The sequence below is a fragment of the Rousettus aegyptiacus genome, unplaced genomic scaffold (assembly GCF_014176215.1).
Source record: "Rousettus aegyptiacus isolate mRouAeg1 unplaced genomic scaffold, mRouAeg1.p scaffold_m13_p_14, whole genome shotgun sequence".
Classification (NCBI taxonomy): Eukaryota; Metazoa; Chordata; class Mammalia; order Chiroptera; family Pteropodidae; genus Rousettus; species Rousettus aegyptiacus.
Genome location: NW_023416289.1, coordinates 57,878,379 through 57,950,467, shown reverse-complemented (window position 1 = coordinate 57,950,467; position 72,089 = coordinate 57,878,379).

Below are 72,089 nucleotides of genomic sequence, written 5' to 3'. Positions count from 1 at the left end.
TGTGATATATACTAACTTCTCCCAGCAATCCCTCCAAATAATTAGATAAAATGACAGACACATGATGAGAGACTTCAATACTTTGCCAATACATATCTTAAACACAAGTGGTATAGATGTCTACATCCTGAACACAGTATTTCATTTCTCTTTCTTATAGACTCAAAAAAAAATTACAAAACGCATTCTAAGAGGAGGAAATAAACAGTACTTGTGTGTCCATGCATCCATTTCTTTGCACAGTCATCATAGCAAAATAAATTAAAATTCCGATTCCCTGAATTACGGGGCCATTTCTAAACCATTGCTTGCAGAGGAATGACTCAGTCATGGTCGGCACATAGTAGACACCCAATAAATATTCTTAAATGTTAAATGTTAAATGAGGGATTTGGACTAAACATCTCTGTTTGGGCATAAAATTTGAGCAGACACTTTACCAAGTTAGATATGGCCAATAGGCACATGGAAATCATTAGTCATTGGGGAAATGCAAAATAAACCTACAATGAGATACTAGTGCATACATACCTATTATAAAGACTAAAGTAGAAAAGATCGTTCATACTCAGTCTTGGAGAAAATGAGGAGGAACTGAAATTCTCATGTACTGCTAAGGGGAATGTAAAATGGTATAAACACTTAGAAAAACATGTTGGCACTTTTTAAAGAAGTAAAACACCATACGTCTCATGATATGATTTAATCATTCATGGTTTTGGTATTACCTGAGAGTAATGAAAGCGTCTGTCCCACTCAAACTCTGTCCATAGATTTCATAGCAGCATTTTTTGTAATAGTCAATAACGGGAAATGACAGGTGCATGGATAAGCACATTGTGGTATATCCATACAATGGAATACTACTCAGCAGTGAAAAGGAATGGACTGTGGATATGTGCAATGACATGGATGAATCTCACACTAATTCTGCTGAGGGAAAGAAACCAAACAGAAGAGTACCTCTTCTGTCGCTTAATTTACATACAGCTCTAGAAAATGCAAAGCAATCTATAGCGACAGAATGCAGATCAGAAGTCGTCTGGAGACAATGGGAGAGGGGGATCAGCCGGGGAGGGGAGGACTCTTGACTGATGGATAGGTTCACTGTCTTGATTGTGGTGATCCTATCACAGGTGTGTATGTATGTCCAAGTTGTTACAATGGTAAATTTTCAATATGTGCATTTCGTTGTAGGGCAATTCTGTCTCCCAATGAAGCTGTTAAAATACCCAAAACAGTACTAGTAACAACCATAAAACTAGCGACAAACATGGACGTAAGGACACGAGTGCCCAGAAGTATATTTTCTACGATTTCCTTGGCACAGAGTTCTTGGGTAGGCTAAATTAACCCAAGGTGATAGCCTGTCAGAATAGTGCCTCCTTCTGGAGTTGGTATGGTGACTGGGAGGGGACAGGTGAGAAACATCTCAAGAAGGGCAGAATACTCTCTACCTTGATATGTATAATGGATCTGTATGGAAAAAAATGACACTATGTTTAAATGACAAACAAAAAACTTTTAGAAACGTTAAAGACGAGATACAAAGGAATAGAACACAAAGAACTAAACTTCGCAAATTATTTTCTAGGAAACATGGCGGCTTCCTGTCTGCTCTCTCCTCCCTTGGAGATTCCGATGCAATTAGCATCTTAAAGGCTCTAAGGATTTTGCGGTAGAACCACTCGCTTAACTTCGTTTTAAACCCAAGTTTCTAAGACTTACTGGACCATAAAGTCTCACCGAAACATTTTTTTTTTTTTAATTTAACGCTTTTAAACATCTGCTCAAACAAGCGTACCAAAGGGATATATTTTAGGAAAGCTAAACGAGTCAATTAAAAATATACTGTTTAGACTCTCCTGAGGTTTAGAGAGGTTAATTGTTCTCATCAGAGCTCACACAGCCAGGAAAGGGAAGAGGCAGTTTTGAAATTGAGAAGAGTCAGATGCAAAGGGCAAGTCTATCGGTCTAATCCCCACCTGTCTGCCCTGGGCCTGGGTTTTCTCATCGACAGCATGAGAAGATGAGAGCATGTGGAGTGTGAGATAGCCAGCAGCTCCCCACTTTCTCCACGTGTGTTTTGGGGTGGCTTAATTACCCTTTTGGAGATTCGGGTTCTTTGACTGTAAAATGAGAATGTTAGTACTCGAATTGAGATGAGAGTTAAAACAAAATAACTTTTGTAAAACACCCACTACCTTTCTTCTCATTTTTCAATCTGAAAAATAGCCAGGCAAAATAAGAGATGCTTTCAAAATTTGCATGGCTCATGTGTCTGTCAAGGTTTGACCATTCTGTGCGTGGAAGGTCAGAGATTTTTCTCTTGCTGGGATTTCTGTCCATAAACACCAGGCTCGGCATTGACATATATTCATTAAATGTCCTCCCTCACCCGTCCAGCTTTAAAAAAAAGAGTAATTTTAATCTTAATATTTGACGTATTTATGAATAAGGCTAACAGACAGTATTTATGATATAACGTGCCTGGTGATTAGCTTCTGTAAAAAATATTATTTTATTTAACCTTCATCAAACTCAAATACTAAAGTATTAGTATAGTCATTTGTACATTGGAAAAATAAGTTCAAGTGTATTCAGTCAACAACCAGAACTTAGGAAGTATCAAGGGATGGAAACGATGTTTAAATCAGGTCCCTCATCTTCTCATATCTCTGTTTCCCTCGAGGATACCGTTGCTGGTTGCTTCTCTGTGGTTTATAGATAGTCATGGACTAGAGATTTGTTTGGTCTTATTCCTCTATTTTATTTCGTATCTCAGAGGCTGTATGGCGAGACTATATATTTATTTTCTATCTCAGAGACTTTATATGGCAACTCCAAAACGCTCTAATTCAAGATTTAGAAAATCTGGTATATGTCATTACACCTGCCATTTGTCAAGTTCTCAGGTTGTTTCCAAATTTCTCTTTCAAGAAAATATTAGGTGTGATATGGAAATTGAATAATAAAAAAAATAGAGAAACTTCCCCCCTCTCCACGCTCCACCCGCCCCCACCTTCTACCCCTCCACACACAAAGAAAAAAAGCCATATGGCTTTTTCCTCTAACATCCTGAAAAATAACATTATTGTAACATGTCCTTCCAAATTATCAGGAAATAAAGGTGTGCTTATAACATTCTAATTCATAATGCAAAACACCTTAATAATGAGAAAGCAGCTGGCTACATGTGCATCATCTTAACTATGTGGCTAACCAGATGTTATCAGTCGGGATATTTTCTAGGCATTGCTTTGCAAACACCAACTTTTTATACAAATTAGCCAATAGTATTTATTAGCCATTTATTCATAAAGAAACTCATGTTTTTGAATGTCCGCGACATATCTTGTCTTATGATAGATGGACATAGAGACATAAAGTCATTCATGGTTCCCTCTTTTATTACATTAATAATTTAAAGGAAATTTTAAACATGGGAAAAGGATTATTAAATAAAGCAAATAAGTCTAAAAAGAATAAAGTAAACTAAAATGATAAAATGTCAATAAGTTCAGGTGGCCACTATATAAAGCCGAACACCATGTGGCCCTTGGGGACCCATCTAATCTCGACCAGTGCTGCTGTTCCCTGCCTTTAGCTTTTTCATTGCTTTTATTATGATTAGTGTCACATATTGTAAAAAACGGTAAGCAAAAAGTATAGGCTGACTTAAGAATTGTTGACCTAAGCATTTATTCTCTAAATATTTACTGAGAATCTACTAGGCGAAGGCATCAAATGAAGCGCTAGCTTAAGGACCTGTCTTGTTGGGGAAGTCTGAGGCTTTTCGCCAAAGATCAACTATGCTCATCATTTTTCCCCCATCATGCATCAGGTTAATGGATGAAACGTCCCTATTTTTACATAGCACAAACCATCAGTCTCCCGAGCCAGTCCTGGTACTCCATATAAATGTTGCATTTGGCACAGGATGCATGATATTAAAGGCTGACATGTTGATACAGTGACCGGTATATTCAAATCTATAATGATCTCAGTAGATTTTTATTCAGGATCTAACTTTCCACAGCGTGCTGCCTCCAAAGTATTTCTTCCTTCTTTCCTTTTCCCATTCTCCCCTTTCCTTCCTTTCTTCCTATTCCTTTTTTCTTTCCCTCCATCACCATCTAGGATATACATGATAAGTAGCTTACAATCTAGAGTGGCAAACAAGTAAATAAGAACAACGCTGATGTGAATGCTATTATTCCAGAATTACAGGAAATTATAAAAATATGAGATAAGGAGAGAATGTCACTAATCCAAGTTGTGTTCTTGAGATTCGATAGGCTTATTTTTACAAGAGTACCATAGGCAATACTTGGGTGGCTACTGTATTTTTATATTCAATAATCCATGGGTTCTGAGAAGACGCAAAGTTTCATAAAGGGCACTGGCCCTCAGTATCAGAATACCCAAGCAGAATTTACTGGTCGGTGGGCTGCGTTATGCTAAGTGACCTATCGATCTGGAGTTCTTCAAGCCTCTTAGAAGAGAACATGACCAAGTCACGATAAAGTGCTAAAGCCGAAGGAAGACTTGCTGATGAGAAACAAATGATTCTGCCATTAGCATTGATTGTTAATTGATTAAACAAAGAGTAAGTGCAAACCTACGCAATCAGTTGGGACAAGAGACACATTGACTAGCGGCTGCTAAGTGTCTGCTTTAATCTTATTCTACGAGGTGTTTCCTAGGAATTGGTATTATGGCCAGGAGATGTGGGCCCTTTAGCATAAAGGGAGATTCATGTTAGGAGTCTGGATGTGAGAAATACAGAATCAAGTTTCCTATAGACAAAGAGCTGAGCATTCTTTATTGTACAGCGATAGTAATTATTATGTTCACACCAAGACGTTTACCTAATGAATTCTTTCTGAAAATTTCATTATGGCCTGGAACCGAATCCCTAAGATATTTTTGAATCTATTTTGGCAATGCCATGTGGACCTGGAGAATGAAATCTTTGATTTCTTGGGGTGCAGTGGGACCAGCAATGAGTAGAAGCTAGGGAGGCAGGTTATCTTTTTTGCTATGTTATCTTGCTCTGAGTGAGGAGAGAGAAAGAAACCACATATTTGTGACATGAGAGAAATGTGCACGTTACTGTTCTCTTTGGTATTCAGGTGATTCAAAGACATAGCTTCTTCCCCAAGTCTGAAAACCCAGTGCACTTAATTGTGAAAAACCAATAAGAAAGAGATACCACCAACTTTTAGGAGAGATTATTATTTTTCAAAAGGGGTTTAGAAAAGTAACCTAAATGCCTATCAATAAAGGAATGGCTAAACTGGTTTTGGTAAAAAGTGAAATGGATGTAAAGGGTGAGATATTTCTATTCTTACTGATATAATCGCAAACGAATAAATCTACAATTCCCTTTCAGAAAAGAAAAATATACACATGTACTTATCTATAAGTATAGAGAGTGATCTGTAAATAAATATGAACAAGTCAGGACCAAACCTATTAGGGGTAGAAGTGGAGGGTGAGGAAATTTCAACCTCTCTGTGTGTATTTGTGTGTGTGTGTGTGTGTGTGTGTGTGTGTGTGTGTGTGTTTCCAGTAAGTTATTAGGGTCAGTTGTCCTTGAGATAATTATATAATCGATTAATTTTAAATCATTAGTAAAATCATAAGTAAAATTAATGGCTCTGAACTCTAAACTTATTTTTTATTTAAGGGAAAGTATTTCTGGGTAATGAATAGGAAAGTATTATTTCTGGTTAATGAGTGACAACATGAGACCTGGAAATGTTTTGAATCAGCTCTGACGAGCGCATAGGGTGCCTTCTGACTGTTGCTCACTTGGTTAATTCATGTCTAAGGCTTCTCATGATTCAAGGGGAATATAACCCATAACATTGTGATAATTTTACACGGTGACAGGTGATTACTAGACTTAGTGTGGTGATCACATAGTAAGGTCGATAAATGTCAAATCATTATGTTATATACCTGAAACTAATATAATTGTGTGCAAACTGTACTTAAAAAAAAGACATTCTTAAGCACTTGCATTTTTAAGTCAACTTGGACATACTAATGTGAAATCAGCTTAGAAATGTAGTCTAAATTCTTTTTTTTTTAGATCGAAGGCAAAAAGAATTCCATATAATATGTGTTCACCAGATACAGTTGAGATCATAATATTTCATCCCCGTCATTCTTGGTAGCTGTGCAGAATCTGGCCCTAACAGCATGCTTCATGATGTAGGACTACTAATTGTATTTAAATAAAAACAATGTATAATATTGGTTTACTCCTCAATCCCCAGAAAGTGGTACCTTTTCTCACCATCTTCACTCCAGCCCCTCCTAAAATTTAACTGGTTGACTCCATCCCTAAATCTCACTCTTCCTATCCTCTCCCTCCATCCTCTAGCTAATGTGTCTGGGATTAGCTCTGATAAAACTTGAGTAAAATCCACCACAGTGGGTTCTCAAGGCAGAGTGGGACTGGATATATAGTTGGCTGGTTTATTATGGGTCAACCAAGACGAGTTGGAAGTACAATTTCCAGCATTGTGTATATTTGGTCACTGCCCTGCCAGCTCATGTCATCGGCTTGAGAGAGCAGCTGGGTCCCCTCTCCTCCAACTCTTACTATATATTTTCCTTCAGGCTCTTCGAGTCTTAGGCCAAGTTCGTGTAACAGTGCGTGGCCGACAGCATCGGCTCCTTCTGCATATCACGTGTGCCATCAAGGTGGTAGGCAGTGAAGACTGGAATAGAGCCATTTGTCCTCATGGGTTCCAGTCTGTCCTTTTGGATTTCAACTTGCCTTTGTCTTCTCCCACTTTATGCCCAGCTTGTCTTCCCAAACACTGTCCCTGCTGACCTACGGGGACTCCAGCCCCACCACCAGACACCACCATCCCATAAGGTCCCAGCTCTGTAATAATTTCCTTGTTCTGTATCACTCATCGTGGTTGTGCTTCCCTGATTAAACCCTAAATTATACAATGGCAAAAACATTCCTCCCATATTTATTGTATCGGTAAGGTCCGAGGGACAGAACAGGACCCCTAGAGACAATGCTGCTCCACCCCTTAAATAATTTATTCCCACTGCGTGGACAAGCATTTGACCCAATAGGTGAAGCAACTCAGAGAATTCCCTGTTGGAGATAATTCAGAATACTTACAACTAGGCTTTGGACTCTATGTAAAATTTTCTTAAGCATATCCTTATGGGGGGAAAAAAAGAGTTTTGTGTTCCCCCTTCTTTTCTCAGATGGGAAAATATTTGAAACACGGAAGCGTATATTCTATTCTGCTTGTGTTCCAGAAGTTCTAACGATATTTACCTGAAATATTTCAATCGGTCCCAAAGTTCCCGGTTTCTGTCGGTGATTGGCGAGAAACAGATCTCACTTTCCTGACCTGAACTATAATGAACGCCATCAAGTAAAAATAATCTGGAGACACTTGAAAAAACGGAAAGGGAAAAAAAAGAAAAGAAAAGAACACTCACTTCGGGAAATCTAAGCTTTTTTTTTTTTTCCTTCTCCCACTCACTTGCTGGCAACTAAAGTCCCCACACATGCTGATCGGTCTCCCCCGCACGGTTGTCTGCGGTGGTGACAACTGATTCATGTGTTCATTTGCATATCCCCTGATGCCAGCAGCAGAATACAGTACGGCCTCCCGCTCCGCCAGCCGACACAGCCCTGGCAAATCAGGGGGGCTGTCAGAAACAGCTGTCCGTTAACAGAGTTTGTGCAAGCAACCCAGAGCTGTTTGAAAATGCTAGGTGGTAGAATTTAATTGGAGTAGCAACTGTTCAAAATTAAGATTAAAAGGACCAGTCAGTGATCGTGGATTTCCTGACACCTTCAAAATAATGTTTCGGGTTTGATTAATGCCGCTTCGAGTTGCATATTTCTCTCCTTTGCCAAAAGAGCCCACTGACCGGTGGGCGACTCACTAGATGTGTCTGGTTTTGAGAACCCAAGGCTTCTCGACGTAAGATGCCCTATTGCATAGGCTGAGACCCATGTTGCTTTAAGAAAATAAGATTTTCATAGGAATTGCATAGCAATCGAATGGGACAGCACTTTCTGAGTCTGGAAGAAGGAAGGTTGGCAGTTTTGGAGAGAGACATGTTGCTCTTTATCCATACTGTGAGTGCTGCTCAGCAGCCCCACCCCCTCCCGAGACACACAAATTTACTAAGGACATTCCCTTCCTGCCCTGAGTTGGAAGGGTGGGGAATAGAGTCTGGCCTCCATGGCGCATTTAACCCTTGGCCCCCTGAGTGTGCCAAACAGGGTGTCAGATGGAGCTGACGCCAAGCGAGTGGTGACAGGATGAGGGGCAGAGGTGGGGGGTCCAGAGACTAGTAATGGTTTCCTAAAAGCACTCTTTGTCTCCTGGAAAATCGCAACTGCAACTTTCATTCAGATTAGAGAATAATTAGAACGTGCCAGAAATGGCCACTTATAATTTGGAGCAGGGTCCGTAACTGTAAGTCCCGATTTTAACTATTTAGCAATCGGGATTGAACTCTAAGTACTCACACCGATACCCTCAGCCCCACATTAGTGATGGCTATTGTGGTCAGCTATGCTGCACATCGGACCTGGTTATTTAGTTTAATTCTGAGCTTTTAAATAGATTGACTATGACACCACCCCCTTACAAACAACAATACTAAAGTCAGTTCGAAACGGAGCATATTGAATTTAATTGATAATGATAGCGATTGTGCACTATGGTTAGAAAAAGATTTTTGTTATTGGTAGACCTTTTATTTATTTATTTAGGAAAAAAGAGAGAAAACATCAGAGCAGATATACCCTAGAGTGAGAACAATGGGTGCAAGGTGGCACTTTTGCCTAGGTAGTGCACGGTAGCCGCGAGAAGAAGTGACAGCTGGTGGCTTAGTAAACAGATTTCAGTTTACGATTTTCTGAACATTTTAATATGCTTCTCCACTGTATCTTTTGTTCCCAGTTCAATAACAAAGCCATTTTCTGTGTGTTGCCTTTGAAATATCGGATGGGTTAGAAAACAGATATAGAAAAACAAAATCAGATGGCATTAAAACACAAATATTTCTAAATATCCGATGCAATGCTGTAGTGGGGAGGGGCAGGGAAATTATCCAAAAGGAGAGACCGTGAGAACATTTGCAAATGGCGAGGCATTTATTACATTTCCTTCCTCCGAGTAATTTTTTCTTAAATTACAGTCTCTCTTCCCAAACATTATATCTCCCAACTTCCACCAAACTGATCGAGAAGCCCATATGACTGGCAGTGTCTTGAAAAGAAAAAGAAACACTGTGACTAGTGAAACCGATAATGACATTGAAGGCATGATTCTTATTCACAGCCTTGCTAGTTTCAGAGATGTTAGACCTTGAAGGGGCAGCTCCTTTCGAGTCCCGTGGTATGAGTGGCATCCACTGCCTATCTCGATAAAAGGGTCAATTTGGGTTTGTTGCACAGATCTGTAAATACTGTCTTATGGCAGTTAGTTTTTAATTGTCACCAGCCTCAGGGGAAAAATGTGATCGAGTTTTCTGTGCTGCTCACGCTGCATTTGTGAGATGTAAGAAGGCAAGCGGGCTGTTTTTTGAGTGCAAATGTTCCCTTCAGAATCTAGTTCTTCCCTATTTTTAGTTAAATTAGATTTACATTCCTGCTGCATTGGCGCATGAAATGCCCAAAGTAAACTGCTAATATTTCTGTAACTTTTAGAGATTCTAAGTAAAGTGGTTGTTGAAAAATCCTAATTTTGAATAAAGTAAGAAATGGAAGAATGAAGCATAACGTGAAAGTTAGCATTTCATTTCCCTGCATTCTACTGAGAGGACCATGGAAATTCAGGTTTTAATAACATCTTGGTCTCAGTTCTCTCAATTCTAGTTTGAATGTACAAAAAGAGTATAGATAGCATCGATAGATTTATAAAATATACACAATAAATCTATTTATAAAATACATATAATCTGTTTCTAGAGTAAATATGTTAATATTAGTAAGGCTAAACTTGGAATATTGTGAGGATTTCAGGAGAAGAACAATGGAGAATGTGGAATCGAACCAGTTTCATGGTCTCTTGCTCTTTTTGCTTGTGTCTCTCTGTAACAGTTTGCCCCAAATTTGTTTTCTTGTCCTCCTACACATAAAACCCGATTTCCCAGCATCCCTTGCAGTACAGGGTGGTCACATGACTGCGCCCCACCAATGGAATCTGAGAAAAAGCAACAGCTTCAAGCTGTTTTAAGAAGCATGTGCCCCTTGTGTAAGTTCTCTTTCTCTCAAGGGGATGGCAGGGCCACACAGGGGACTGCTCCTGAGGCCCTGAGGAAAGCCACTAGAAGCTCTGATGCAGACTATTCCATGAGTGAAAATATGCTTCTTCTGTGCTAGAGGCATTAAAAGTCGTCTCAGTTAGTTATTGGATCCTACCCAAAGCCAGCCAAAATGCATGACGCAGATCCTCTCTCTGCCACCTGCCACCGGCTCCTCCAGCCCATGTATTTCCCACTCCCACTGATGAAATCGGGCAACTCATGCATTCGACTCAGACCTCCCAGTAACAGGTTTTTGACCAGCTGGTGCATCAACTAAAGAGGCTGATCCACACTCAGCCCAGTCGGCTGTCATCATCGTGGGCAGGTCACAGGCTGCTGGTCCTCACCTGTGGGAGGAGGTGAGGGCCACACGGGAGGAGAATGGCTCCTGGGAGGGGGTGTGCTGGAACAGTGAGGAGCTCTGCCCTTGCATCCCTCTTGTGAGCTTCCTGAAGAAATCAATCTTTCATAGCCCTGAAGGGCAAGAATTCCGATCTGAACCTGTGTGCACCCACGTTATCAACGGGGTGTTATTGTGGTCATCCTTGATTCTTTCCCCTTCCTAGAAGCGGCTTTTTTTCCTGCCTCTAAATGAAGGTGTTCTTTTGTTGACTTGTTTATTCACACAAGGAATGTGATCTTTTCCTGTCCTTCAGAAGTCCCCAGTGAGAAAGGGGCAACAGGAGGCAATCACAGCGCTGGGTACCGGAAGTACAAAGATGGGTGACACAAACTATGGTTTCTGGTCATAATTCATTGCATGAGGCAGGTACCACAGGGTATGTGCACTCTATAACCTGTACAGAATATTAGGGAAAATGCATGGGGAGGGGACATCCAATCTGACATGCCTGTAACTGCTCAGAAGTAGCCATCAAGACAAGTCATCCCCATTAATTTGACTTCAAAGTTGAAAGGATAGGAGGGTGCAAGATAATTAGTGTGCCTTTAACACATTCAGGAAAATATATTATACATCATTTTATGTCAGATCTATTTCATCTTCAGTAATAACAGAAATATCAGATTCTATCTTCGTATTTACAAGAAATGGCAAGCACACTGACCTCCATCCAACAAAAGAATATCGTTCAAATGGATAACTGGTTTTCTTCAATAAATAGCCTCTTCTGTTAGAATTTTTGAATTCTTAATATAATTTGCCAATCGGGTTTTATTTACCCTTAAACTTAATATGGTTTTAAGACATATTCAACAAAAAACCACCTCTACTGAAATAGAAAGAATAGGATGGGCCGTTCTCTGATATGAGTAGGTCGGAACTCACAGATCAATGAACCCTAAATCCTTACTTCTGACCTGATTGCAGTAATTCAGTAAGGTACTGGCCCTGGCATGGTTTTGGCTTCTTACTTTCGACAGCCACTATTGTGTCCTTCTTTATCATCTCCTCATTTCACATGTCAGCCTAGCTTGGGATTATGCTATATTATGGCTCATTCATTTTATAGACTCTAATATACTGCAGGTAAAATCACATATCTTGAGATTCCACCATATAGAGTAATATTATGACATAACTGCTTTTATCTAGAGGATGAGAGTTAAAAATATATGTGGATGTTCGTACCAGGACATCTAATGATTGTTAACCATCTTGACTACAGTACATGATATACTTCTTGGAGAAAGATAAAGGCATTGGGATAGCTCGGCTGTCCCTAATCAATTGGATTTTGGAGAGACACACTTAAGAGAGTGTCTCTGTGCTTATTAAGACTGCTCTCACCACAGCTAGGTCACAAATTGAGCTGAGAAACTTACCTCTATAACAATGTAGACAAATGAAACCAAGAGACTCTTCTTTTGTGTTGGTCACGGCTGTGCTACCTGACAACTCAACAGGATATTGCGAGAGGGGTTATTTTGTGATGTGACCAAAAAGGAATTTTTAAATATGTATTTTTCAGTGGAAGGGGAACACCTTAAGTTTATCTGTGTACGAGTACGGCGTGATTCTTCCGAGGACCGTTTAGCTAGTATCTTTTTGTTGTTTCTCATGAGCTGGTGTTCTTCTCAGATACATACCAGCCCGTTTTTTTGTGTGTTCACTCATGGTATATCCCTGTTGATTTCATATTCTAGTAACTGAACTATTTCTCCAATATTATCATATTTAGACAGCAGAGTTTTAAAAATATGGTGGCCACAGGAAGAAAAAATGTTATCTATAGCCTAAGTGATTTAGACAATAGAATTATAAAACCTAATGTGACCTATTGCCTGAATTCATACTATGCTGAATCTTCTTTTTAAATCATCTGTCTTTTATTTAATCCTTATATTAATATGTTAACTATAGAAAAATAGGAAAATAGAGAAGACAAGAAAATTAGGAAGCAAAACAGTGGTTCAGTTATCAGACAGGTGCGGAGACAGTAATTGCTAAAACTGAAATCATAACTTTGGTTAATTTAACAATCAAGATGCCGTCTCCACATGATCCTCCTCTCTGAGTGTCAGTTAACTCCTTGGTAAAATATGAAAATTCGTTTTGTCAGAGGGATAGATAAATTACTCCATGTTAAGTTCTACACTTCAAACGTAAGAGCGATCACCACATCTTGGTGGCACTCTCGGCGTGAGTAAGCATCGCTATTATTTTCATCACAGTGTCCCACAACCCAGCTCTCTAAGACACTCGGGTCTGTCTGTTTCTTTCCCATCCTCGATTCTATGCTTATGTGTCTCACATAGTTCGATCATATCGTATATCTGTTTCTCTGTTGGTGAAGTATTTTAAAAGGTAATAATACTGTGTTTTAAAATCAAAGTTTCCAGTCATTTTTTTAAATCGTGGTCATCCGATTGCAGATACATTAAAGAAAAGAGAATACGGTACAACTTTGCTGTAACATGTCATGTGATTTTTCAAGTCCTTGTCCTCTAGCACTGATGAATTATGTTCTATACATAATCATTGCAAAATAGTCAATGATATATAACATTAGTCGCCCCATATAAAAGGCACCTGTCTTATCTTCCAGTATCAGGGTTATAAATAGATACACTATATTTTCTCAGAGTCAATATTTATATTCTTCTAGCAAATCATTTCCAAATTTGTATAATCCTCAATGTTTTAAGGATCAGTTTATCATCACGCAGGTCACGTTAATACACACATACACATGTGTTATTCCAGCATAGTTATGTTCATGCACAAATATATGCCTTAAAAAAAAAAAAACCAGGCCATTTAAATCCATGTTTATCAAACTTTAAGGAAGTGCTTATAACTAAGCAAGGCTCCAGATTTAAAAAACAAATAAATAAAGGAAGGAAGACAGCCTCTACACATGTCCCTACCCAGGTTGCCTTGGCCATCCTAGCAACAAAAGATCTTAGCTAGAGCTAAGAAGACAATAAATAGAAATGCAAATTTGAAAGGGAGAAGGGGGTGGAAAGGATTAGAAGAGGCAGGACGGGAGAGAAGGGGCTGTCGCTGAAATGGGAAGCCGCCACAGGTCACGTCGCCCACTCATCTGTGTGTGTGCCTCCGACATTCTCATTCGGTTCGGCAGGATCCTCAAACAAACTCCAGCGTCCTAAAAATATTTGGGACTATTACAAAGCATAAATTATAAATGTGTCAGGAAAATGGAAAGAGGTGTCTCCGGCCTACTTAAGGCACAAAATGATCTCGACCATTATTCAACAATGATACGAACATCTTTTATTTCATTTCTCCTTAACAGTTCCTTCTGTTTGCTGTCGCTTCCCGCTCAGCACCATGTCAATAATTACTAAATTAGCAGGACGCCTGTACAATTTCAGCTCAAGTGTTATTACTGACAAGTCAAACAATGGGGCTGATGGAAAAGATGGAACTCCATCTCCTTATTTAAATGGACTGTGTTCAGAAGGGAAGATCGAAGCCCCCTTTTTCTTCAAAAGGAGAAGGGAGGGCACGGTGTGCATTTTGTGCAGCTCAAGGACACAGAGTCAGAGGAAATGCCTTTTTAATATAAACCTCTTTTCATTTCTAGGGGACAAAAATGAAGGTTATTGAAAAGAATCATGCTTGGTGAAAGAAGTAATTACATTTTTTTTTCAAATCTCAGAGGAATAATGCTTTTATATTTCCTGAGATGACCCAATTTGCACTGTGATATGCTCCCTTAAACCTAAGTTGGGGACACCCCCGCCCCGCATTGTTTTTCTCCAGTAAAGATACTCTTGTCATATGCCTGATTAATTTGAGTCCTGACCTCTCAATGTGCAAAAGTGACTATAGCAGGGCTGTCCCTCCCTGCCGTGCTGAATTAGAAATGAAAGACACCTCGGCCAGTTACTTCTTACTTCCCCCGACTCTCCAAAGCAGTCACGCTGTAAACCGTGTTCTCAAACTGTCTCCTGGATACCCAGTAGACAAACTTGAGACGATGGGTCCAGTGGCCAGTGGGTGACTGTGTGTTCTGGATATAGACGTTCCTTACTGCTAGACATTTGTCCCCAGCCCTTTGTGTACAGGTGTTTGTCTCAAAAACTCCGCTGTCTATACCCTGATAGGCCTGGGCATTTCAAGAATATTTGTTTTCTGCAACAAGAAATACTTTATTGAATATCTTAGCCTTTATCAAATATTTGTTAAAATGTGGGTATCTAATAATATCATCGGTAACAAAGAGTCCAAAACAGCATTTACACACCTTTGAAACATTCTTTGATTATGTCAATTAAAACACTTTAAACACTTTCTGGAATTTGATTTGCATTTGAGATAGAGAGGACCTCACCAGGCATAATACTGAGCCTTTTTTTGAAATACCAGACAAAACTTTCGTGGGCTCCAGCTTTAGTGAGGTAAACATTTATTTAGGAACTATATATATTGCCTGTTCTAGTGTATTCATGTCTCAACTTTTGGTTTGGTGGACAGTGATCATGATGTCATTTAACATGTTGAAGGGCCCTCATCTTAACTCTTTCAGCCTCCAAAAATTTTTTTAAAAATTGGTGAGCACTTCAGTAATGTTAATGAGGTTTCTATAATTCTTAAAGAAAGTTCTAGCTCTTTATCGCTTTTCACTCACTTTCTCACACTAGATGGAAAGATAACCACGTGGTTAATTTGGGGTGATTTGTTTTGAGAGCTGGCAAGGAGCCGGGGTTTCTATCACTTGCAATAACTCAAAGAAGTTAACACAAGCCGTAGTAATCAGAAACTCAACAGACATGAGCAGTTGAGACTCAGAATAGAAAAATGGTTTCTATTTCATTAACATGTACTTATGACACTTCACCTAAACCATCACAGAGCTGGTGTGTAGTGGTTAATGAATGTGTTTACCTCCTTAAGAAGCCCTGCACCATTTGATTACTAACGCTCAAGAACAAAATCGTAAGTGAGGGTACTTTTAATAAGGAGTCTTAAGGTATGAAAACACCTCCAATATGGCTGATTTTCCAATGGCGGAAACATATCGATGATCTCTGAGTTTTGGCTACTGGTCGAGGAGCTACAGAAGGAAAGGGGAGAAGAGGAAAAATATCAAAGAAACTGAAAGAAAATAGAAGCTAAGATCGGAAGTGTGTAATCTTTCTAACATTTGAATTCAATGATTTTACCTGGATTTGTGTGGGTCACTCATTCAGTCAACAGATATTTTCCCCCACTGAATTGAATGAATTCTCTAATTGTTTTCATCAGTACTGACTGTCTGAAATCCTTCAGTATATGTTTCGTGTGCAGGGTAGGTGGAAATAATTTTTGAACTATTAGCTATTTGGGTTAGTTGTTTTTCCTACTAGGATTTGTTTCTTTACGTGTTTAATATTAATATGTTTTGAAAGAAGTTTCTGAACTTTGACATGCAGCCTAGTAATCTGGGTAGATTTATAGATTACATCTTAATATTTATGGATTATATCTTAATATAGATACCATATTTGGTAGGAATACATTCATTTACTAAGCTGTGTTACAGCGAAAATATTGTTGCAGTATTACTTAGTATAAGGAATTCGCACTGGAAAATATAGCAATGCATTGCTTTCTTCTTTGAGAATATTACGCTATTTTTTTTTAAAAAAAATGTGAGCTGAACTAAGCAGTAACATTTAAATACTGCTGGAGAGTGAGGGAACAATTCCCAGGGCCATGCTTTTGGACTTGGCCTTGAAAGAGAACAAGATCCAGAGGAAATTAGAAGGATGATTCATCCACAAAGGGAAAACAGACAGGCGAAATATACGTGTCCTGCTGTGAGTAGGTGGTCAGTGTAGCGAGGGAGGTTATGGGAGTTCTGATGACTTCCATTCTGTCATTGATGTAGAAACAAGATCACTAGCTGAGAGCGAAGGGGAGGGGCTGTGTTGCAAGTTCGCAGAAACAAAGGAGCAGATGAAATAGTCACGAGGCGAGCAGAGAGATGACTGGATCAGGACACTGTAGTGATTGAGTAGCGCCACAGGACATGAATACCAAATGCGTCCGTTCGCCATCGTCTGTGACTCCCCCGTCATGTGGATCAGCTCAGGATGGGCTTGAGTTATCTCAGAGTTGGCTTTAGTGTGGTTTGGGGTTTTCTTGGTGAATATGATGAGGGAAAGAGGACTGTGGAATAAGGGTACGTAGAGAGTGATTACGTTAGACCAGCGATGCTCAAAGATGAACGTGCCTAGGAATCACGTGGATAACGAAGGGCCACACTTTGAGAACCACTGGGTTGCACTGAACCACCTTGGCTGGATAAATAAGAAAGTGAGGAAGGAATGAGGTGGGGTGGACACTAGAAGGTGGCAAATGTGATGCATTGGAGAAGCCTCTGGGTTCTTAGAAGAAGCGAGAAGAGAAGATCCGAGGCATTGGACAGAGAGGGTGGAGGTGCTGTAATTTGGTGCTGAGGACAGGGTCTAAGGTGTAACTAACCCCGCAGCGAGGGGATGGGATAGAGGCTATAAAACGAGATCCTTGGAGGCCAAGGTTTATTGACATAGACATGGTATTCAGATATTAGCATTACCAAGGATTTTGACAGAGTGTAAGAAAGTGACGGTGAACCAGGTAGGCACAGAGAATCTATCTATGTCTCCTGCAGGTAAATGGTAAGAGGGTGGCAGGAGTGACAGCGGCCAGCGCTGGAAAGGGTCAGTGGGATGGGAAAAGTCTTCTCAAGGGTCAAGCAGATTTTAGCCAGAGTAGGAAAGCAAAAACAAAAACAAACAAACGAAAAAAACATTGACATATGTGTAGATCAACAGAGTTTTACTAATGATGGATCATACATTCCAAAAAGGCTCAGAGGAAAGGTCTGGAATGTTGGGGAGAATTGGATGCTTGAGTCGTATTGGATAATGTCCATTCTTCTCAGGAGCTAAAGTGGGGCATTGATGGATGACCTGGGGGGTGTTGGCTTCTTAATGGATAACATAGCAGAGGTAGAAGGTGAAATGAGATTTCTTCTGATGGGTGTCCAAGGTAATTGTCCATGTTGCAGGGAGAGACATGGGGTCTATCCAATGCATCTGAGTTCTGGGATGCCTCCAATTATTCCTTCTGACTTCTAATAATGCACAGGCTCCTACAGTATATCGATCTCACCACCTTTCATTGTCCATCACCCCTTCTTCTCAGTGCCAGAGATTTACAGTCGTTAACCCGATGGATGTGTTCTCTTCTCACAGGACATACGTGTAGTGATGGAAGACAGGAAAACAAATAACCAAACAAATATACAAGTTCATATTAAAATAATTTCAAAGAGTGATGAAAATTATATGGAGTAAACTGAAATATTAGTTAAAGGATATTTTTAATAGAATGGTTAGAAAAGTTCTCTCTGAGCAGTTGATACTCTGAGATTGAGATAGACAAGGAAAAAGATGGTGAGATGGGGAGATGGTGGCACGTTATTCCCGACAGAAGAAATAGTCAACACACAGTCCACGTGAATGAAACAAACTCATTTTGCTAAAGATGGGAGCGAAGGCTAGAGCGTAGCGCGCTGGGGTGTAGAGATCTGAAGTCAGTGGAGACAGGTCGAAATCAGGCCAAGTTTGGCATACATTCCGAGTACGACAGAAAGCATTGGAGGATTGTAAGCAGAAGAGTGACATAAACTTTTAAAAAAATTTATTCATAAGTGACTCTCTGCGTACTATGGAGAATTAACTGTGGGGGCTGAAGACAAAATACAGGTGGCCTTCGTTTTCAGATGTGTGAAGTTCAAACAGATTGAGACTCCCAGGGAAGTGCAGGAGATGTGGGGGTCAGTCATGCTCAAACCATTTTGGAGCATGATGCACCAGCAGCTCTGAGTCACTCTGTCATTTCACATCTAGGTCATCCGACCATGACTCATCAATGTCGCAATTCCTTCCCTCCAGAATATGTGTCTCCTGGAATTGGGTTTCATATCCGTCCACCCTGGTTCTGATAACGGCATCTTTCATTGCTGCATTAGGGATAGTGTTTATGTTGGCAGAAAACAGAGTCATTGCTAGTTTAGGCATTTTTCTGTTGTTGACTTAAACATCCATTATGTAGAGGTTCGGTAACTCATGATATTCTGCCAAGTTTTTTGTAAGTCAGTTACTTAACCTGTCTGTTGTCTCTAGGCCATATGAGACAAGGGAGAGGGGATGTGCTTTTTCTGTTGGAGATACAAAGTTTTAAATTTGTTTTCAGCACTTTACTCAAAACAATAGATGCCCACAGAGCATGGGAGGACCAGGCTGTAGACTGGACAGGTGCCAACCTTCAAGTCACATACAGTTTTCATGTTTCAGTTTGGCCCTGATTCGGATGTCAAGAAAGACAAAGAATTTAGTTGGGAGCAATGGCATTACTGGTTTTAAAAATGGCAAAATAGAAAGGGCCCCAAGAAGTTTTGGGATCAGAAGATATAGATGGTCATTCACTTCCTCCACATAACTTATTGAATTTTCTTGGGCAATTTATGTACCCTCTCTGTGTTACTGTATATAAAATCAAGAAAATAAAATTGTTCTAAAAAATTAAATGTATGAATGATAGTAAATATGGAAGTGCTTTATTAACAGAGCACTCTATAGGAATATAATATAATAGGTATTCAAATACTAGTATTTATGTTCTCAAAAATAACTCTAAAAATTCATATTTTGAGTTTTGTCTGTAAGGAAACATAGCCCACTTAATCAAGAAGATATAGCTATCACTAGCGCTAAAACCATGGAATATGACCACTTTTTTTACCCTTCTAAAGAGGATAGTATAGTATGATAATGTCTTTTAGGAGTTAGGTAGTTTAGATGGATCTCACGTGTTGTAGAAATTAATCCAAGAAATCAGTGAAGAAAAAAAATATTTTCCTTCATATGTTGGACTTAATTTGCATTTTATTTCCAAAAAAATTTTTATTTTATTTTCCACATTGTGAAACAGATCAGTCACACTGTTCGTAATGTATAGAAGAAAAAAGTAAGGGCCAACGAGATGAAATGCTTTGCCTAAGATTACGTACCTGGAAATTTACAGACCTAGAGATAATAGCTGTTTATTTCACTCTTTCTGTTTAACCTCCAGTGCTGGATTATATCCTCCTCTTCTTGGTTAAGGTGGGGCACACATACCTCAGTATCATGTTTCCTCTATGATTCAGAGCTAGAGTTTGCCAAAAAAGAAGTCACTGAGAAAGTAGATCTTAAATATCATCACCATAAAAAGAAATGGTAATTATTTGACCTAATGGAGGTGTTAGCTAACATGATGGTGGTTAGTAATTTTGCAAGGTCCCAAGTGTTGTATCAGATACTTGTATCAACACATTGTATACCTTAAACTTACATCAATTATATCTCAATAAAGCTGGGAACAAATCACAAAAAAAAAAAATTAAACACAATACAAACAAATAATCAGTCGATGGCCTATTCTGTACATGTCATTCAGCCTTGTTTCCATACCTCCTTGCCCAGTGGTCTCATGGCTGTTAGGGTGACAATGGTGGTTTTTCATGGACTCATCTACACATGTGTACACTCTCCAAACTCCAGTGATTGTAGTTACTGTTGAGTGTCCAGCTCAAGAGAACAACCTCAAACCCCTGTTAGTCCTCTACTTCCTGCCTGAACCCATGATATCTCCTTTTGCATATTATATTCTTCAGTTGTTAATGATTGAAAGATTTGAATTTGCTTCTATTAACCCTTCTAAGGCATGGAAAATTGACTTATCTTAAACAACCATATGTATTAAGAACTCATTAAAATGGAAGTGATTTCTTAAGAGAAAGAGTAATGGAATCTAATTTTTATCTAAGACTTTGTACAGCTATAGCAAATAGTTTTCCCACAGAGCAGTACAGATGCTACCACCAGTATTTAGAAGTACTTGATCAAACCCCCAGTATTCTATGGAGAACAGAAAGTAAGCGAGACCAGCTGATTTAAAGCTCTATAGTGTCTAGAGATTGTCTTGCAAACCCTCGGGTATAATATTTATTTCCCTTGTCCATCATGATTTGCTCCATAATTTATGATCACTCTTGAACTGTCAGTTCTAAATCAAAGAGCATTTTTGAGATGGTAACACAGTCTTCTACATGAGTACTGAATCTCTCCCTCAAGCATACTTGAACTTTCCAATACTCCTCAGGGAAGACTCATAAGATGTAGCACTATAGCATGCAGCCTACTTACGTGAAAATATTATGATTTTTGCTAATTGGACCATTAAATTATAAGTTCCGATAAAATCTGAACTATTCTTTGACTAGACTCAAGTGAGATAAGCAGAATTGAACACTTTTTTCCCTCCATACTCTATAGAACTAAACATATCAGCTCATTTTGGCCAGACCATATACATACATTTGTTGGCTGATCAGATAGCATCGATTTGTCTGGTCAAGGGAAAGCGATACGAACTATCTAAACACCTACTAACTGGATCGATCACCAAATTAAAAAAAAATTATGATTGACATTTCTGGATGAATTCAGTGGTATTGAAGAGTAAAGGGGAAATTGGAATTCTGATGCTGAGATGAAACCAATGGGATGTGATATTAAGAAGGTAAGAGATATCAGAGGGAGGAAGGAAGTAAACATGATATCATCGCCTGTGACATTCTCCAAGACCAATAGCACCTTTGCTATACTTCCATGCCAAACTTTCTTTCTAGTTAGATCAACCCGTCTGGTCAGGATTTAAGCTACTATAATTCACGGAAGAAAAAAATAAAGGATTCTAACATCTACAAACCTCTTCTGATTCTTTTCAACATCAATTTCCCTTTGAAACTTAGGAAACCCATGCTCGGGGTTGAAAAGCAAAGGTACTGACAAGGATATCTAAATTGAAAATAATTGGACGCTTGTGTGTCAAAGCGCCGAGGCCCACAAAGCGAAGCATCTGAACATCAATGGAGGCGCAAGTGGGTCAGAAGATAACCTGCATCTCCTGCATCCCTCTATGTCTCCATCTTCTAAAGGCTCATCTTTGAATTCATGGTGCTCTCTTGTAACCCAATGAAGTCGAAGCCTCTTATTATAGTATGTTAATAGCGCTGGACAGACAATTCAGCCAGGACTCCTGAAATGGAAAGGAATCATCTTTGAAGGCTTGAGGGAGTGTAAGAACCTAAAATAAACCTTGGCAGATCCCTACACTATAAAAGAAAATATTTGAAAATATTCCTCGACCAAGCCTCTGAGCATAAGAAACTTTTCTAAGCTAATAAGAAAGCAAGGATAATGGTTGGACAAGCATTTAGAGTATAAATTTGTACATGTAATTCTCACAGAAGGAGAACAAATACCTGCTAAATTTCATTTTAGGTTTACCCTCCAAAAGATTTTGAAACAAGAGTACATCATTTTTTTTTTTTGACATTGGATTTAGTTATTTTAAAATGAACATTCCATGTATTTTGACAGGAGGATAACTCTGACTTAAGAAATTCTTTAAGGGATGAATGTATTTTGCATTGAGTCTTCACTTCCATTCTGGGCTTTTTGAGATGCTAAAGTCTAGTATGAAACATTACAGATCCTGGCCACTGAAAAATGACTCCACACTTCACCTTGGTAATAACCCACTTCTTACAGTTTGTGGGAGACAGTGCTCTACCATCCAGAGCGTGGTTTGGAGTGAGCGAACTTGGTCGAAACCTAGCTTGGCCGCATCCTAATTTTATGAACTCAGGAAACGTATTTAACCTTTCTGAATGTCAGTCATTTCCTTCCCAAAATAGGGAACAGAATGGCTATTATATCGTTTGCTGTGATTATTCATCTCAATAACTGATTTAAAGCAATGGTAGATGCCCAATGTGCACTCATATATTTTTCTCTCCTGCCATTCTTTTCTCTCTGTTTCTATCATGAAAAGAGAGAGGTGAGATTCAACCGGAAGTGAGTGAATACCCAAGTAACAGTAGCTTAAACCAGGTAGATGTTTGTCTTTCTCTTCTGAAGATGTAGGCAGTCCAAGCTAACATGCAGTTCTGTGATCGCCAAGCTGTCACCTCTGTGCATCACGGTGACATCACAAAGGAAAGGGTGAGGGGGTGACAGCTTGGCTTCACCTCAGGGATGCTTCTTAGAGCTCAGACGCCCTCCTTCATTGATGGGATTTTTAGTGACAAGGCTGCCTTGATGGCTCATCGTCTGTGTCAACTTGACCTGGCCATGAGGTGTCCAGATATTTGGTTTAAACATTATTTTTGGGTGCGTTTGGAGGGCGTTTCTTGATAGGGTTAGTGTTTGAATCAGTTGACCAAATGAAGTAGATCGGCCTCCCAATGTGGGTAGCTTTCAACCAGTCCATCGAAAACCTAAATCCAGTAGCATGCTGGAAATGGGAAGAAATTGTTCTGCCCGCTGCCCAAGCTGGCATAGGTCTTCCCTTGCCCTCCCGCTGGGGCGTAGACCATCGGCTCCCCTGTTCTCGGACTGAGACTGGAACCACTACTGGCTTTTCTGAGTCTCCAGTTTGCAGATAGCGAATTGTGAGACTTCTCAGTCTCAGTGATCGTCGGAGCCAAATCTTTATAATAAATTTTCGTATATCCCCTTTATATATCCATATATGTAAAAAGAGGGAATGCAGTCTTTATCTATGTGGTCATATGCCCAGCTCCAAATAGGTTGTTTTTTTTTTTAAATAAAACAATTAAAAAAATTATTATGGAAAAATGAATAATGGATGAGTTGGAAAACGCTAAACCGAATGAAGTCAGACTTTTCATTGGAATTGTAACTAGTGGTCATTTCAAAAGGAAGTACAGTTTGATCTCTATAAAACCAAAATACTCCTTGACACAAAGGACTAATTTGAGTGAAAGTTTGAGTGGATCTGTTGTATTTGGCATCATATAGAATGAGTCCAAATAGAACTATATGCTTTATTAATAAACCAAGTAGGAGATGTCTTTATTTGTATATTTATTTATTTATGCATCAGCAGTGGAGAGAAATTATTATAAAGTTAGGCTAGAGACATCAAATTTGCAGTAATACTATAAAGCTTTATATTTAAGAGAATGAGTTGACATTTTAATTTTATTGTATTTCAATAAAAACACACAAAAAATTACCTTTTCATATATTTCCTCCAAATGAAAAATAAAAAGTAAACCAAAAAATATGATTCATCTTTGCACTTAGAATCTAATTAACAGATGAAAATCACCAACCAGCAAAATTGGTTTTGTGCTTTCCCATGGGAAGAATTGGCTGGATAATCAATTTATTTGTACATAAATGAGCCTGGAGAAAAGTGAAAATAAATTTGGCAGAAATATATTTAACTCAGGGGTTCGGGTGTTGGAGTTAGAGAGACAATGTTGGTTTAAAATGAAATGACACATATGTAAGTCTGTGGATATAACAGGTTTACACTGAAATGTCATCTCATTTGGCCATATTATACCTGGCCTTGGACTCGGGCCTGAAGATGGCTGGAGACAGGAGTGGGTTCTGGGCCAAATTTTCTCCTACTGAAGTTGGCCTGGGAGACTTTGCTTTGAAATGATGAGACTCGTTGATTTCAAGATGGCTCCTTCGAAGTCTAGGATTCTTTGTCTGTGAGGTTTCGCGATTTGACTTTTCTGACAAGTTGCCCAATGATCAGCGTAGGATGGAAGTGTTCTGCCCAAGGTGACACGAAGCGCTGTGGCATCTCTGCTTGGTGAGATCCTTCCAACATTTGAAAACATTCGCCAGTCCCTCGTGGTGAAGAGTAACTTTGAAATTTGCACAATTTCCCACCGCTGCTGTTTCAATGCTAACGGCAGATTCAAGTGATTTGCAAACTGTCAGAAAGGTGACCTCGGATACCCCCGTCATTTTCAGTGACTGGAGATACACCCTTAGGCTAAAGCCACAGCAGAATTTTAAATAAAGCAGGCTAAATCCAGACTGGATAACTTTTCCGCTTCTGACATTTCCAACAGTTCAGGTCCCACCAGCCAGACTGTAAACACCACATTACCTACAGAGGTATGCTGAAGGACTAGCATGTTCTAAGGAGAAAAACATATTATAATGTACACTTTAAATTTCTATGTAATCTCCTAGCCTAACATTTCAAAAGGCCTCTCCCTTCCCCTCCCCTTAAATATACTTAGGATAATTTTAACACACTTAGGATAATTTGTATTTATCGTAATAATTTCTTGCTTTCTAAAATCTGACTTCTCTACCAGAATTTCATCTCTTTAAGGGCAGGGACCAATCATATATTATTTGACATTATTATCCCTGGTGCCTTCCTAAAACAGTGTCTGGCCCATACTGGGTGCTCAATAAATATATGCTGAATAAATAAATGAATGAATGAATCAATCAATCAATCAGTCAATGGATCCAAATGCAGAAGGAAGGCCTTATATGAAAGTCAAAGACATAGATAGCATAGTTGGGGGTTACTAATTAATCGATTCAGTTAGTGCTACTGCATTATTCTGACATAGACATGACCTCCTTTCAAGTTGGGCTTATTTTTGTCCACCATTAAGTTCTCCTGTTTAATTCGATTTCAAGGCACATCATTTTTCTCTCTGTGGTAATATACTTTTTCCTGTGCTATGGATTTTCTAAATGCATGCAAATGTACCCAGGATGGCTCATTTCATTATCAATTCCTCAACTGCTGGCTCCCTAATCATTAACTAATTGTCTCTGTGCTCTATTGACAACTTGGTCACCTTCTTGCTAATTTTTGCTGACACGATGGGGGTCCTCAAGAACTGGGCTAACCTTTGGCTGGTCTCTCAAGAGCCACAGGTGGGCAGACGATCGATCTGGGTGGCCTCCGTGTTCAGGAAAACCTCATCAGCGTTCCAAGTGATTTGTCTAATGAGGCATCATTAATTGGCAATGGGCAGGTGGATGAAGAATTTCCTTTACTCTGATTACAATTTTGTTAAAATAGACCAGAGCTTAGGGAAACAAAAGCACGTGCAAAAGTGGAATGAGTGATGAGCTAAAGATGATGTTTTAGGCCAGCGGGCGGAAACTAAGGCATGTTCCTCAAATTTCCAGTCATGTGCAAAGTTTATATAAGATGAAAATGCACATTTTAAGAAATGCACTATAAACCAACCGCCGTGAATGTTCCACAGTTCTGATTTGTGAGGTGGGTTTGTGAGCATGGGATTAGGGATATTTGTTTATTTTCTTAAGAAAAGAAGCTAGATAGGTGTGACTGGCAAAGGAGGTATTGGGCTAGAGTAAGACTTGGCCATCTTACACTTACACTTATACGCCAGCCAGTGGTTACAGTCATTCATCCAATCAATATGTATTACATGCCAGATACTATTCTGGTATTCATGGGCATTTGGGCTGTCAATGTGTATATCAGTTAACAGTACAAATAAAGCAATATTTGCCCGGGAGAAGGCGAGAGAGAAACGATAAACAGGGAAGACGATAAAAGAGTAAAATATATATTATTATAAGGTTGTAGTGGTCTTTATTGAAAAAAGGAAAACACAGAGTAGAGTTATGGTGACAAGGACTGGAGGGGGTTCGTAAATTTCAATAAGGTAGTTAGACAGGCTTCACTGAAGCTCACAGAAGCTGAAGGTGGCCAAGTTACGAAAAGAGCGTACGAAGGCTTCATCTGGGAGTGGACCGGGCACGCTGGAGGAAGCTGGTGCCTGGAAAAGGGGAAAAGGCACAATGTGGAGAAAGAGATGAGCTCAGCAAGGTGGGGGTGGCCGGCGTGAACAGATCAGAGGCTTTCCAATCCTGACCGCTTCTTTTGTTTTGGAGGGTAGAGTAACCCCAAATTTCAGCCAGGCCAATAAACTGATCTAAGATGTGTGGGAATAATTCTCGTTGCTATGTTGGGAATAGAACCTACAAACGCATGCATGCTTAAATGATCAAATAAGACAGCGAATTAGATGTGTGTCACCTGTTTACTCATTTTCACTAACTTGGAGTTCTTGGTATTCTTCTAATTGTTTGTTTTCTAGGAGATTGGCATAGAAAGGCTGGTTTTGATAGGAACTCATTGTCTTTCTCAAGTGATCATGTCAAGGAAACAGGAAGGGAGGGGGACCCACATGGACATGTGATGCTATTTAAGGAGTGACGTTGCGGAGAAACTGGTGACCAAATGCCACATGTCATAGGGAGTCATGGCAAAATGAGAACCCTGTTTTGGTTGAGCTGGTCTTGTTGCTAAAGTTAAATACCTAATAAATACCAGTAATAAATTTACGAGTCACCAATAAGAAATACATAATCGTCGATCTCATTGTGTCATTCTCAACTCAGGTCACAAGTGCCCTGACTGTATATGTTAAGTGACCACCGTGTCGATGCACATGTCATGGAGTATATGACTATTTCTTTAATCTTTACGAATTTTCTTATTAAAGTTGACATGTAATATTATATTAGTTTCAGGTGTACAGCATAATGATTAGACATTTAAATAACTTATGAAGTGATCACCCCAATAAGTCTGGTAGTACCTATCTGACACCATATGTAGCTATTACAGTATTGTTGACTGTATTCCCTGTGCTGTATTTATTTTCTCTCTCAATCCCCCATCATGCTCTGGGGTCATTAAAGGCCTTTAAAAGCATAACTTTAATTAACTATACTTACTGTTCTGTCAGATGGGAGACAGTCTGTTCTCTCAGTGAGAATGTAGACTCTGCAATTAGGTGAATCCTGAACCAGCCACTTGTTTCCTGGGTATTTTGGAAAGTCATGTAATTTATGTGAGCTTCATTTCATCATCTATAAAATGGAGGAAATTATATCTACTTTAGAGGATATGCAGAAGCTTTGAGATAATGTAAGTAATTGATTCGGCACATTTCCAGACAACAAACAATTACTTAATAAGTAAATGATAGGTATTCTTACTATATTAATCTACCATATTTATTGCCTACTTATTTAATTTTTCCAGTTTTTTTCTTTTAAAAAATAATTCCACACGACCGTCTTATTGTAATGTTTGTCCACATTTATAAATATTTTTATGACAGTTAATCTTTAGAAATGAAATTAGTAGGCAAGAGAATGTGTACATTTAAGAAATTTTAATGTATCAGCCAACATACTTTTTATACAGGTTGTACCTTCTTAATTGCACCCCGTCATCTTGAAATGTTTGCTAACAGGTTAGACAAAACAAACAACAAATAAATTGTTATCTTATTGTTGCTTTAGTTTATGTTTATGTTCTTTATTAGTGATACTATGCAATTTTTGTTTTTTTTTTTTTTTTTAAGCCATTTTTATGGGTTGCCTTTTCATGTTCTTGGCCTTTTATTTTGTGGTGGGGTGGGGTGGGCTGGGGAGGACTGGCATTGTTTTTTTGTTTGTCTGTTTATTTCTTTTGTTTTGTTTTCCTACTTATCAGCACGACCTTTTTACAAGTCAGTGGAATTTGGGATGATTTTTGAAAAAAAATTCAAAACATGAAATTTATATATAAAGTGTTTTATGCCAGCTGTTTTTACATTTTTACTACTGCTAAATGACAGTGGATTACTTTTTCTTCTCTCTTTGAAGCCTTTGCTTGTTAAGGAGTTTTAAAGGTTAGCCCTCAATGATGTCTGTTACATTACTTTTATTATATCTTACGTGAGAGCAATTAATATACGTATAAAGTTATACACTAGGTCTAAATGTCACTAATAGTCAGTGCTACTAACACAGCAGGTCAGGTACCATAACTTATTATTGTGACAGAAAAGTAATAATTGGGGAAAATAATTTAAATCTACATGCAGTTTTGGCCATGTGGGGCCTATGCCTGAGAGAAATTCCCCTTAATAATACTGCTATATTTGGGGAAACTTATTTTTCCTGTTTTATTGTGCATTCTGTGCCATTTGCCTGGTTTAAAGAATTTTTTTTTTTAATAATGAAACTGCAATCAGACTTCCATGAAATAACAACATTTTATTATTCTGTGGCATTTAGTATGTTTCGATTGCATTTGAGGGAACAATTGAAAGACTAGACTCCATGTACGAAGCTTGATGATTCTTCCTGCCCTGATCCGTCCCTTTTCTAAGTGAATCTGCACCTGTGATTATCCCATGATGATCCCAAGCATTTGGTTAACTCTCAGTTTTAAGGGTGAGTAAAGAATTGTGACTGCCCCCTCCCCACGGGTAGGAACCCCCCCTCCCCCCCGTGTTGTGACTGGGCTTGGGCTCCCAGACCTGGTTGACTCATCAGTGACAGCCCCATACGGGAGAAGTGGGCCAGTCCCAAATGCCACCATGCCTCAAAAGTTCACTTGGACCCAGCAAACCTGGAAGAGATCATTTTGTTCTGTTGTTTGCACTTGAATCATGATTTATACCTTGGCCAAGTTGTTCAGTATCCTTAGAAAACAGAGGAAGAGTACCGCCAAATGGCTTTGCAACATGTAAATAAGATCACAGATGCAAACAGTGACTAACACATGTAAGAATTCGCTCATTGTCACTGTCACATTATTATTGTTGTTACCATTGCTGTTGTCTTAACCGTGATTTTCTGTTCAATGTGACTTCATCTTTTCTCATTGACCCATTCCACCTTGTTATTCAAAGATTTGGATTCAGTTAATCTACACAATCAATCCATAGGGAAAAATAATAAATTTGTAAAATAGTTATTTGAGTGACCCTTGCTGACCTCTAAACTTCATAGTTAACAAAATTCCCAAAGAGAAAGAGAGAACAAATGCCGGCATCATGTGATTGCTGTACGTGGAAACTGAATCTGTGTTTTAACATCATCTTTCAGCACAGACATTTTGACAAAAGGTTATTATTTTTTAATTTTTATTAGTTATACAGTTTTTATTATTAATTTATTATTAATTATTAATACTGTCTTTTTTGGTAGTTTCAGCACTAACTCATCAATATATACAATCCTTTTGGAGTTTGGCATTATTTACTTTTATTAGTCCTAACTTAAATATCTTCTCTTGAAAGGTAATTGAATTTATATATGAGAAAAGATGTGTGTTGACCATAACAATGCTGGTATATCATTGAGACTGAATCCTGCCATAAACGTTGTGAAGTTTTAAATAATCCTTTCTGGGAGGTCAACATTTTAAATAATTGGATTTCAGATCCATAATCTGACTATTGTCCAGTCAAGAGTACATATTCTTAATTAAAAGAAAATAAACAAGAATGGGTCTACAAAACAATGGAATATTCTGAAATTCGTGGTTAACAAAATTACCAAAGAGAATGAGAGAACGATTGTTAGCATAATGCGATTTGCTGGTTACTGTAAATGGAAATTGAATCTGTGTTCTAGCATCATCTTTGAGCACAAACTCCTCATTGGAGTTTGACATCTTGACAAAGGGTTATTATTACTTTTTTAAATTTTTATTATTAGTTATATAGTTTTTATTAGTAGTTTACTATTAAAAGCCCAAGTCAGATTCTTGTACATAAAACCTGGATAGGCAATATTTTCTTTCCTATTCTTGTGATTTCTCATTTTGCCAAAGAGTTAATTTACTTCTCCTCTGACAATTCATTTGCTAATAGCCCGATAACCTTTAGTCACAGGCACGATCCTTTCGATCCTTTCATTTTAAAATGTTTACAATGCAGTATCTTGATCAAAAACTTTGACAAGGGACTTCCTCTGTAGTCCCCTTTGTTGTTATGTTGAGATGACATCTATTTGGCATTATCTCTGGTTACCATGGAAATAATTTATTATCATTGTCAAAGATAGATGGTCCACATACATTTTAAATAAGGGTAATGTAGAAACTTTTCATATAAGAAGACTAGTTTTGTCATTGTCTCTGAGAACCTAGCTCTAAGAAGTAGTCCATGACATCGCTATTCAATTATGGACACCATTAGCATGAAACTTTCATAAATAGTTTCGAAAATACTTTAAAATATAATCCATCTTTTTGAAACTCCCTGGTTGTGTATTACCTCTCTAACCAATCTAATATCGCCAAAAAAAAAAAAAAAAAAAAAAAAAAAAACTAGGAAAAGGTTGCATATATTTATATCTTATTGTCATTAGACACTATGAATCAGACAGAACTAATCACACACACACACACCCCTCCCTATTTATATTAGGTAATCAGTTGATTTCTATTTTGAATAATATCTATTTAGTAAAATATAATTGGACAGAATATGACCAGTTATCTTCCAAATAAACCAATAGATACCCATATTCAAAATTCTGTATGTTCCCCCAACAGTATATGTGTATCCATCTATGATCACAGATTTTTTAGGTGTGTTTGGTAACTTTCATTTCCTTATTATGTGACCTTTTGCGGGTCTGTCCCATTGACTCAGACTTAAAGAAGTCATTATAATTGTTTCTCAGATTTGCAGAATCCCAATACATTGGCAGGTGTAGCAAAACTCAAAATACATGGCAAAGACACATTCCTTGGCTCTGCAGTTTTCCCGATTAAACGGTAGAAAGCAAATGTCGCACAGGTACTCACCAAGAAGATGTTATGCTCACTTAGAAAGTTGTACTCTCCTGCAGGGAAAAGTAGCCAAAAGGGACTTCTGTAGAATTTGCTACTTCCTGATATTCCAGTTCCTTCCCCACAATATGGCTACCGCAATTAATATAAATTGAATCTTTAAAAAATCGCCTTGTTGGAAAACTAATAATGTAGCAGGGTGACTAATTCAACCTGATTTGCCAGGACTGTCCTTTTTTGTTAAAACTGAGAATTCCGCATCCCACACACTCTCTCTCTCTCTCTCTCTCTCTCTCTCTCTCTCTCTCTCTCTCTTCCCCCCTCTCCCTCTCCCTCTCCCTCTCTCTCATCTTTACTGTGTGTAGGTATGGTTACCTTAATATTCGTGTCCATTTTGGGGGGGATGATGGCACATGTGACAATACCACAGCGTATGCTTTGTTTCCATCTGAACTGCTTGTCTGAAAAGCAGCTCCATTGCAAAGAGACTTTGAATTTAGTTTTCCTCCTTTTAGGGTTCTGGGAAGGCAGTGGGGGGTGACAGCGTAGAGAAGAAGTGCTCAGTGCCGGGCACACGTGGCCTGAAGCCAGCCTGCCGCCCGTCTGCCCCTGGAACCCTGTGGGCAGAGCCCCGTGCTAATTCCTGGGGTCTCTCCATGCAGATCGACTTCTTCTGGGTTGATGATGATTGGTTATGGTGGTTTTTTCATTACTTTAAACCTAATCAGTGCTTGGAGTAATTTGAGTAATGATTGCTCATTATTGCCAATTGTGACGTTTAAGTCTTTCTTTATTTTGCTTCACGGGCAGCCAGTTGGGAAATACTCGGATGCCGCCTGGTTCATACACGTTTTCAGGGAGAGAGTGCGAATAAATGATTCGCAAAGCGCAGTGATAGACAGGAAGTCACGGGGGTTTTGCAGGAGTTACATTACACAGTTTCTTGGCAGGAAACAGTGACAGTTCCTACTAGATCAAGTGTGGTAATCAAAGAGACAGTCCTTACTGGATTTGAAAGCCAGTCGGCCTTTTACTGAAATTCCCAAGTTCAATAAATCATGCTATTTCACATAATATTGTTATACCACTCTGTCTTATAAATGAAGATCTATGATTCTCCAACCAATTTGCTATTGTTAAGAAAAGATAATTAATGGCACTAGTATGTAAACCAATGCTGTTTTATATTACAACTTATTAGAAAGTGCATTTTTCAGGTGCCTTCCCCACTCTCCTCAGTTAAATCAAATTTAAAAATAAGTTTGCTTATTGAGTGATTGATTTACAGCCTCGAAGTTGGCTACATGAGAGGGAGACATTTTAGGCAGTTCAGCAAATAAGTAATTAGCAAAGTCATTAGATACCTAAAAATATTATATATAGTGGGTTTATTAAATTCATGTTTCAATAATGCTGGAAGACCCATGAATTCACAAAAGAAACTAAATTTTAGGAGACTGCGTTCACAGTCCAAAATTGCATTGTTCCCCGTTGTGTGTGTGTGTGTGTGTGTGTGTGTGTGTGTGTGTGTGTATGATGAAGCTAAAGGCATTTCTAGTTGAAAACCACCATAAACAAAGCTAATATTCATTAGAAAAATCTCCAATTTAATCTTCACACTGAAATCATTTATGTTTTTATGTCTAAAACCTACAGAAAGAAAAGTTTCAATAGTTCTTTTAAAGATATAAAAGCATATATATATATATATATATATTAATTTGGCCAAAATATTTAATATGAAATCTCCCCTCTTAACAAATTTTTGTCACATTAGTATTAGTGACTACAGTACACTGTTATATAGCAGATATCTAGAGCTTATTCACCTTGATTAAATGAAACTTTATGCTTGCAGGTTAAGACATTCATTGAAATATCAGGTTTTCCTAAATTAAGTTAGAATTTTAACCTGATCTCAATTAAACATCTCAGATATTAAAAAAAAAAAATAGTTAGAGAATAGACAAGCAAAAAAAAAAAAAAAAAAAAAAAAAAGCAAGACTTCCCAAACCTTGGAACATATTATAAACCGTTTATAATTAAAGCAGTATGGAATTGCCATACTGCTAATACACACCAAAGAAAGAGGATAGATAATCGAGACAGAAATTTGATTGCATATGAAAATTTATTGCACAATAAGATATGGCATTGAACTTAAGTAGGGAAAAGATGGGCACTTTCGCAGTGTGTCTTGCTATATTTGGAGAGACTTTTGGATTAGATCTGTTCTCAGGATTTACGCCAGGATTTCTGTTGTTGATAAGCTCTCTCATCTCAGGTAGTTTTGTTATAACAACCTGAATGCAGTGAAACAGTGAACACAGCGTTATATAGTTTTTATCCAATAAACAGCATTGAATGAAATTTCTGCTCTATTTCACGCTCAAGGGATGTTGGTTTCTTTCAACTTTCAAAAACTTGGAAATATAAACGCAAGTCTGATATCAGTTAATACTGGGGTTGACTCCTCCTGGAGCAATCATCTGAGAAAAAATAATAATAATAGCAATGGTAATAATGAGAGTGGGAATGATTTATAAAGTTCAATAGCACCTTATGCTTGCAATTAAATTGAAATCAAGGATATTCTAATCATAATTACCCTCAAACTTCTATTTTAACACTTAATTGTTAAGGAAGAATCATCTGGTGGTTCTAGTTCAGTATACTCAATTAGAAATAGTATAATGAGAGGCTTAAATGCTGAATTAAATTCAACAATATGCCCCCAAATCATTTGATTGGGAAAATTATTAGAGGCTACCTCTGACAAAAAACTTTCTGTGATATCATTTGATGGCGTGATCTTTATTTGTGTTCGGCACTTAATTCTAGGCAGTTATATGTGTTATTTACGTTTTTAAGGCAAGAGTATTTTGACTTCTTTAGACCCTAAGGATGTAAATTTCCAAATGTTAAGTAGGTGTGAGTTTTTAAATTTATTTTTAGGTTCCCAACTCAGATTGTCTTTGTCAAAATGTGGTCTCAGCCAATGATCAATAGATTCCCATCTGCCTCTTCGTTCTTTAAAAGTTTTGTCTGATCTTGACCAAATTTGATAGAGTAATAAGATCCTAAAAGAGGAGATGATGTAAGTAACCCTAGAGTGTCACCCTCCCATTTTACAAGAGATGAAAATGAGCCCTTGAAATGTGTCACAATTCCCACAAGTGGTTCTGACTCACAGTGTCTGGTCCTTACTCTTCCCCAAATGCTAGACTGTGGAGTACCAAAGACAGGAACATAACTCACTAGAATTGAGCTTGACCATGAACCCAGGGAGACAAGCAGCAGCTCAAGTTTCCCAATGGAGTAACATTTTGTGATCTGTAATGAATTTCAGTGAATTTTGTAGGAGACCTGGACTGGAATGTCTCATAGCCAAAAGTGCCTACCTTTATGTTCAGAAAAAAGAAAAAAAAAAGTCTTATACTTAAGATTAGTAACTGTTCTCTGTGTGTCACTCGAAGTGATTTCATAAATTTTTATGACACTTGAGCAGTGCAGATGCACTTGGATATTCATTACATTAGCATATTTCAACTTCCGGCACATAGCTGTGGCCAAGTGGTTTTATTATCCCCATTTGTGCATCAAGAAATAGATGCATATAAGATCAGTTTCAGAGTTTCTGTGCCCTCAACTTTTGGAAGGCTCCAAGTTCTCCTGTTTTTACAAGCTGAGAAAAACTATTTAAAACTATAGGAATGATTAACTACTTTTCTCATCATTATTAATCATTTATTATTATTATTATCCTTAGAAGAAGGATTTGAAGGGTAAATGCTACCCTGAATGCCAGATTCTTTCCGCTGATGCCCATCCTGAGGTGACAGACAAAATTTAATAAGCAACTGAGTCTATAATTGTACACTAAGTGACTCTTTCTTGGTCATCTGGAGCCAAAGGAAGGTCAAGGTCAGAGAAGACAGTTATTACATATAAATCAGAATTTATATTCCTTTTTTACCCTCTGACTCCAAAATAAGCTTCTTTAAGCATTCCTCGGTATAAATATGTCACCATTACTCCATCATCCTGAAAGTGGAACATTCTTTGAACAATGTTGGTTTATCTAGAAATGAACCTGTGTGAGAACGTCGACATCTTTGCGGAAGCAGAGGATAAATTAGAGAGGAAATTGGGTCCTGATCATTCCATCTGGGTTCTGAATCAGGCTTTACTATCTTTTTTTTTTTTTTTTTGGTCAGCTGGTGATGGCTTTTCTGAAATTTGCAAGAAAAGAATTCTAACAAATGGAAATGTACACAAGAAACACACTGTAAGGGAATATTATCAGCCTTTTCCCAAAAATTACGTGGTATGATATTTGTTTCCATTGCATATCCGGGGAATTTTCATGTCTTCTTCTCCCCTTTTATTCTCATCCCCAGCCATGAGTAAAATAAACAAATAAATAAATAAGCAAATAAATAATCTGCACAGAACAAGTCAAGTTTTGACTTATGTTTTAAACAAATTAACCCTTGAAACCTTTTGAAGTTTGTCTGTCTCCCGTCTTGATAAGGACGAGCTGTCAGAGCAAGCTTTTTACTGTGTGATTTGACTACAGCGATTCAAGCCAATTCTAGCACTATCTTTACCAGCTTTAGCAGAAGTTAGGTATCAGCGATTGCTGTGAAGTCAAGGCAACCAGACTCTCAGAATGACACATTATTGCACAGAATGGCATCGGAGTCAGCTCTAGAAGCGGTGGGCAGCAAAACTCTGTCATGTTCAAAAATTGTTCAGATCAGTAAAACTCTTCTCTGGTCTTCTTTCCCGATTTCTAGTTGATTGGCGTAGAGATCAAGCATAAGCTTTGAAACACTCAGGAACCGCAAGGCACACAGGCTCCCTTCCCTGGAGGATTGAGGCATTTTTGCCAACCATTTCCAAACAGTGTGCCTCATTTATCCCTACTTCAAACGCAACCTGTCCTAGCAGGTGGAATTGGTTTCGTACCACCTACCTTCTCTGTCAAGTGCCAGAAAAAAATGATTTTGAATGACAAGTGCCCTAAAGCCCAGTGAAACGTCACCAGTTAGGGATGAAAACGTCATGTTCAGCAGCTGCTTGAGTGTTTCTCTGACATGCGCCCAAGGCTTTAACTGAGATGAAAGTTCAGTTTCATCTCATCACTCTGGTCAAATAAAATGAGCACTCAACCCCCAGAGCGAGTGTTCAGGTTCTATGGATTTCTACCTCTGTGCCAAAGGTATCGCTTATCCAAAATTTGCCAGATTGTACAATTTGCCTGCAACACCTGTTAATAAAAATAATCTCTATGGATGATCTCATATAAGAATCTGCAAGAGATGGACCAGAGAGTCAATATCTTTTCAGAGGGTCCCAAAAGACATATTTATGAATATTGACCCCAGAAATCTCAACACATTATCAAAGGATTCTTAACGAGAACATAGAGAATGACTATAATTCTTATCTAATCCTAGTAAGAAAAAAAGATTTTAAGTTGCAGGAAAGAAGTGAAGGTTAAGGTGAGAAAAAAATGTCTTTGATGTTATTTTTGAAAATAAAAATGTGGCATCTTTTGAAATGGGTAAGATAATCATTCAAATGTGAACATTTTATATAATAAGCCTCAGATCTTGACACTCTAACCTCATCAAACATAATGATAGAGTTATCGTAAAGTAAGAATTATTAATTTAAAATGAAATAGTACAGCAAGTCCTGTACCTTACCCACCACCTTCAAAAATGGCCAAAAAAAAAAAAAAAAAAAAGCCTAAATAAGGACAAACCCAAGGCATCAGACATTGGTAAAAAATAATATAACACATGTTGTTCTGCTACATTTACATATTATAATATGATTGCCAGTGTAGCAATAATTAGCACCTCTTATCACATTACACAATCATCATTTCTTTTTTGTGGTTGGGATAATTAAGATCTAATCACTTAGCAAGATTGAGGATTATAATACAATGTTATTGTCCATATTTGCTGTACAGTGCATTAGATCTCTAGTACTTATTTATTCCTGTTGCAAGTTTATAACCTTAAAAAAAAATTCTCTTATCTCCTCAACCCCCAGCTTCTGGTAACTACCGTTTTATTCTGTTTTCTATTGTTTTCTATTTCTTTACTTTCAGTCTGAGTGTCTTTTGATCTGACGTGTCTTGTAGACAGACAGCTTATATAAGAGTCTTGTTTTCTTATCCATTCAGCTACCCTCTGTCTCTTGATTGGAGCATTTAATCCATTTATATTTAAAGTAATATTTGATAGATATGTAGTTTTTGCCACTTTATTATTCACATTTGTTATCTTTTTCATTCTTCATCTTCTTAAAGAAGTCCCTATAACGTTTCCTATAATACTGGCTTGGTGATGATAAATTCCTTTAATTTTTTATTGTCTGGGAAGCTCTTTATCTGTCCTTTGAATCTAAATGATGGCTTTGCAAGGTGGAGTAATCTTGGTTGTAGGTCCTTGCTCTCCATCACTTGGAGTATTTCTCGTTAATCCCTTCCGGCCTGCAAAGCTTCTTTTGAAAAATCAACTGACAGTCTTATGGGAGCTCCTTTGTAGATTATTAACTGCTTTGCCCTCGCTGCTTTTACGATTCTCTCTTTGTCTTTAACCTTTGGCATTTTCATTATGATACATCTCGATATGGCCCGTTAGGTTCGTCTTGTTTGGGACTCTCTGCGCTTCCTGGACCTGTATGTCTATTTCCTTCACCAGCTTAGGGAAATTTTCTGTCATTATTCCTTCACGTAGGTTCTCAATCTCCTCAGCACTAGCATCACTGCCTCAGCTCCGCCTCAGATCATCAGGCAGAGGAGCCCCGGTCCCTGGTGCCACAAAGGTTGGGGACCACTGCTCTAAAATACAGCTATGACAGTCAGTGCAATATTCCTGCCCGATATGCCTTTAATTGCGCTTCACTTTTTGGGGTGAGAAAACTAAGATATGCCTAATAAAAGAAATGTGCCACTTGGAACGTGACCTAGGAAGCTCAGAGTGGCAGTTCCAGCCATTAAAGTCTCTTGTGTCTTTTCCACACATTTGGGTAGCTATACGTGTTGGAAGATTCAGAAGCCTGGTGAGAATGAATTATCACCACTCAAAAGTAAAGCATCAAACAGGGAGAAGATTTACGCAGTAGGTCAATGAGAGAAAACAAGATAAATGCAAATTATTTATTGATAAACTATCTTGATTCAGAGCCAGCATTGTAAATAAGCAGAGAAGAAAAGTCTCAAATTTGAAGGCGTGAACTCGATGGCTCAAAAACCCATCATTTTCACGTTGAATTACGAGCGTGTCCAGGATTCAGTCTCTTAGCCTTAATTTATTGACGGTTTGTAGTAGGTCTGGCTGGCAGAAGCATGCCCCCTACCTTCTGAAACCACTGGTGATGATGTCTTTCAAGGAACTATTACAACCTGTCAGGCTGATCTGTTTTTACAAAGGGAAAACCCACAGCTCAGATTAAAAATACTACTCATTGCTCAAATTGCCAAAAGAAAAACCAGGAGCCAAGACTTCAGACAGGATAAGCAGAAAGATCTTTTTAATTCGAACCACTCTTCGTATGGGCATGTCAAATTACCTTGAAACATACAAAGAGGTTATGTTATTTTGGATTTTTGACTTTTCTTCCTAAGTCCCTGTTTTATTGAAATCTGATATTTTAACTTGTCTAAGGGTTGTGCACATAAACCTACTCGTCGGAGGAAAAATTTATGAAAGGAAACAGTTAATTTTTTTTTTATCTTCACTGGTTTTAGTAGAACCCCCTAAGATGTGACATCTTTTCAACTCCAGCTGTGCACTTATATTTAAAAGGAATCTGTGCCAAAGATTGTGGTTCTGTATGATATCTCATATTTAATGTTTATTTATGGGTTCCTGGCAAATTCTCATGGAATTATTTTAATACCGACTCAAAGTTGTTGAAGCAAACATTCATGAGACCTTATTTTTTACTTAGACAAATTGTATAATTCAGTGGTATGAACAAGAAAATATCCTTTCGAAATTAAATTCCCTTTGGATGAAGGAGATATTTTTAAACCTCTAAAGCACTCAACTGATTTTACAAAGAACGCTAATGCCACCTCTCATGAAACATCACCAAACACATCACCCACTAATTTAAGGCCCTAATACCCCATTTATAAGAATAAGTAGCGAAACACGATCAATTACCAGGTGGTGGAGATATTCAATGCGCTACATTTTCTCACGTTTGGCCCAGCTTTTTCCTCCCTCTCCCTCCCCAGGAATGCCTGAGAATTGTGAGTTAAAGGAGGCACGTGTTTCTTTTGGGTGACAGAGCAGGTGTTTCCTGGACAAGCCAGGGTGCCATGTGACATTGAAGTTTCAGAATAACAAGTCCAGAATTGTCGTATGTCCCTCCTTTTGGAATATATAGGCTGCTCTCAAAAATCATTTTCAACAAGAAACTCAGACTTTACCAACTAAAATGAAAGACGGGGGGCGTGTTTGAAACTTGGTGTTCGCACAATTAATGAAATAAGTCAGTGTAAAATAGGTTCTTCCTGAATTTATCAAGCACCTGCTACACACGGGGTGCTAAAGATTTACTGCAAATGAAGGAATTTAGTGACTTACTGGTTTATTCAATATATATTGAGTGCCTACTAAGTGCTACGGAGTAGGTGGTGAGGAATTTAAAGATGACTGAAGATGGTTAAGTATGAGATTGTGTCCCTAACCTAAAGTGTCATTCCTAGGATGGAGGACCAAGACAATGAAAAGACTTGAGTGTGATTTGAATCATTACAGCATAACAATTTCCAGATCTCATTTTATATTAGAGCAGTCTTTACATTATACCTATAAAATTTTATATATAAAATTATACGACTGATTACGATATTTCTGTTTGAGTTCTCCCTCCTCTTTGCCTCTTGTATCTGTTGGTGATTTTGATAAAACAGAACAAAAAGTCTAGTAGTCCTGGAGTGGAAAGAAATTACCTTGAAATCATCACTCCTAAAATAGATAGAAATCAATCAAAATTTTGAAATCCATTTTGAACTGGTTGTTAATTTGTTGTTTTGTGAATCACATTTTATCAGACCTTTATTATTGAAAATTACAGGTATATAAACTTCAACAAATGTAATTAAACCTGTAGACCCCGCCTTGTCTCAATTCTGTGATTGAAGTGCAGTCCTGTGCCTTGAGTCTCTTATCTGCAAAAGGAAAAGTCTGAATGGCTATCTCTTTGGTCTCTCTAACCATTATATGTCTGTGACTCTTGTCTGATAGCATTGCTGTAGAGCACCCAAAGTTAGCTGTCTTACAGACTGGCAAACTTAACTATGTCATCTAACGTAAGGCTATGTATTAGTCATTCAGGGAATCTTGTTTAAGAGGTGACATATAACGCCGATGTGATTTCAAAGAACATAGTCATCTCTGTTCACATTACCACAAATAACTCTTCACTAAATTCTAACCTGCATGTATGTCCTATAGGCATGTAGATATTTATACAGTCGTCACCTTCTGAAGTTTAGCTTGTGACAAGCTAAATAGCTGGTCGTTAACTAAGTAACTTCTGATGATGAAAAATAGTATCGATTCAGGGTTAGAATTGCCTTTCTGTTAAAACATTTAGGATATATAGATTTAATGTATAAAAATCTATTCTATTATTGATACACTTTATACTGCTCATAGATTTTTTTTAAATAATTTTTAAAATTTTGTTCATGATCTCTGAAGACCTATTCAGTTGACTTCCAGGCATTCAAACCTTTCAAGGAATGAGCTGTATTTACCATGGTTATTTTTTCACATTATGTACGACTGAGTCCTAATAGGAGGATTATACTCTCTATATGCCATTATACAAAGGACAAATCATAACTTGGAAAAAAATGCCATGACCAATATCTCATGGCAAAAGCTATTATAATCTCAGCTTACCATTAACAAAAACATCTCAGTATAATGAACTGATATGGGCACAGCAAAACACATAGATAGATGGTGGGGAGGGGAGAGAGAGACAGACAGACAGAAACAGAGACAGAGACAGAGACAGAGAAAATGGCAATAATGTATAGAGTCATATATGGGTTTTCTGTTTTCTTTCTTTTGTTTCATTTGCTTTTAGATAAAAGGATGTAACCTATAATACAAGTCCAAAACATACTACCTGCAACAGTAATTTCCTATGTAGTATCTAGAAAGAGATGTGGTTAATATAGGAGAATGCTAAGTACAGGTATAATTAATGTATAATTATTATAAGTCTCAAATATGAAGTTATATGTAAAAGTAACTATTCTAAGTTGATCCCAGATAAAAAGACATATCAAGAAAAGGTGCTGTCTTATCATGAAAAATAGCTACAAATATGTACCAATATTAGAATTACGTTTCAAGGTTTATTACCCATATTTACAAGTAAGTACGGCTTGCTGTAATTGACTTGAAATGTGAATATGTCTTCACCACGAATTAGCGAAGAGTGATTTCAATAGTTCGCCTATCTCTTGTGGGAGGTAGAATTCGAAGTCTCTGTCATGTAGTATTTATACAACCAGGCTTCTCTCTAAAATTGTTAGCAATTCAAGACAGCATTATTTTTTCTACTTTGCCACATTTATAAATCGTAGTACATATTGGTGGCAGGTGCAAGGGAATTCCAACTCCAAGATCCAAGTTGGATTTTTTTTCTTCCTGGCCTGGCCAAAAAAAACAAAACAAAAACAACAACAACAACAAAAAAATCTGGTTATACAGGAAACTGATCTTTTGGATTTGTTTCCTTTAAGAGTGTAGTCTATATGATAATGACTTCATTGTCATCAAATAGAATACAATTAATTTTATTTTTTTTGTATGTTATCAGCAAGCAAACCACCAGGATTCGCTTGATACCATCTGGGGGTGACAGTTTCCTTATTACAAAATTTGTAAAAATATGGGATCCCTTCAGGAATCTGTTGCATCGCATCTGCTCAGGTTTTTGTTATATGCTAATGGTTGTAACCCAGCATATGAAGCCTGCAAAAAAAAATTATAATAACTGAAATTTTTGAGCTAAATCAGTCATTTCACATTTAACGTGTCTCAGAGATGCAGAAAGCCGTGTGCGTGCAGAGCAGAAACAAAGAAGGAGTGAGCATCTCTTCTTCCTGATGCTTTCTCATCCTCAGCTTTGTCTCCAGAGAGTGTCTGACTGCCCACATAATTAAGGCCACTTGATATGTGAGGGAAGTGTAGGTAGTGGAACTATCGGATGCTAAATCCCAAATGAGCCCTAGTGATAACAAAGAGATTGTGACTGATAAGACAATTATTATCCTTATAGTCTGTGTTCATAATATATTAAACAATCACAGTGATTAAAATGAGCTATTATAATTATGAGACCATTCTCTGGGGTAGGGCTTCTTTTATTTCAATCCCCGGCCTTTCTGTATTTTCTCACCTTTACTTGGGCGCGGAAAATCCATCTGAATGAATTCTGCCTATTGACGGAAGTACGTGCTTGGGTTTTAGCCAAAAGCATAGAACGACTTCAAATGCTGGCCTCTGAGTCTCAGCGATTTAGGGAAAAGACTCATTTGTGAAGTAGCAAACTGAATTAGGTTTCCAGAATAATTCTGGGGCAGAAGTTTTATATCAGGGTGCGTGTGATGGTGAAGAGCTATTTTTTTGAGGCTGGTGGAATTTTCACATGTATCTGTCCACATGTATCTGTCCTCAGGCTCCAGACTGTGGAATATACCAGGCTTGCTTTTTCATTAGTATCCTCCCAAGAATGAACTATGTTCATTTCTAAAATTATTATCAATGCTTTGTTTTATATATATATATATATATATATATATATATATATATATATATACACACACACACACACACGCGCGCACGCGCGCACACACATGCGCACACACACATCACAATCAACATGTTTTCTTCTTTGATAATAAAATGGCACAATCCTTCTTGGTAAGAGACATAACAGATGTGAACCTGTTTCATACATGATAACGCTCCTGTTTCTTGATATTAGTTAGCAGTGCCGGTTTGCCATATATAAAATATTCTCCAGAAAGATAGAGTCTTTGAAAAACAGATCGGTACCGATCACGAGGTGATGATTCTGTGAGGATAATACCATAATTGTGAAAAGCATCTCTTGCCATCTTTCCATGCTTTCTGCCATGTATTTTGGAGATTCACTTATTTAAAAAAATAAAAAAAATAATGTGAAGCACATTGAGCAAGTAAGTATCTCCAGCCTGAAAAGACTTTCTAAGGTCTATTGATTCATGATTATACATAAAAAAACAAACAAAAAACTAGTATAAAACAAACGTAAATGCATTTCTCTTTTAGCCGTCCATCACAGAACTAGTTTTTTAATTCTCTATTTGCCATAGATTTCTGTCCTTTGCCTGCCGTGTGGTCTTGTTTATGTGGGTTACGTAGATTGACCTCGGTTAACCGATACTTTTACATACACACATGTCAGAACAGGAAATAATGCTTTATGATTCAATTTGTAACCGAGCCACCGCCAGTATGTCCGTAGTGAGAGGGTGGCTCTGGTTTTAGTGCAGAGTCAAAATAGTCGCTAAAATGATACGGGATGGTATTTAGGTTGAAATAAAAACTTGCAGGCCTTCGGATAAAATAGCACCTAAGCATCCAGAAGTAGTTCGGGGGAGGGGGGAGTGGGAAGTAGCTCAGGGGGAAAAAAAAAATGAAACAAAAACATCAAAAAGAGAAGACTTTGGCTGTGCTGAGTCAGCATTCACCAAGGGGTGAGGTTTTCTTTCTTCCCGATAAACATACAGTAAACTCCACATGTAAGAAAGAATGGTCACCTACAAATATTTTATGTATAACGATCTTGTAACTTATGTCCACTCTTAAATCTCTCTTTTTTTCTTTAGTATCACTTTGGTTTGCTGAGAATTTGAGCAACATCATCCTCTGTGATGAATGCTTGAATTGCATTTTCTCATTCAATTTTGCAATAACCCTTTGGGATAGGTATCATTTTAATCCCATTCTGCTGAGAAACTGAGCAATGGAGAGATGGGAAATATAGTCCCCTGGTTCACCTGGAATTTAGATGCAGGCATCTACATGATGTAGTTCAAGTTCCTAGTTATAGCAAGGCACATGGACTAATTGAGACTTACTACTCTGCGATGAAGAGTTGAGTATATTAGAATGTTTGTCACAGTGTGAAGACTGACTCAGGATCTGTTCGAGAATATTTTTAAAAATCTACCTGGAAGGGTTTTTCTAGTAGTTCACTTTGCACCAAACCAAGATGATTTACCCCTTTGGTCCTTAAACCTTTGCTTAAACTGATCTCATGCCAAGTATCCAAGTTAACATTCTCTCACGGGAACGTTTATTCTAGAAGTCCGCTGAATTTCCTTGAGCCGTTTCTTCTAATTTCATGCCAAAGAGCTAGGGAAATTCAGCTTTTAACTATCAGCACACAAACTTAATATTCTGTTAATTTTAGATCTGAATGCAAATTGATGGAAACCAGAAAGAATTGCTCTTCGTCGCCTTAAAAGCTAAGGATTTTTTATGTTACAGCTAAGCACCTGCATGAAAATAGGGCCAAGGGGGAGTTTGTAATGGCTCACAGTGTAGTAAGTGTTGGAGTATTCTTTCAGCATATTCCTGATGAGATATTCAGTAAGAGATGTAAGTGGTACTTAATGTTTTTTTCCCACTGCATGCTGTCAGTAGACTTTAAATAAAATCGACCCGGAATGTAGCTTTGAACTTTGGGAACTTTGTAGAACTTTTCTGATGAGCTTGCAAAAGTTCGTTCAAGTTCATAAAGATATCATTAATAACATGACAGCATGACACTTGATATCAAGTCCACCTTTTAAATAATTCAAAAGATAAAGCATTACTTTTCCTCTATACTTTAATGTTACATTCCTTGATTCGCTACATCCATTTGTATTTAAAATTTATTACTGTTCTTAGAAAGAAAATGTATTCATATGCTATTATAGTTTTTAGAAAAACTGTACTAGAAAGAATGAGTGGAATGAGTTACCCAGAAAATCCAAAAAGTTCTCTGTCTTGGAATTGTGTGTAATGGACGTTTGAAAGTTCAGAAAAATCATACATTCGGTGCTCAGTGTCTGGTAAGAGCACTTGATACTTTGTTTGAAAAGCAATGACACTTCCTGAATCAAGTGGTTTTCAGGGGTTGGGGACAGGCAGGGTTGCTGGTCTTATTCCTCCTCTGACTTGGCTCTTCGGATTTGTCCCTGGCTTGGCAACATGATGATTAGTGATGAGGTCGCTGTCCATCATTGGTCCAGTGAAAGTTAGTCCTTAGATTTCTAAGTTGACAATTGGTAACGAGCAAAGGATAGACAACTGGTGGGAAAGAAATAGCTTAAGTGTTAAGAGTTAAAATTATGAGAAAGATGTAACGGGAAGAAGGATCAACACGTGTCAAGACAAAGAAACGGCATTCTTTCTTTTTGTAGGGTGACAAGTAATGGTAACTAGGAAAACGAGAGGAAAAAAATGGGTCAGGAGAGTAAGCAGGTAGGAAGGGGGGTGATGTGTGCCATTGAAGAATTGACCATGGACCTGTAATGTGGCTTCACACTGAGCAAGTTCTGGATCCAGGCAGTTTGGGGGCAGGCTGTGTCTTTTTGAACACGTTGGTTGTAAAAGACCCATAGACATCTAACTTAGGAATTCCTGATGGTGCTTAGATAATTGGGATTGAAGTTTAAGAAGAGGTCATAGGCTTAGATTTAAGAGTCATCCCTATATAGATGGTGACTGGAATCATTTCACCTTGGGCCCTCAATATAAATATCTAGATATGGGGTACACAGATATATGAGAGATTTCTAGGACAGAGCCATGAGGAGTGTCACAAGTGAGTGATGATGAGAGTTAAATATACCAGCGAAACCGATGGAGAAGATTGGTCAGTTAATGAGGAAAATTGGATGGAATGGCATCACAGAGCTTAAGGGAAGAGAATATTGCACGTTTCCATTATCTTGAGTGCTTCTGAAAGGGAAAATAAAATGGGATCAATGATGCCCATTGGATATGACAACATGGAGCTTGGTAGTGACCTTAGTAAACTTAGTCTTTCAACAAAATGGAGTGGAGTTGAAGCTAGATTAAAATAAATTTCTCATCGTTTTTAAAATCCTGTGATGTCGAATTTTAAGGATGGGCCCCCACCTGTGAAAGGTAATAGTCTTTGAATAAGGTATGACATCCCGAGTGCTAATTTAAAGCCACATGGCCAAAGGTGACCTAAGTCTGGCTAAGTCTTGAACTCGAAAATTCTAGAATATTGCCAAATAAGTACAATTAAAACTAGTTCGCTATTCTAGAAGCACTACCTGTCTGTACGCTGTGTGCCCTTACCTGAAGATGCAAATGAGGAGTGGGCTGGGAGGATGCTGAATAGAATGAGGGACACTGGCAGTGGGGACATCTCAGATACGTGAGGAAATATTTCTGAAAGTTCTGTTATCTCACTTATGTAATCAACTCTTCAGAAGATGAGACCTTCAGAAAAAGATTAATCACATGATTAATATACATTTTTCAAACTACAGAACATGATCTAATAGAATGGGGCTTCTTTAGGTATAATTTTGCAAGTATACATTTAACCTAAACACTTTAATTGTTTTTGTCTTGAAGCATCTTTGGGTCATGTTAATCAAACCTGAAGTATTCCTTAAACGCTCCTTGTTAAACTAGTAAAAAATCTGAAAAGCTGTTTTTTTAATTGGTTGTGATTTTCTGCCTGTTTAGAAAAAAGCGCCCAAATTTAATGGTGGTTTTTAAAGTTCTTTTTCACTTAACTGACTTCTAATTTTTGGGTGATAGTTAATCTACTCAAATCAATTTATGTCTATACATTCTCCTCTTTAAATATATTATGCGGTTCAACAGAAGCTAAAACTAAAGATCATATTTACAAAAAAAAAAAAATGGCTTTCATCCAAGAATTTCTTTACAAATGACATGTATAGTGATTTTCAAAATATATTGTACTTTTCAAATTTCGTGTGGTACCAGGTTCAATATAGTTATGCTCATCTTCATACAACTGTGTAATAGTTGTTAGTTGTGTTTTTACTCTTATTTGTTTGTTATTTTTATTTCTTTTCTGTTCATTTCATGCACTAAGCTCATTCATGTCCAAACTAATCTCGCAAGCAAAATTTGAAGTGGTAAAACGACTTAAGGAAAAATAAAGACACATGCAACCATTTCTAAGCATTAAACTTCAAAGATTTCACAAACCCTAGGATTGCTGTATAAAACTCCTAGTGTCAAAAAGGTAACTGTTTAGGTTGTTTGACAATGAATTTATTTTTAGTTCTTTCTAATGTTTTTGTTGTTGTTGCTTTGTTTTGTTTTGTTAATTTGTAATATAAGTACCTGGCCCGTTATTCTCAGGTAAAGACATACACTTACTCCACATCGGCCTTCAAATTCGGGTGGTCATCCACAGAAATCACCCCCGGTGAACCTTTTCTGCATCAGTGATTACGATGCTACTCTTACTGTTTGGGGATTTTGAAATAACAGGACAATCAGGACACATTCTTTTTCATCTTTGCCTCCCATCATTTTCTCCGGCAGAGGTCTTGTCAAAAATGCTTGATTTTTTTCTGTCCCAATTAGAACTCTTCAAAGGAGAGAAAATGAGACTTGGAGCCCAGGTTTCCTAGCAAATGCTTCTAGGACCACAGCTGCTGTGGCTTTTGAAGTCCCCTCTGCCCACAGCTCGACGCTGCCACTTTCTTAATAGCAGCATTAGCTATTTCTGCTCCATTTTCGGACGAGGTTGGTGGAGAGTGAAGGAAATGCTTTCATGTAGGACTTTACTACCATGCTTGAAATGTAAAAATAATGTCGATTTATCTGGCCCTAGTACATACATGCAGCTTCATTTCCTTGCTTAATAAGCAATAATGGCCATCACTGGGTTTTTTCTTTATTGCACATTAATTAACAGAGATTAGAACTCTATACCACTAATTTAAAGACAATTACTCAAGGATGTGTCTGTTGAAGGCAATGCAGATGTAACACACAGAGCAAAGACACATATTCCAAATAACTCTTTCTACTTCTAGTTGGAAATGTCTAATGAAAGAGATGAAAATGTATTAAAATAATTTCTTCCCATAGCTAGTGAGGACAAAGAGTAAAATGTATTGGATATTTATCTTAAAAATTAAAAGAAGAAATACATACAATAAAACCAACTCTTGCTTTTAGGGAAGATAATTTTAACGTTTGTAACTTTGGTTGCATAAATACAGTCAAACTATATATAAGGCAATTTTTCTCCAACACTGACAACCCCTGCTTCTCGCTGAAACAGAACTGGGCGAACGAAATGATGACATTTTCGATTTACAGCCAACAACTTGAATGTGGATGTTGAGAAAGCACTGTCTAAGCAGACACTTTGACAAATGCCACTCACTGACTCATCCCACAAAGCTATTCAACCCTTTACCCCTTGACAAACATTTTCTGACTTTCACACTTGAATACATTTGTGATTTTTTTTTTTTTGAATGCTTGTGCTTGGTATCAACATGAAGTGTTTTGTAGAGTCATGTGTATCTTTTAGCAAACTTAGGTTTCTGCAGATTGTTTCTGGTGACAATATGGTTTGTAAATCTGATTTTCAATCACTCACTTTGCACTCGCACTTCGAGAGTTAAGTAATGTGTGCGTTTTGAGAGTTGTGTTATTGTTTGAATGGGCGTGGCTGGAGCTTCAGGGCAAAGTGCTATAGCAGTACAGGCTGAGGGGAAAAAGTGAGTTAAGACTGGTACAAGGCAACCTCTTCTGTTGATGTTTTCATACGATAGTCTTTGCCTAGACTTACGATGGGCCACTCTAGGCAAAGATTGCATCCTGTGTGGGTAGGGTTTTCTCTGAAGTTTGTGAAAAAACTCAGCGTTAACCATTTGGACTTGACACATAGATGTTAGTTCGGTTTTAGGGGGGAAAATATCCTTTGTTTCTGAAAATCTGGAGTTTTATACCGTACTCTGAGGCATTGAGATTCTCAGAGGCCTCCTGGTGGTGGTGGGCGAGCCAAGCCTTGCCTCGTGTGACAGCTGGAATTGTCGTGGTACATCCGGTAAAACGTTTGTAGATTATCTCTATCTTTTGATCATCTTATCCTACCCTAGGAAAAAGTTTGGGGGTCAGGGTTCTCCTATACCATCATGACTGCCTGCTTGCCACCCGGACACCAGACCGGTGGTGACAATGGACCAAGCGTAGAGAGGTCCGCTCGGTCAAGTCGCATGTTAGCAGTCTTTGTGTGAGCTGTGGGGTGTCCCGTGAGCAGCCATCCTGTAGAAGCTGGACTTGGGGGTGTTCTGGGACACCTATATGTGACCATCCTCTAGGGAACTCTCAGAAATGGCTGGGAGGCATTGGAGGAGGAGAATGACTAAATAAACGTGAATACTTCCAAGTAAAAATTATATAGCCAAACCAATTTCCTGAATCTCTCTGCTGGAATGGCACAAAAATAAGAAAACAAATAAGGAAAAAGGATGCCAGCAAGAACTAATTAAGGAAAAGGTTCTCCCTACTGTTCTAAACATCTAAAAGATAGGGCCAAGAGAAAGTAAAAAAAAAAAAAAAATCCTAATAAAGCACTTAATTATATCCCCTTCTCAAGAAGTTGTTCTGAAGATACACAAGTCCGCAAAATTCTGACAGTTCTTATTAATATCCCACAATCTGGAGACAATCAAATTAAGGATGAGCATTTAATCCTAGGTAAAAGCAAGAAATCCTTCTAGTTATGGAGGAAGGTCCACCTACTCCAGTAAGACGTTGATGGAGGAGTCACTGAGTCTCTGGATCTGTCATGAATTAGGGCATTCATCTGATATCTTCAGTCATCCCTCCACTAAGTAGGTAACAGCTACACAGGTTGGCATGAACTCTGATAGAAGACATTGAACCATTTCTAGATACAAGAGTCAGCCAAACCAGCCAATGGGCCCATTCCCTGATTTTGTGAATAAAGTTTTATTAGAATACAGCTATGCTCATTGGTTCATGTGTCGTCTGTGGCTGCTGTTATTCTAAAAGAGCAGAGTTGACTAGTTGCAATACAGACCATAGCCTACCCTTGTCCTATTTGAAAGTGGGGCACTTGAGTTTTCCCAACAAAGAAAATCATTCTGAGATAAGAAGATTAGTGACGTGGAAGATTTACCAACTAAATTAGAGTATACAGAAAGTCTAAACAGTAGGGACATCTACATTAAGAATGAGTAAGATGAAAAATGACCTATTGTCTACATAAAAAAATGACCTCTTGTCTATACACACACACACACAAGGAATGAATGACCCATAAAACCAAGTTCACAAGAAAATGTTTATGAAAGAAAAATCGATACAGTGTCTTATACCACCAAAATTAATAATGAGAGTATGAATTGTATAAACACATTAGAGACGAGATAATAAATTGTCCTAAAGTGATGAACACAAAAAATATCCACAGCTTTCAATACCAGAAGACAATAAAACAATAACTAACCCTGATAATATGATTCCTAACCAAGCTGTCCATCAACTCTGAGGATGATATATCAATAGCTTAATTTATGAAAGAATTGACATAATAAAACACCTGCAAGACCTCCCGGGACTTCTCTCGTCCCCAACACACACTCACACAAAACTTTGTGAGATTTAATAATGCAAAAGAAGAATAAAGAAATCCTAGTAAAAAGCGAGAGAAGCGTTAAATGCCAGAGGAAAGCAGGGTACTGCCTCCAGTGCGCTGAGGAAAATCAAATGTGGGCGACACACGATTTATACCCTAGTTACCTCACGTTCTCAAACGTGCAAGTATTCAGGAACTGTCCTGTCCAACAACAAAAAATGAGAATAATAATAAAAACAAATAAATGCTGAAGAATTAAAAGAAAAAAAATGATAATCACAACAATAGCATTTAGCCAGTCAAGAACAGAGATAATAATAATAAAAAAAAATTAACAAACTCAAAAATAGACTAGCCATAATAAAAATAACTAATGGTAGCCTTTGTGGCAACTGTGGAGTTATGGAATATAATACAAAAGCATCGATGATGAAGCAAGGGGATAAGATGTGGAAGAAAGTATGTTTATTTTCTAATTTTTTCATAGTTCGGGTCAATAGACACTGACTAAAACGGAAATATTTTGTTTCGGAAAAACAGAATGACTCCAGCATATTTACTTTTCACGGTTGTCTATTTCTGTAATCTTTAATATCTTTTAGGAACTGATAGTTCCTGAGCTGATAAAACATTTATCTGAAGTTGAGTGATTCAGTTCCATCACGATTTCTATTTACCCTACAAACCTCAATAAAATTAAAAGCTGTCAATCTTAAAAATTGCACAAATGCAGTTTATGACATTTATATTAATCCATTCACACACATCCATGTAATTTTCTACCCATTTGGCCTCTGCCTCTTCTCTCCTCTCCCATCCTCCCCTTCCCACCCTCTCTCTCTCTCTCTCTCTCTCTCTCTCTCTCTCTCTCACTCTCTCTCATATTTGAATTCTAGTTAGAATTTATGTCTATATTTAGGTGTACACATATGAATTAAAATGTTTAGAATAACATTTCCCTAATGTCAACAATAATTGTTTCTATGTAGGCAGGTTTAAATTTTTTTTGTTTTTACATCTCTTATTTTTTGTTGTTGAAATAACAGACAAGTTAAATCATTATTCAAACAAAAATATGCATTAACTCTTTATTCATAAGCCCTAAGACCATTTGGATTATATACCTGAAAAGATGAAAATCCTGAAAGACCTATCATAGCATTTATAAACAGAATTCTGACCTAGAGGACGCAAGATGATTTTAAAATAAAATGCAGTGGACTTGTTTGGCTCAGGTAAAATTGTAAAGCTGACAAAACTCACATCTCCTGTATGCATTCTTTCTCTTATGTCATGACTTCAAACCCAGGAATGGTATAGATTTTAGGAAAGTGATGTAGATTTTAGGAATCCCCCCTCAGCCGAACACATCCCCAAGGTCAATAGTATTTTTCTCTTGATCTGTCCTATAATTATTTACTAGGATATTCCTGCCAAGGCATTACTGTCTTACCTACCATCCTATTATGTTACATAATAAAAACACCTGCAAGAGATAACGTTCTAGAAAATGCTTGTGTCACCACTCCTCGCACAAAAGAGTGAATACTGCTATATAACAAATGAAGAAAACGTTTGTGAACATGCTACATGGTGGAGTTTCTCAAATGCCACAGCCTTTTGCCAACGAAAAGGGAAGAGGTTGGGCTGCTTAGTTGAGTAACTAGTATTGAAATCTTCCCGTTTTTCCATGAGACCTGAAGAATCACCGTAATTTTCTTTGAATCACCTGTCATTTATTTAGAAAGTCAAATGGGTAAAGATCAGACTACAAACAGCTTAGAAAATATCCAAGGACTTAGAATAGCTCAAGAAACTGAGGATTATTAATAAAGTCCATTGTTTTCTTTGAGAAATATATGACTGACTTTTCTGATTAACTATAGCCTTAGAACTTGGATTCGTATTTATTCTCCCTTGAATATCCCCATTTCCTGATGATAATCCAAACAGATAAGGATAAATACCAGCAATGATAATGCAATCCTGGAGGGGCCCAAGGCTGAGACAGTGACTAGAACATGGCTTGAGCCCCAGCTGTGTTTAGCTTTCAAAAGACCATGTGTTTCTTGTTAGACCATCTTCTCGCTCCTTTGTGTTCTTCTTAATTCTTCAGTTCAAATCAGGAGCCAACTGCAAAGCCCAGAGTGAGTTTTTTCACTCCCTCTGCTTTTAACCTTAGTCTTTCTTGTGTGCTATGAGCAAAGTCGGACAATGTGACAATAAGCTCAAGGCTCTTTTTTGGTTTTTAATTGAACCATAAGCAGAGGCTAAAACCAACCCAGAGAAGTCGTATTTATGTAGCAGTAAAATATTAAGATATAATCTGGGGAAATAGATTTACATCTACTTCATCAGAGATTTCGAAGCTATTGCCAAGTTAGGTTTCACACCAATTCAGAATAAGAATTGCATGACGATTCATAAGCATTGGCCACAGAATCCTTCTGTACCACGACTATGAATGGCCAAGTTCATGTGGAAAGGGCCATACAGACCCATGGGACAGACCTGAGACAGAGAAAGACCTTCCAGGCTGATGGAGAAAACCCAAAATCTTTACTCTTCCTCTGTTTCCCTTCCATTTATCCCCCCACCCCACCTGTCCCTCCAAAAGTCACTAGTTTGCAAAATGTATTTATGTGCCGAAGGCTATTTATTCTGCTTAATAGACACCTGTTGCCCCTTTGTCCTTTCTTTTTGCATTGTCTGGACAGACACAAAGCAAATTAGTGCTAAACGCTTTCAGTCAAATGTCAAGTGGTATCCTAGTGATGAATGTTCCACTCTTGGCTTTTCAAATAGTGGATGTGTTCTCTGAAGTCTGTATGAAACACCAAAGTCAACTCTTTACTTTTGGGAGGTTCTGTGCCAATAAAGACATTTTGAGGTCACTATGGTTGAAGAAACCAAAAGATTTCAACATCTGGAAGCTTTGTCAAGTTTCAAACACATTTTCCTTAACGGAGAATTTCTAGCCTTCATTGGTTCGAATAAAGATTAGGGACTGCTGTGTAATGAGTGTCACATAGAGGTTCTAGGATGTGGTCCTTAGCATAAAACTCGTTAATGATCTTGATTTAAACAAGTGGCTGGAATTATAACCTTAATTGTCTTGCACCAAATGTGAATATTCAAGTCCTTCCTGATATTTAAGGAGGATCCTTAGCAGGCAACAAAAGACAGCTGCTCTTAAGCATTGATAATTTTTGCAGTTCCAGCCCAGCCTAGAAATATGTCTAATTGGAACTAATGCAATAATATTCAAAGTCAGTCTTTGAATTCTCAGTATTTTAAATACCATCCCCCAAGTGTTTTAGCAAAATGTCCTCTCTCTCTCTTTCTCTTTCTCTTTCTCTTTCTCTTTCTCTTTCTCTCTTTTATTCTCTCTCCCTCCCTATCCCTTCCTCCCCCTCCTACTTCCCTCCCACCTTCCCTTCCTTTCCCTCTTTCTTTCTATTTGTTTTAGGCAGATTTCTGCATTATCATTCATTACTACTGCAGTTATAATCAGCCATCAATTTGTTAAAATCTATAGAAAGTATTTCTCTTAGTAATTCAAAACGTGGAAAATATAGCAGCAGTCAGTTCTTGGCTACAACAATAATTTAGCATACATGAAAAAAGCCCTGTTAACTCTTCTCTAAATAGCACGCATTAGAAAACTCCTAGTGGGTTGGCTTTTTAACATGATTTCTCTGATGTCCCAAGTTCCACCAGCAAAGTAGCTTTTAGAGACCAGTTGCTTTTATAAGACCCCGACTCCCGGTAAACTGGTCCAGGGTGAGACACCTAACTCGATCTAAGGCAATCAGAACCCAGCAGCGTTGGGGAACTGAGTGCCAGCCAGATGTCCCTGGCAGACAGAAGAACGCTCGCTCTTTTACTGAGGCATCTGGACTCGCTCTGACTCTTTGATTTGCTGAAGTCGGATTGTTCAGCTTTTCTTCTGATGTCATGCAACGCTTTTCTTAGGAATCTCTTGGTGACGAACCTCCAGAGTGACTTGTAGTGAAAATATGTTTAAGCTGTATAAGAAGATTCGGATAGCTAAATCTAAGCAAACATGCAATGAGGGATAGGACGGAAATCTACAGTGATCTTTTTCTCTCAGAGATTGGTAATCTGCTTGGCACTGAGGGTTATCGGCTGTCGAATGTAAGAATGGCTGATGATAAGTCTATAGTTATATCATCCTGAATGTGCTCGATTTCATCTGATCTCGGAAGCTAAGTAGGGTCGGGCCTGGTTAGTACTTGGATGGGAGACCCTGTGGGTGCTGTAGGCTTTGAAAAAAAAAATGGCTGATGATAGAATAAAAGGGTAGTTTTCTTTTTTTGTCATTGATTTCTATTTCTTTTTGTGCTTTCACCAAATTAAAAAAAAAAACAACAAATGAAATGAAATTGAAAGTGTCAGTAATATAGACAATCGATTCCTAATTATGGTTCATTTAAGTGATAAAAACATACATTCAAATGAGGAAAAATATTCGTTCAGACATCTGTGGAAAACTCAAAATGAAATGATGGAAAAGTTGAAAGATCTTTTAGTGTCTTTCCTTTCCAGTTCCTCGGTTCTTAACTGGTTGTTCCATTTTATAATTTACCTGTTTCTCATGTTTAGAACGAAGTTACAACACAGTTTATTCAAAATTTCAGATACTGAAATTATATGACTAATTTAATTTCTCTTCAGTTATCTTGCTGCCCATTTCCATTCACAGATTGTAATAATTATATGCCATATAAAATAAATTTTATTTATAATAATTTATTGAAAATTTAAATAAAAATTTAAAATAAAATCTTAAATTTATTTACAAAAATAAAATAAAATGCTCATTCGTACTTTAAATTTTTAATAAGTATGTAACAGTTCAATTAATATAATAACGGCCTCCTGAAAGTTCTGGAAGGAACTAAATTAATTCATTTTCTGGAAGAGCTGGGTTTTCTGAAGATGGGCAAGGGAGAGATCTAGGAAAACTGCCTTGAAAGTGGGATTCTTCTTTTCTGGGAAGATTTCCTTCTGGCAAGTAGCTTTGCTTGCTTCAGAAAGTTCTAGTGGCATTCAAAAGCAGGGTCATCTGTTGCATGCATACATAGAATGCAAAATTCTATGCAGAATGTCCATCCTTTATTAATGATCTCTGTTTCCCCAATAAGCTCTTTACTGTTCAACAGCTATGCCTAACAATCTATAAACTTCATCACTTATTCAGAATATAGTTTGAATCATATCACTCTACCTCGAAAGTACCCAGCGACAAATAGGATATAGACTGACATACATTGACATTCTAAGGATGTATTTTTCCCTACCTGCAAACAAAGGTAGTACTGCATTTCTTTTTCCAACATACAGGAAAGGCAGATTTTAGTAGGAGGAAAACCCAGTTGTCTTTATTTTTTTCAATCAATAGAATAAAATATTTAAAAATCTTTTAGCAAATTAGCAAAAATCTTTTAGCTATTAGCAAAAAGACAAATCTATGTAAGTAGATGGAAAGCAATCATTTTTAAAGGAAAAAACAGAGCATAGGAAGCTAATATTTTTGAGGACAAGTTACATGTGAAATCATTTTCATACCTATTTTACCTATTCTTTACAACACCCCAGTGTGGTATTACAAGCCCATTTTATGAAAGCTCAGAAACATTAAATTAATGGTGTAAATGCAAATATCTGGTTGGTAGAAAAGCAGAATCTGAATTCTGATTCCAAAGCCCTTGGCTACTTCCATTCTGACATTTTATTAAAGTCTCATAGTAAAAGGGGAAAATGAGATAATTAAACTGTGTGTTTTCTTGTATAGAGGAAATCCTAGCCATCGAATTTCTTGTGTGTATATTGAACACTGGTGCTTAGCTTTTTTTCATCCGTGAAGTCTATTTTTGCCTTGTGGAATAAAATACATTACATGTGATGCAAAGTTATTAATCTACAAAATAGCCTGACTTTATTATTCTCATTAGCTAATAGGTACGTTTTCGTATAACCACTAACCTTAGTCTGAAATGAGAAAAGTGAGAGTAAGAAGTGATTAAAGAAAGAAAATATTATTCTCCCATGGTTATCAAAAGACACAGTGCATTTGGAATGTATCACGAACTGCATAAATGTCAATGACTGTTTGCAGAAGTGAATACACTGGCATTTATCAGATATTAAATACGATTTGTAACCAAACCTTAACTTCTCATAGAATGTAGGTGATTTAAGCAGAGGAGTGCTCCGCCCGCTCCCTCACCCCGTTTTCAAAGATGTCCAGGTCTTAATCCATGCAATTTGTGTAGACGTCACCTTACCTGGCAAGAGGGATTTTGCAAATGTGATTAAGTTAAGGGCTCTGAGATTGGGAGCTTATCCTGGCTTGCCTGTGTGGCCCGGATGTAAGCGCAAAGGTCCTTAGCGTCAGAGGTCTGTGCCAACAGAAGCAGAATCGGAATCAGAGAGAGATTTGCAGAAGCTCCAGCCTTTGTAGGTGCAGGGAGTGGCGATTAGCCAAGGAACGTAAATGGCCCCTGGAAGCGAGAAAATGCAAGGAGATGAATAGTTTCCTGGAGTCTTCACGAGGAGTGTAGCCTTGCTGCCACCTCGACATTGACCGAGGGAAATCCATTTCGTTTTTTTCTGACCTCCAGACTGTAAGATAAGAATCGTGTGTTGCTTTAAGGATCTCCGTTTGTGGTCATTTGTTACAACAGCAATAGGAAGCTAATACAATAGGTGGGTTGTAAAGATACTTTTTTGTTGTTGTTCATTATTCTTTCAGTTAAAATGTAAAGGTTTCAGTATGAGTAAAGACGCAGTAACTGCAGTACAATATTAGATTATTTTATGGGGCATTTAGGCAAGTACATTCTATGAATATTCATTTCAGTTATGTATTCAGGGATAAAAGTTCATTTGGCAAATGTATGACATTCAAACATTTAAAAAAACATGAACAAGCCTTTTCATTAATGTTCTTTGGTATCTCAAGTTTCTACTAAATGCATTTAAAACTCCTTACGCTTAGGATAATATCTATCGCATCATTAAAACCCCAGGTTTTCTATTTTGCTCGAAGAATCACTTATTTCTGGTCTCCTCCTCCTAATTTCACAAGTTGGTATTTTTTCTTTATAATACGAACATCTTTGTCAGCGTTTCTAATGAGGGTACATCTAGCACAATGCCCGAGACGTGGTAGCGATGCAACAAATACTTTTTGAAAGCATGAAAATCCGAACAGGAAGCTGTCATTTTTCTCCCATTGAAGGAAGCATGCTAATGTTTTAAAAATAAGAGGCCACTAGAGTCAGAACAAAGTGATGACACTTCCGTTCACTTTAGTTAAATTTGAAAAGTAACCAAAACTCTTTAAAAAGCATTTTGACGCTATGTGCAAATATCTTAATTTTTTTTATATCTTTTGCCCTGACAATTCCATTTCAGAAACTCTACTCTGAGAATAATAATCAGATACGTACCACAATAATTGTGATAGTGATGGTCACTAACAATGAGAAGGGGCGGGAAGAAGTGTTTGTCAATTAACATCATTTTTAATAATTCCTCAAAGTCACTCCAATAATTTTAATAAAAAAGTAAAATAAAACTCTCAACAGAGTTTTATGGAGCATGATACAGGTCTGCTCTCTTCTTTAAACCTTTATCTAAACTCTAAAATTTTTAATATGCCTACTCATGGGTTATTTAGAAGTGTTTTGCTTAATTTCCAAACACTGGGGGGATAGGGGAAGAAATTTCCAAGATTTCTGTTAGTTGATGTTCTCTAATTTAATTCTATTGTGGCCAGAGGACATATTTGAATGATAACAGTATAGTTTTTAATTTATTGAGACATATGTCGTGATCTGACACATGGGCTATCATGAAGGATGTTCTATGTAGACTTGGAAAGAATGTCTCTTGGGCAACAGTTGAGTGAAATGCTTGCATCTGTCATTATGTCAAATTGTTTCATAGTTTTGTGCAAGTTTCTATATACTTGCTGAATTTTTGTCTCTTCGTCCTATCAATAATTGAGAGTAAGCAATGAGATCTCCAACCGTTATTATTGAATGCTTGCTATTTCCTTTCCATTCATTTTTTATTCCATGTGTTTGGGATTCTGTTGCTAGATGTATACCTACATTTATATTTATTATATATTCCTGATATACTTAAATTTCTCTTTGCCTTTAGACATCTTTAAAAATTTTTCAATCTGTCTATGTCTTTGAATCTAAAGTGTGTATCCCATAGGGGTTATAGAATTAGTTCTTTTTATTTTTTTTAAGTAAAGAGTTCATCATAAAAGTTCCTTGGTGCAAAGCAGAGACCTGTTTCTTTTTCTTTTAAACAGAAAATCAAAACAAGACCACTATAAACCATAGGTCTGTGTGAGATAGAAGTCACGACTATTCATGATCATTTTTGGTACAAGATAGTCAACAAACCTAGTATCACCTACTGTTCTTTTTTTGCCAATAGGCAAAATACTCCTATTTCAGAAATTTCTTTAAGTTAATAAATTGACATGTTAAATTCTTTCTTTCTTTCTTTCTTTCTTTCTTTCTTTCTTTCTTTCTTTCTTTCTTTCTTTCTTTTTCTTCTTCTTATTCTTCTTCTTCTTCTTCTGCTTCTTCATCTTCTTCTTATTCTTCTTCTTCTTCTTCTTCCTCCTACTCCTCCTCCTCCTACTCCTCCTCCTCCTCCCTCTCCTCTTCCTCTTCTCTCCTCTTCCTCTTCCTCTTCTTTTTTTTAACTAAAGTCATAGTGTGAATCATTTGTGCAACTGAGAGTGAGAATAAAATTTGGGGCTATGTTCCCACATCATTGGATTCCATGGAACTAGTTAAAGTCTTTTCTTCCTTCCTTCATAGAATAATTTCATACATTTGGAGAAAATTCTCTGGTTTATTACTAATCATTCGCTAACACCCGGTCTATTTTATGCTACCGTGAAGAAAGCATACATCTCACACTTGCGAAAATGTTTTCATTGACATAAATCATTCTTTTTCACTGCTTTAAATATATCAGAATAAACTCAGATAATTATTTTGTTCTGTTATAAGTAAAACTTACATCCTTCCAATGACCACAACACTTAGTCCAATCTTATTTGTCCCTTGTGGAAAAAAATGTAGATTTTACTACCCACTCCATCACTCACTCAATTTATGGCTTGCATAATTTTTCTCCTTCCCTACAATATTTCACAGCAGTCAATTTAAAGATCTCATCACCTGGTGTAACCTATGTTTGCAGCTTGATGTTAAACACACTCTATAAACCACAAGTGGGCATAAAAACCAGTGATACGCACTTTCAAAGATTAAACAATAACAGAAAAAAAGTCTTTTGCTAACATAATCCCTTCCCATTATCCCCACTCTCTCTATTTTCCTCTCCATAAACCTTATTTTGACATCTGTTAAAATTTGAATAATCCCTAATTTTGGTTAGGACTCTTTAGCTGAAGCCCCATAGCTCCCTAGGGTGCAATTTCCTGGACATTAAAAAAATGGATTATACTCGGAATATGGTCTATGACTTAAAATAGAATTTTGAGAAGTGCTCTGATATTATAGTGGAAAATGAGACTGCATCTTTGCAGGAGGCCATAAAGGGATGGAGAGAATATTGGCAGAAAGCCAGAGTTTTGTGTTAACTTCGAGAGCAGAGGTGATTTTTAATGCTTCGACATCATTCATGAAATATTATATATATAATTTGTACTCACAATAACAGCCGCGCTCTCCAAGGAAACATTAAAATAAATAGCTTCTTTAACTCTTTTGTACCTTGATCATATCTTACTTTGATTAACCCATAAAAAAAGGGAAGGTAAGATTGATGTGGGACGGATCAGTGAGGCGATTGTAGAGTTTATTACATATTTATGACTCTGAAAGATCAAAGGATGTTTTTATGCACATAACTTGGCAAATGTATTTTGCCACACTCAGATATGTTCCAAGTGACTTCAGTGGGGACGTGAAAAGATCTGGCATTTTGCCTGTAATGCTATTTGGCAAGACATTGAAGGATGGTGGGATCTGGGAACACAGCAACATACTGTATTACGTGTATATGGATACACACTCTCTATATGTATGCATACATTCCGTGCTGTAGAGGAAAAGTGTGACTGTATACACGCTCTATGCAAATACGCTGAACTATGTAATCAGAGTAATTAGGTAAAATCATGGTATCTGTAGGTACCGATAGACTCTACATCTGAAAGAACTGCATTATTCCTCCTTATTGCGACATTTTCTGAAAGCTTGCAAGTAAAAATGTTACTGTAAACACCTTACAGGTCTGAGATGAATATTCATTAATAAAGTCCCATGCAATTTTCGTTTAACGGTCTAAGGTCCTAAAGGATGCTCAGCTCGAGTCTCATGGCACCATAGACAAAAGCGCTGCAAATTTTACTTTCTCTCTCTTCTTCTTCGTCTTCTTCCTTTTTTTTTTGTAAATAAGCATTCTGACTATTACTTCTGGTACTATATTGGTGACAGTGGGTATCCTTGTCTTGTTCCTGATCTTGGAGGGGGGAAAAAACAGCTTTTCACTATTGTGTATGCTGTTAGCTGTGGGCTTGTCATATATGGCCTTTATTAGATTGAGATACATTCCTTCTATACCTAATTTTTTAATAGTTTCTTTTGTCATGAAATAGCGCTGCATTTTGTCAAATACTTTTTCTAAATCTCTTGAGAGGATCGTATAATTTTTATTCTTCATTCGGTTAATGTGCATCAAAGTGATTGACTCCTCTGTGTTGAACCGTCCATGCTTGAAAGCAAAATCTGTCCTTCAAATAAGATAGGTAAGCATCAATATTTAGGTTTCAGGTTCATAAGCTTGCAAAAGAAGGAAAATTTCTGATTAGGATTTTATACAACTTGTGATTGACTCACAGTGCTAAAAAGAAGGAAGATGTCAAAATGTGCTAATATATACAGAAACCGTCAGCACCGTGGGGGAAAATAGCAATGTTAGCTGGAGCGCAGGGCTCATCGCTGCACAACTGTTGCTATCACATATGTGATATCTTTAATGTGCATGTGTGCATGGTGTGGCATGTACTTAAGATGCTTTTTAAACTTGGATTTTTAGTATAGGAAAAGCTGTTACTTTCTATGATTAAATTTCTGTTCTGGAAAATTATCATTTACAGATATCAATTTGTGGCCAAAGATATAAAATTTATCTCTATCTATCTATCTATCTATCTATCTATCTATCTATCTATCATCTATCTATCTATATCTATCTGTAATATATCTATCTATATAGATAGATATATGGCTTGAAATCATATGTCTCAAATAATTCTTTTACAGGTAAATCTATCCTTTTATTCTTTTGAGGCTCATTTGGAATCATTTTTGTCAAATTCTAGTCAGATTTACCCATTGGAGGGAATGCTAACCGACCTTAAAAAGTAGATAAAAGCTGAGATTTCAGTGAGGCAACTCCTTGCCAAGCCCTTTGAAATAAACCATCCACATGATTATTCAGCAATTGTGAGAGTATTAGCACTTAAAAAAAAATCTAGAATTTAATTGTTTTCATGTCTTTGTGCAGCAAAGAACACACTCTTATAATAGAGCTTCTCTTACTATGACTTATAATTTGGAGCCTTTCCTAGAAATCCATCCAAGCCAGGTGTTCCTATCTCCAACAAGAGCAATAGAGATGAGGGTTTAAGAGCTTGTCCTCTGAGCCACATTCCCCGGGTTCGAATCCTGATGCCTTTTGTTTGCTGCGCATCTTGGGCAACTCACTTAACCTGTATGAACATAGGATGATAACTGTGTCAAACGAATATACAAATTATAGTGTTCTCCAGGTCTCACATTCTTGGGGCACCTCTCTCTCATAGACCCATCAAACACTGATTGCTAGTTTCTGTGATAATAGACGAACCAGATTTGCCTGCCCACAGACCAGAGGGGGCCTTATACTCAGACATATTGTTATGTTCTGCTCATCTGCTGGAATAAGACACTTTTAACTCTTAAAATGCCAAGAGTAACTTCACAGTGGAGAAGCCTGACAAATACCACCAGCCAGGCGATCGAGATTTACAACATCAGTGTTAGGACGGGTCGCTAGCACCCACTTTTGCTATTATGTCGTAGGGAAGGCACTTGACCTCTGCTCTCTTTTCTCCAAAGCCCACATCCCTCATCTGATCACGAGAGAATCATCAGACAAATCCTAATTTCAGGAACACAAATTCTCTCGCCTGTGTTCTTCAAAACCATCAAGGCCATCAAAAACAAAGAACGTCTGAGGAACTGTCATAGTCAAGAGGGTCCTATGGTGATGTGACAGCTAAATGCAATGGGGCACCCTAAACGTGACGCTGAAAGAGGGAAAAAAATAGGTGAAACTAAGGAAATTTGGATAGACTGTAGACTTCATCTTAATTTAAGTAGTTAATAATAATGTCAAGATTTGCTTTTCAATTTTAACAATGTGGCTAATTTAACAATGTTACTAATTTAGGATTTTAATAAGAAAGGAAACTTGGTGCAGTACATGGGAGCAGCCTGTGCTATTCTTGCAATTTTTCTGCCAATCTGAAACTTTTACAATGTAGAAATTTTATAACTTAAAACTTAAAAAACAAAACCAAAAACAAAACAGTTTCCCTCTCTGCCCCCAACTTCTCATCATGAAATTATCTCGATTTCCAGGGACCCCTGAATGGCCGAACCCCCAAATAGGAAAATAATACCCTTTTGTCAAAGATTCTTCAGATGAAACAGGAAGCTCCAAAGAAAAATCACCAGCCATTGAGGCAGTTTTAAATTCTCTTCTGCGTTTTAATGAAAATGTAAACAAATCTAGATATTCAGGATTCCTGTTTTAGGACAATAATAATAAGAGATAATGGTCACTGAGACCTAAAATAGTAGCGTTATGCTAAACCCTTTCCAAGGGTCATCTTTGGACAATGGTTCAAAAACCTATATAGTAGATATTCTTATTGACCCTAGATGAGAAAACCGTTGGCGACCATAGCAGTAACCTGCTTGCCTCTAGGAGGGTCCAGTTTTAATTCAACTGTGTGCAGACAGAGGTTGCTTTTGTTGAACCGAATTCCCTAAATCAGATGGCTAAGAGGCTGTGTAACCAATGCCTCTACTGGGCTCCCTGGCATAAGCCGTGGGACACTGTGACATTGCAGTGTCCCTAGTGAGATGATGCCCCTGTCACAAGAACACCACATAATTTTCTTCCTAAGGGGAAAAGTTCATAACACTCTTGGCATTCTCCTTAACACAGCCAAAGCCTGGAGTTTACAAACAAACAGCAAAGTGGGGTCTAATATTTAGTGGATTCTGAAGTTTTAGAATGGATGAGAGGCCAATCTCTTTGCTAGTTATTTTTAGTAATTAATCTCAAAGTCAGTTTAGTTGAACCTTCAGGAAACACGGAGGGAAGAGGCTATGTTTAATAGAATCATAGATTTGACAGAAGCAGGGCCCCGTGTTCACACAGGTCCTGAGCCTGGTACGTGCTTTGCTGTTGCCATCTTGAAATTCTTAATGCTTTCGGAACAAGGAGCTCAGCCTTCCCACTTTGCACTGGAAGCCACAAATTCTATAGGCAGTTCTGGTCATAGGTTTTGTGTTTGCTTTCCTCAAATGAAATCTCAGATGCTGCCTTTTGAAATCATGTCCCTTGGAGTAGCCACACAGCATAATGCTTGCTGTCTTCCTCAGAGAAACACAATTATTCCCAGGAAAAGAGGCTGATCTCAATCCATTACATAAAACGTCCCACATCAAGTGGGTGAAGTAACAGACTCTGCTCCAATACTTCTCTCTCTCTCTCTCTCTCTCTCTCTCTCTCTCTCTCTCTCTCTCTCGATACCTGTTTGTAAACACCAAATTCAAGATCTGCGCTGAGATTTTAATCATAGATACAGACGCTGTCAAACGAACCAAGAGGAAGTTATTGAGACATGGCTATTTTTCTGTTTGGCTTGGTCTAGAATTTCAATGCGCAAGCAACTGGCCCACGATCACAGTGCATAATGTTGAAGACTTGCAAGAGAAAGAATCATATAGAATCACATGGTAGAAACATTTGAAGGCCATTTATATGCAGCCGATGTCATCCTCACCTGAACCAGACGATCTCTGATCTCCAAACTGGTAAATAGATGGAGAAAAGAAAAATGCCTTTTGTTTAAGAGGTATTCTGGAAAAAACGTTGATGACAGCCTATCAAAGGGGAGGCACTCACACGTCTTACACACTCTGGGGGAGTCTGATGTTAGTAGTTTGGGATTTAATCAGGAAAAATTCTCTTCCTATCTGTGAAAATGTTATCTTTTTCCCTTTTTATTTCCTGCTGAAAACCTAAAACCCTTATTTTAGGAGTTATTTGTTGCCAGTTTATTTGCCGCTCTCCATCATTACGTCCTGAGAAAAGAGACATCTACTGGGAATGCCATTTAAGAGAAATATCTTGCTGACACATGGGTGTTTTTTTAATGCTACTGATAATTCACAGCATCTAAAGAAGTCTTAATTTTAAGACTACCTGTCGAATCGGGGCGATTAGACTGTGAAATACCTACTTTGAACTGGGCCAGGGGATAAACATTTTTTAGCTCCTGACTTCACAGGGACCTTTAATTCTTATTCTCTGTCTTTTTAAGTTGAAACCTTCCTTCTTTGTTGGGTTTTTTGTCTTCCTTCGTATTGCATCCTCTGAGATCCCCATCCCTCTGGGGAATCTGTGGCCCAGGGTTTGCTTAAGTCCCCTAATGAGAGAGTGGCAATGATATTCTAACCTCTTGGAGATTGCTGTTGCCACATGGGTCACCTCTGAGGATGGTTGCCAAGGGTATCTTGTCACCTCTGTCAAGCTCTTTTGTGGAATTCAAAACCTGATTACAATTAAAGTGGAAAAGCCTGCCTGGGTTATTTAGATGTTATCTCTACTGGTAGAAGAATTTTCTACAACATAGCCTGAAAATTTTCTTCTGAAGTAAAGTTAATTGGCAGAGAATCTGCTGGTGTTCTAGAGAAGATTTTAGGACACTGTCAAAACATTTTCTTTGGATTTGCATTAGAGTAATTTTTAAAAATTCTTTCCTCTTTTCTCTCTCTCTCTCAAAGCCCTCCCTTTTTACCTTGATCTCGCCCGTATGAGAATTTTCAAATATACTAATGCAGAATGAAAACCAGTTTCTTTCATTCGGTCTGTCGATCTCAACTTTCACTTCTAGTTTAACTTTAGACAACTTTTATTTTTATTTATTTGTTTGTTTATTTGTTTATTAATTTATTTAAATTAGTTTCAAGTATACAGTACATTGGTTAGTCATCTATATAGTTCATAAAACAATCCCCCCAATTGCTCCCTCCATCTTTTGGCCCTCCATCCAGCCACCATGTAATGCTAACTGCATTCCCTATCTCCGTGACCGTCTATGAACTACTAATTTGTACTTCTGAAACCCTTCACCCCATTCTTCCAGCCCCCCATCCCCTCCCCTCTGTCCATTACCAAATGGTCCACTCAATTTGTGATTCTGCTTTTGATTAGTTTGTTCTTTTTGTTTCTTAGATTCCGCATGTAAGTGAAATCATATGGTATTTATCTTTCTCTGTCTGACTTATTTCACTCAGCAGAAGAACCTCTAGGTTCATCCATGTTGTCGCAAATGGTAAGATTTCATTTTTTTAATGGCTGATTAATATTCCATTGTATATATGAACCATAATTTCTAAACTGCCACACTTTACCCCTGGACAGAGAGTCTTCTGGGCTGGTCTCTGCAAGGAGCTGGCCACTCACTGGATCACCTGTCCCAAGAGGGAATTTCTCAGTTAGGTGGTAAAAGGCTCAGGACATATAGAGTTATTTTCCCCCGAATGCGCTGAAGGGTGTCAATCAGATTTTCTTTCTTGGCAGCTTGAATTTCAAGATGCAGTAAAACTCTTTCAACATTTATCTGAATCTACTCATTACAATCGCTAACCTGCTGGCGCTATCTCTACTTTTTAGAAGTGAAAACTGAGGTTCATAGAAATAAGGGAACCAAAAGCCCGTACGTATTATGCAGTCAGGACTCCCACGTGACCTGGCTGATGCCCAGTGCAATGCTCTTTCCCCACCCGCTTTTGACACGACTGAAGCACTAGCCAGGCGTTGAAGCGTCTACTTCCTCATGATGGATAAACTAGCCACGCAGTGCAGTGCAGAGTCAGCTTGGAAGTTTTGTGTTTCTAGGTTTATATTAAGGTTGAAAATCATAGTGCCATTGTAAATAAGCAAATAAAAAGTGTGAATGTGTGTATGCATGTGTGTGTGTGCGTATGTGTGCGCACCAGAAGAAATTCAGCTGCTCGCTCAGCACTTGGCACACAGTAGGGACATCATAATTACTTGCTGACTAAATGCACGAACAATTCAGAGAACTTGCGATTGAGTGTTTCTTTCATTTAAGTTGCTCGTTCAGCATAATCAGCCAGATTGCTCGCCAATTATTAAGGTTGGGAATGAAAATGCATCCAAGAGAACAATGTCTTGACAACAAAGAACCAAGTCACTCTGGCGCAGGGCGGCACAGCCTTTTGTCCCTTCTCCAGCCAGTTTATTGTTGAGCTTACTGATCGGTTAATTAGTGATTAATTTAATTATTAATGCTATTTATATTTTTGGATGACTACAGTCACTAAGCGGCCCCGCTACCCTTTTACATTTGAAAATAAAATTAGAGGGTTAAAAAGTGAGGGGATAAGGAGCAAATTAAGCTATGAAGCGCATAAGGCAAACAAACCAGAAGGACTCGTGATGAGAGATTACACATATAGCGAGAAACGAATGGCACAGAGGTGAGTGGCGGGCGTGCTAAGTCTCCGCAGAGAACTTCTGAACCCTGAGGCGGAGGCTGTGCATGAACGCACATCTGTACACAGTTTCTGAGAAAACATACATTCAGCGAATGCGGCTGCTGGTGGAAGCCCACGTGTCCCCATGATTCCCCCGGTAGCTGGTGGCGGCAGAGGAGGCGCGACGGAAGGATTTCTTAGCATCTTTCGTCTCCGTTTTGTTTCGCCTGAAATGACACTACAAATGTTGCGCTTCAAGTAAAAATTAACACACACTCCCCGGAAAGAACAAAAAGGCATAAATTACGTCCATCTGAACAAACACCACTCCACCGTTGAACAGCCAGTCAATGGAGAGGGCAGGGAAAGTCGATGGAGCGGGGTGATGTGTAATCTTGCCAGTCAATGGACTGTGGGCAGGCCCGGGCGGCCTATCGCTGGAGGTGTCAAGGAGATAAATAGCACAGTGTCCTCCTCAAAAATATGATTAATACCCTCCTCGGTCCACTGCTGAAGATGTAGTGGGTGCAGCTGGCCCGGACAGCAGTTGCATAGAGAAAAAATCTGGGATGATCGCGACGGAGCAGAGGGCAAAGAGGAGGGCAGACAAACCACCCGAGTGTGTGTGCTGAGGCCTGACACGTGGGGAGGGCGCCAGCCCCCAGCTTCTCTCAAACTACAGTTCCCGTGATGCTTAGGGTCTTCTGCGCATGCACACCCGAGCCCCAGGTGGCAGGATGTTGATGCGGCCCAAGGTGCATCTTGGAGGAATGTAGTCCATGCACCACTCCAGAAACAGTAAGAGATCTTGAAGATGTTGTGCAGTCCTTACGGCATGACTGCGGGGCGACTGTCATGCTCCTTTCAGAAGTGTATTTGATTCTCACAGATCAAGAATGAAGTCACCTGAGGGGAGAGGGAGGGGGTAATTTCTAGTTCAGATGGGAACGCTGAGCCCCAGAGGTGCTGAGTAACTTGCTGAAAGTTACACAGCTGACCGCACTGGGCTCTGAGTTCCATTCTTCTTGCCAAACTAACCCGATTCTGCCGAGATTTTTAAAAAGAAAAAGAAAAAACTTTGATAAGAGCTGGTCTTTGGTTATGTGCTCTGGTTTTCACTTAACATCACTTTTGCCCCTTTTTTCGAAGGGTTTGGGCCAGATTTTATTTTATTTTTTCTGATTTTCTCTTTCCTCATATACAAGGATGATGTCAACAGAGGATTTTGAAACATTCCTAGTTGTAATGCGCTTTCTCCCATTCTCTCTCTCTCTCTCTCTCTCTCTCTCTCTCTCTCCCTCCCTCCCTCCCTCCCTCTCTCTCTCCCTCTCTCCCTCTCTCCCTTACACACCACACACACACGCACAGTGCCTTCCTAGAGTGCAAAGCAAAAGGATATGCCCTGTGTCCCAGAATTCACTAGTGGAAGGCAGGGGAACTCAAAGGAACTTCCTGCCATAGGACAAATATATCTGTCACATATTCTTTATCAGTGACAACCTACATCTCAGGGCACACTGATCTCTTCCTGAGGTCTTTGATGCTTCCGAGTGAATGAAACACTGAGCCTCTACAGAATTAGCACATGGGAGATGGGAGGAGGAAACCCCTGAAATATCTATAGACATCATTTGTTTACATGGAATACCTTGGCTACAGGTAGGACCAGCCAGGCAGGACCAGCCACCTAAATATTAGGGTGGTTCCTCCTGGCCACAGGCTCAGATGTTGAGAGTAGAAGTGTTTGTCAGCAGTCTCGGGGATTGGGTCAAGGTCACCAAATGAGGTCACAAGAGAGCACCTTCTAAAGTCACTTTCACAGAACTTTCTCCGCCCCATCTCCTTATGTTTTGCGAAAACGTGAAAACAAGTTTAGTTGACCTGACTCTAAAGCCACCGCCCCACCCAGGTACTGGTATATACTCACCAAAAATAAAACCAGTGGCCGGAATGTCACAATATTTTCTTATCCAGACTCAGTCATGTATATCTGTATACAGTAAACAGGCAAAAGATATAGCTGTAAGTAATGAATCATTCTGCCATCCCTAAATGATTTTTAGATTTTCACATTTTGTATCACAGCCATTCTTGTTGGATTTTACATCTGTCATGATGTCATTTATTTTTTCACAGTAACAGTAAATATTTCCTGACTCTCCATCCTCCATCCTCAATAGTATCGATCATTATCTGTTACTATATTCATATATAAAAGACATATAGTAATGTAAATACACTCATTTATGCATATTTGAGTATAAACATTTTTACTTAGTATTACTCTGAAAACCAAATAGATGATAGACAAATAGATGATGGATGATGGATGGATGGATGGATGGATGGATGGATAGATAGATAGATAGATAGATAGATAGATAGATATTGCCAAATTAGTTTGGGAAGTATTATAAGCCCATGTGTCTTCTTGAAAATTCACAAGGATCTGCAAATTCCTATTATAAAGAAATTTATTTAACTTTACTTAGCTTAGTTTTTCAAACAAATATTTAATTTTTTTTAATTCCCGTTTCTAAAAGGCACCTTACTAAGGTCATACCCCAATATGCTTTGATGTCTTTTTATAACCCGAAAGGACTATTAAAATTTTATGCCAATCTATAGTGTTGGGAATGGGGCAGGATGGAGCTGGTTCCTGAAGATGAACACGAATTTGAATTTTTTCTAGAATTTTTGCATAACCAGATGAAACGAAGTAGCCTATAATCCAAGTTATTGAAATAGAACCAGAAATACTTTAAGTTCAATAATAAAAATAAAAAAGTGATCCATTAATTGACTTTACAGATCATTTTCTTGATTCTCTATCTAAATAAGCCATATGAATTAAAATGGCTTTCAGTACAGTTTTAATATTATATTTTTAGAAAATTGAGAGGGGAGTTTCATTTTGCAGACCTCACTACAGCATTAAGGTTATATTTCGTTCTATACTAGGATTGAAGAAAATACGGAAAATTTGACATCATCCCAGAAGTTTCTTCTCCTGAATACATAATCTCACTTGGAATAAAATACTAAATAAATTCATGAACTCAGGACTGGAGCTAAAACTAGATGCTTTCAAAGGCTCCGGTTAATGAGAAATCTTTTAAATGTCACATCTACAGTGCAAATTAACCAATATCGCACAGCAAAAGTCCCTCTCAAGAAATCTGGTCAATGGTTGATGACAAAAAAATTAATGTTTTCTGTCAAGAAGAAGGGTTAAGTTTCGTATTAATCATAAAATGACCTTTAATTGCCAAACAAAAGCACTCTGTTATTTCACCACAATCCCGAACTCACCCTGAGCCTTGAAAAAAAGTCATTATTTGCTTAGTATAAATGTATTAAAGTATTAAACCCGCTCTGCTACTCAATTAGTAAACACGTCAAGGTGCGGGCGAGTTATTCATGGTTCAGAGGGCCAACCCCTTTGCACAGGGAACTTTTTTTCCACTCTAATGAAATGATGGATAATCTGGAAGTAGGTGCTTCAAGAAGATATTAATCATTCTCGGTGGTAACGTCACTCATGCGTCCCATCATCTCCAGATGCTGTGGGTCACCTTCCTGTGAGACAAAGGGCACTGAAGCCAGGAGCATCCTTTTGATCACCTTTCACAGAGCCCCACGCACGCGGCTGACGTGAAAGGCGGCGTGAGATGTCAGAGCATCCTTAAGAGACAATGACAAGAGGGCAGCATGATCTCCTTCGACTGATTTCTGAGAACTGGCAGTTGGGATCTCTCTCAAGCCCTAATTATTTACATTGTTCACGTTGCTCAGAAGAGAGTAGAAAAAGACTTATACAATAGAGATGAAAGATAGAACTGCATCAGGTAAAAGCTACAGAGCTATGTCCTGGCAAAAGACTTTTGCAGTCTAACTTTTTATTTTAACAAAACGTTATCCTTTCGTCGGGTCAGGTTTGCTTCGTAAAATTTCTCTGGTTTACTTCGTAAAATTTCTCTGCTGTCTCCTTGAATTAATGAAACACTGCCTCTGGCCAATTATACATTTTTATGGCCAGTGCTCTTTAAAAGGAAAAAAAAAACATGTTGACTGTAATCTGTGTGTGTATCTTACGAGGCTAAAATAGCTCCCATCGCAGACTCATTTCGAATGCTTCAGATACCCCATAACCTAAAGAAGAAAGCGGGAAGGAACCCCCATGCTCAAAGGGTTGTTCCATCTAAGCTGCTTCAAAAAGATAAAATTGTGGGGACCAGTAA